The sequence below is a fragment of the Lissotriton vulgaris genome, chromosome 9, assembly GCF_964263255.1.
Source record: "Lissotriton vulgaris chromosome 9, aLisVul1.2, whole genome shotgun sequence".
Classification (NCBI taxonomy): Eukaryota; Metazoa; Chordata; class Amphibia; order Caudata; family Salamandridae; genus Lissotriton; species Lissotriton vulgaris.
In genome coordinates this window covers 43,072,593-43,144,681 of record NC_141697.1, presented here as the reverse complement: position 1 = coordinate 43,144,681, position 72,089 = coordinate 43,072,593, and positions in this window count along the sequence as shown.

Below are 72,089 nucleotides of genomic sequence, written 5' to 3'. Positions count from 1 at the left end.
GCTCTTCTGTGCAGCATGGCAGAAAGAAATTGACAAAGCCAATAGCTCGCCAGTAGGAGAGACCTATTGGCTTTGTCAATGCTTGTTGTTGACTTGAGAGTCCAACAAGAACCTGAGTTGAGCCAGATATTTGGCTCAAACCAAGCTTTGGCCTTCAGTGGTTCATCCACCATCATCTCAGAGGTGACAGTAAAAGAGGTCAGACGGAAAGAAAGGGCGAAACAAAGAAGCAAACAAAAAAGGAAAGACAACATAAGTTGAAAAGAATAAACAAACGGAAAAGGAAAAACGAAACTGAAAAAAAAATCAAAAAGAATAGAAGGGAAGAAAGCAATGATCAAAGAAGGAAAGAAAAACTAAAGAGAAAGAAACTGAAGGAAAGAGAGTAAAAGGATAAAACAAAGGAGAACAACTAAAAAATAAAATGAAATAGGAAAGTTAAAAAGAAAGAAGGAAAGTGAGCAGGTAATAAAGACATTTCCCATTTCAAGAATCTATTTGCAGAGTCACATGACATTCTCATGCTCTGCTCTATTTCTCATTAGTTGCGCCGGGACACCCCGTTGGGGTAGCTGTGCGCTATATAAAACACACTAAAAAAAAAAAAAAAAAATTTTTAAAAGATTCGATTTTGTCCCTTGCAATGATGTATTTTTCCTACAGGATCATCTGCACTTTTTTAAAAATAATTTTAAGGATGATTTCATTCCATTGTCCAATTTGCCTGCAACACCAGTCATCTGTCCTCTCTCCTGCCCCCCTGCTGAACATGCACAGAGGAAAGGCGGGCAGCTCCCTGTCGCTGTTGCTTGAGGATGGAGGAGGTGAGACAGATTATTTGTAGGGACCAGCTCGGCCTCTGCAGGCCTTTAACTCCAATCACAATATTCCTGTTCAGACTAGGGCCCAGATATACAACAATGATGTCACAGCGCAGCAACTAAATTTGCTGCACTGCGCTGTGCTGCGTTGCGTGAGAGGGAGAGCAGGAAAGCACTAGATCGACTCAAATATATCACTGTCCTGCTCTCTTCCTAGCGCTGGTGCACTGTTAGACACCTAGCTCCACTCACCTTTGCGCCATAGTGCTAGGTTGTGTGTGCAATGTTGGTATAGGTTTTGTACCGCAAGTGTATCCTTCCAGTACAAGATACTATGCTTACACTGACTTTTAAACTTTGCCCACTTTGGTTGTGTGTTGTACAGTGCAGCACAGATGGAAAGTGGACAAAAGTTAGGAGAAATAAAGGATGTCCCCTTTTTAATGACAGCTTCAAAGAGGTCTTATTATTTGTCGCAAAGCCCTCTCTACTATTGTTAGCAGATATGGCTTTGTGTCAAAAAGCATGGGTGATTACATGAGAGCGGATGGCCCCCTGTTAAAGCGCTGCTTAACATTACTTTCATTATATTCTTCAGAGAGGTTCCGTAGGGTAGAGAATAACTCCTTAGAATGACAGTAATTCTGAAATAGCAAACCGTTCTTTATCTCAAACACACAACACAGCTTTTTAGATTTACAGATATATTTTTCTTTTATATATTTATTTTTGTTGAAAACAGACTGTCATACAACAGATATAAACAAGGTGAGCGGATAATTAGTGACAGTGACTGATGTGACATGGGATGATAAAAGTGAAAAAACCTTTTTTTTAGGCAGGGGAGATGAAGTTATTTGCCCAGAATCACAGGATGTTCAGCGTCATTTACGAGACTCAAACCCAGTTCCCTAGATTCGAGGTCGCCCGCCCTAGCCTTTCGGCCAACTCCTCTCCCTATGGGACAGATATAGTCATCCGGAATGAGCCACGACCTGATTGAGAAAGTCTAAAGCCATTTATTGAACGAAGAACGTCAAAAACACAATGGATGAAGTGGAGCAAACCCAAAGCACTTAGGGGCATATTACCAACAACTAACGATATTTATCGCTAAGTAGGCTTAGCAGCAATTTTTTTTATCGCCGCGCATCGCCGGATTTTATTGCTGGCATAACGTGCTATTAGCAACGTTTATCTCAAAAGCGATAATATTTCCGGCGATAGCGGCGAAATCCGTGAATATCGCTGAGAATACAGCAATATTCACGCATTATCGCTAACAGGGTCTTAGCCATTATATCCACCTCCCATTGGATATAATGGCTAAGAACTGGTCTGAGCAGGCGTTAGCTTTTGGAGATATTCGCGCTTAGCACAAATATTTCCATCGCTACGCCTGCCTTGCTATAGGCGATAGCGACATTAGAGACTGCTTTCAGTCACTAACAGGTTGGGTACGCCCACTTTGCATGTCATTAGCAATAAATATCGCTGACATGCAAAGCGGGCCCCAAACCGCTCGCTATCGCCTACAAGCTGTCACTAACTGCTGTTAGCGACAGCTTGCTAATAGGGCGATAGAATTATCGACTGCCGCTAAAGCAGCGATAATCACATGTCGCCCACCTTGGTAATATGCCCCTAAGGGCCTTATTACGATGAGTGTCAGAAATCCTCCAACCTCAGGTCGTAGGCTTTCTTAGCCTCATCATTGGTTTCACTTCTGACTGCCTAATTACAAACTAGGTCACAGCTTTCCAAACTTTTCATGTTGGTGACACACCTTTTTGTGAGATAAATTTCAGGGACACGGTAACGCGAGGAAGCGCAGAGAGTGAGCCCGAACCACCTATGGTGGGTTCGGGCCCCACACACAACCCCACACACACCACCCCACAGACACACCACCCCACAGACACACCACCCCACAGACACACACCCCACAGACACACCACCCCACAGACACACCACCCCACAGACACACACCCACCCCATACGCACATACCCACCCCACACGCACACACAACCCCCCCACACAAACCCCCTCACACACCCCACACACACCACACCCTAGCACTCGGATTACTATATTCTCTATGGTCGTTATGCTCCAGGTGAAATATATTTCCCTTTTATGGCTGCCAGAGTCTACCAATATGTGGGAGGTTGAACCGTGTTGAAAATATCCTACTGGACTTGTTTGGAAGGAATTTCTCCGTTATTTTCATTACTGAAAAAGTCCACAGAATGTTAGCACAAACTCCCGTGCCAAGGTAAAGCAACAACCAATACTTGCGGACTGCCGCCTGAATTAAAGAGATAAAGATGTCACCCTGCATATGACTAGAGAAAATGGAGCACTGATGCCTCAAGATCTGGACACCTCCATGTAACCAGATTTTACATTGGTAATCCAGGAGGCTAAGAAAATATTTCCACCTGTCAAGAAGAAACTACAATAACAAGTAAAATATGCTAAGCCTAGCGTCGCTGCAGTGGAGAAAGCTTTTTGCTGCTCTTTTTTGGCACTGTTCTGATCTTGATTCAGCTGACCGCATGTTGATGAATGAGTAATTAGATTAGACAGACCCATCTCTGAAATGATGTAATTGTTACATTTTGGTCGATTTGACAAAAGGCTCGGGCGATGAAAAGGTACCGCACAACTTGAAGACATATGTCCTACCAGGGGATATGTTTAAAATGAGAGAGTTAAGCAAAAAAAATGCCTGCATATCACCTTCACTTGAACAAGAGAAAACAAATACAATTAACTTCGTTTAATGTTGCTGCATGCTCGAATTTCAAGGGAAAGAGCTATTCAGCGTCTGTGACTTTCGGTAAAGTACAATTGGATATTTTTTACAATAGTTGGGGCTAATTTACGACTGCTTGTGGTGCTAAAAATACACCTGGCACACGGATTACCCCCGTTAAAGGCACGCTTGTTGGAAACTCGCTGCAGTCACCACTGATTAACTAAATGGTCTGGTAATTCTCCTATATTGCTGTGCATTTAAAATACATTTGAAAGGCGAAAAGTAGTGTCCTTTCATATTCTACGCAGAAGTTTAAGGCTGGCTCTGGCCCAAAAAATGTGGCTGATTGAAGGTGGGAAGGCAAAACAGATCATTGTTCGAGTGGACAAGCGTTACATCACCTACAGCACTCTGCCAAAGAAACTCCAGAGAGCAGAGCAATCTTCGTTCTATTCAGCTTCAGAGCTGTCCACCTGTGGATATTCCTGCATCCGAAAGGGCTTCAAGTAGCCCCCCGTCGTCGTGTGTGGCATCCCGGGCCCGCTTACAGCCGAGCACTTCACAGGTCGTTAAAGACCTGTGCACGTTAATAGGGCTTTGTTATTGTTTCACCCCTTCTAAGAGCCCGCAGCCCGGCTCTGCTGATTGCCGGCAGATGTCAGATCGCATCTCGCGACACACCTACATATGGGGCGCGACACAGTAATGTGTCGCCCCACACAGTTTGGAAAGCTGTGATCTAGGTGGTCGAAAGTGAAACTGGCATGTTATTCTGCTGGATTTTCAATGGGCTCAAGGAGACCGTCGGCCAGTCGGAAACCAGCCTGCAAGCCCTATGGATTTCCACCATGGGGAGTACCATGCTGGGTTTCCGACGGGCTTTCTGACAGGCTTTGTAATGGGCTTTCCTTGCGACTTCCGGTTGGGGGCCGAGTGGGCACCTATAGTGCCCTCCTGTTAATCCCTGCACCATGTGGCAGGCACATCAAGGTTCCTGCGACACACTGCCACTGCAGGGTTTAACCCAATCTCCCATTTCTCTATGAGACCTTGTGCTACAGTCGGTTTACGGTCGCAGCACAAGTTCAGATAGAGAAATGGGAGAATGCGACCCCACCATGTGCGGGCACATTGTAATAGGGGTGTATCGATCGCCGACTGGAGGTCGGCCGATCCCAAGACCGCGACGGTGTCAGTCGGAGGCAACTCAAACCAACATCGTAATCGCGCCCTAAGTGTATTGTGCTCAAATGGTCTAAAAGCTGTATATGATTGTATGATTTGTCACAGAAAATCATCAAAAACTATCTTGAAACTTTGTGTCCTGCCTGCTATTTCTGGCCAGATGATAAACTAAGCTCACTCTGTTAGATGATATTGAATGTGGTCTTGACAAGTGCTGCAGGAGCCCAACTCAGAGGCATCGGCTGATGGACACAATAGTTCACCACGAGGAGTGCGCTGATGCCATCATCATTGACACAGCGCATATATCGGTGCATTTGTATGACACCAAACACGGTCTAGGACTGCGCAAAAGCTACATAGTGGTGCTGTGCTGACCTATGCACTTAAGACATGGCATTTGATACAATGGTTTTAATACAGACCACACCCAAGGGCAACATTGCGTATTAAGTGCACTATAAGCTATTCTTACAAGTAGTATGGGCCATAAGTACGAAAGCATTTTTGCGATTGGAAACTAATTGGGCTGTTTTGTCTCGTGGGCCACTGCCTGCTCTTAAAAAATTAAACTTAAATATTTCATTTTTTTTGTAAGCATATCCAGTTTTCCTTCAAGGAAAATGGGCTGTATTAAAAAAAAAAAAGAAAACAAATATTGCTTTATTAAAAAGCAATCACAGGCATGGTGGTCTGCTGACTTCAGCAGGCCACCATCCATGTGATGGCTGCAGTTCTTAATGCGTTGCATATTGAGAACTACAGCAATCATTTTCATGGGGTAGGTCTATTTACAAGTTGCAACCCTTAGGAATCACTATCTGAAGTTTGTTATATTAGGAATTGTGATTTCCCAATTGCAATTTGGTAAAAATTTGCAGCTAGTAAATCGCAATTCCTATTTTTTGTACATATGGCCCTAAATACTGGACAATCAAGCATTGTTGCCTGCACAACTTTTGCAACTTTTTCTCCTTGTTTGGCCTCTTTTCGGTTGGTGTTAGCAATCCATACAAGCCTGGGTATCGCTTCTTTGCTTAACATTAGTAGGTTTGTTTTATGTTGACTCCATGAGTGTTTATTCAGTTCCCACCTCATAAAGCCCACTTTACCTACATTATAAGGAGTTTCACACCATACGAAAATCCCATTTTGTGATGCACACAGAGATTTTGCTGTAAAAAGAATTTTTGTAGGCGAAGGCCAACCACCATTCTTTGCATTGTTTTGTGTCACGTGAGTACATGTGCAAAACTTAAATAAATCTGGGCACATAACATATGTATAATGCTTCCAAAATCAATGACACCCATTTTATCACCTCATAAGGATGAAAGGCTGAACAGACCTACTGAGAGTCAAACTTGTGAGTGAAGTGAAACACAGGTCCTGGTGTGGATGCTTCAGTTCTCTGGGCGAATAGACCAAGGGATTATATATGACACAGCTACTCTGATTGCTTGTCGTTCTGAGAATAGTTGGCAAGTAATGTAAACAAACTTAAGAGTGTGGCTCAGAGTGAGTCCTAATGTAAGCAAACTTAAGAGTTTGTGAGTCACTCTTGCTAGAAGTGTTCTTGAACCCTGCTAACCATGTGGAGATACTAAGTACTGTCGAATAACAAAGGGCCATATGCATGAACACATTTTCCCATAGACACAGAGTGGGCAAAACCCTTTGATGTATCTGGCCCAAAGTTTGCAAACTATTGGATGGCCCGTAGACTCCTCCATACAAATTAGTCCGCTCCTGCCCAGGTCAGTGACTACGTAGCCATCATTGCCAAGTGGGTGGGTGTCACATACATGGCATGCCAGGGCTCCAGAGAGTAGGAATAGTGAGATGAGGTTTGGAGGTATTGAGGGGAGTCACTGAAAAATTAACTATAAAAGGCAGAGGTAACACAGTTGTGGAAACATTGGGCAGGGGGACATCTAAATTTACTGTAAAGGCAGGACAGCAAGAAGAAAGGGAAAAAATACATTTATAGGATAGATAGAGATACAAAGATAAGGGGCAGGTATTCCAAATAGGAGAGGGAGGAAGTGTAAGTACAAATCATTTAAGGAGGGCGGAACCCTGGAGTTTGATGTCAGGACAAACAATATCCTCCCAAAACGAGATTGTAATTCACCTTTCAACTCTGTGACTGTACATAGACGTTCAGGACCTGAACCCAATAAAAGGTGCAGACTGGGCAGCAGCAGCAGGGAAGGTGACAGTGACCTTGGGGATAAGGAGCACCTCTTTGGGCATTCTCGCTGAACCTTGTTCCAGAGAAGGGGAGAGACTAGGGGCCTCATTTATGAAAAGTGCCGCATTGCTGTGTGAAAACAGCGATGCATCACTTTTCATTTCGCCCCCCTTGCAACACTAACGATGCGTCATATTTACAGTATGACGCATCATGTCGCAAGGAGTTATAAATACGTCAGTATTTCTGACGTATCTGTCGGTGCAAAAATGACGCATTGCTGGAGTGTGTCGCAAAAGTGACGCAACTTCAGCAATGGGTCATTACACGTGAGCAAGTCCTATTTCAAATGTGCCTGCGTCAGTCTCACGTCTGCTGTGAGGCAGGCGTAAGATGTTGACACATTTGCGTCATAGAAGTGACGCAGTGAAATCTATGAGATTTCACTGCGTCACTTCTACGAGGCTTACTTGTGTCAGAACGCCCCCCCTGCATACATTATACCTGGTGCAGGTTTAATGTGGCGCAGGGATTTACAAAGTGACGCATCTAACTAGATGCGTCACTTTGTAAATATGACACAACATGGTGCATTTTTCACCCTGCTGGTGCGTCACAAAAAGTGACACACCGGTGGCGCAAAAGTGACGCAGGGGCTCATAAATAAGCCCCTAGAAGTCATTAAAATTAGGGTTGGGCATAGTTCGCGGAATAGCGCTACGCGTAGCTACGCAAGGTGCACTTCGCACTACGCGACCTACGCGTAGCACGACACAACCTGCGTAGTAGCATGTTCGCACTGTGCAAGATGTCGTTTTCAGTGATTGCACAGTGCGGACAAGCATTCGGCATTGTGCAATCATTGAAAACGGCATCTTGCACAGTGTGAGCTGTTCTTTTCTGCCGTTCGAGTAGATTTTTACTCGAGGTGCAGCTTTCTCAACGCGGACTGGTAGTTTCTCATCGCAACCACTCGCAATGAGAAACCTGACCTCCCTGAGTTGAGAATCTCGCCGGGAGGTTTATTTTCCATGCTCGCGATCGGCAACTTGATGTTGCTGATCGCGAACAAGGAAAAAGTCTTGCGAGGATGTCATTTTGCTTGCTCGCGGTCGCCAACTTGACGTTGAGGACCGCGAGCAAGCAAAAAATGACCGCTCTCTGCGCTATGCTATGATACGCATGTTTGCCCTGTGCTATGTGCAGTTCGTGTAGTGCGAAGTTGCCCAAACTTCGCAGACTACGCAAGCGTAGCGTAGTGCTTTGCCCAGGGTTAATTTAAACTAGCCATTTAAACTGGTGCAACCAATGCAAGAACAAGAAAGATTTGGGAAAACAGTGGAGACATGTGTATTATTTCATTATTATGGCCACATGGACACCAAAGTGAGTAATGGACAAGGAATGGTCGCATTACCCTAAGCTGTATTGCCATTACACTGGTAATAGTTTGCGGTTAGAAACCCGATCCAAATGTGATTCTGTGCACTGGCGAACCACCTCCCCCCTATTTTCATCTATCTTCCATTTTATTAATGGGTAAAGCAATAAAGGAAAAAGTGAAAAAATAAAATGAGGTTCACAACTTCCGGCATCACCTCTCCGTGTGATCTTGGAACTCTCTGGTGACTTGCAGTATCCCCACAGTGAACAGTGGGGGGTCTTCGCGCCCGTATAATGAGCTTGTCTGTGACGCAAGGATAATCGATGCTTTCGCTACAACCAGCTGTGCCCAGCTGCCCATCAAGGGGAAGTCAACCCAACTTGGAGACCCACGTCCCGGAGACATTGATTATAGCCGGAGGCAGAGCGCCCAACTTCGGGTCTTGCTTTAATCAAGATGGACGCGGAAGAGAAGCCGGGAAGCAGCCGCGATCAAAGAGCAGAGCGCGCCAACAACAGGCTCATTAGACACTGGACCAGTGAAACGGCGGGGGCTGCGGGGGCACGCGCAGACATCAGGTGCACTCTTTGATTTCCATATATTTTCGTCTGGTATTTTTTTTTTGTCTTACATTTGCTCGTGCTGTTTGTTCGCAGTAGAAGGCTCAGATGCAGGACAGGCTTGTGAACATTTTTTCATTTATGTTTGTAAAGCGCTGCCCGTGTTATTGGAGCACTTCGGAGCGCTTCCAAACCTATTCAAGAAGGTTCTAAAGGTGACACAGAAGGTTTTGGTTTGGGCTTGGAGTTGTTGCACATATTTTTTCAACTAACAAGCTGCACCCTCTGGTCTGTCCACGCGCACCCCTTACTTTGGAATACTTTCCACCATGTGGGTGTTGGGAGGAGCGAAGAGGGGGCTTGCCCTTGGAGCAGGGAGGGGCTCTGTAAAGCCAGCACTCTCTGAATAGCCCCAACTACCCCAGCCCCCCCTACAGACACAGAGACACCATGGGGGCATATTATCAAGGGAAGTATCGCCGCTTTAGCAGCACTTCTTGCCGCGAAAGCGGCGATATTCTTATCGCCCTATTAGGAAGGCGAGGCTAACATCCATTAGCGCATGGAATCAGCCGAATTCCTAACGCCACGCATCTTAGCGATATACATCGCTAATGAGATGCAAAGTAGGCGTTCCCTCCCAGGACAACATGTGTAGTGCTCTCTAAACCAACATTGCGCTATTACCAACGCTGCCCCTGAACTGCGAAGCAAAGAGAAAAGGCGTGCTAAGCCCCCATTATCGCATGATCCTAACGCCTGTATAAACCTGACTTAGGGTTATTGCCTATGGAAGTGGATTGTATGGTTAAGTACACACTCCCCTATTACCAAACTTTTCATTAGTGCTGTGAAATCATCGCTGGATTTCACGTGCCTATGATGATTATCGCAGTCTATCGCTGGATTGTACTTAGTCATAGTCATAGGTTCTTATACAGCGCACAAATCACCAATAGGTCTCAGGGCGCTTGGCAGTAGAGAGGGAAAAACAGTAAACAGGTGTCGAGTGGGAGGCTGAAATTACTTAGGAAAAAAGCCAGGTCGCCTGTTAGCAAAGCGTTGCTAATACGCTGCTAACAAAGCAATGAAATCCAGCGATAGCCGGCAATAATAAAACAGGCGCTAAGCGCGCTTTGCGATAATTATCGCAATCTCAAGATAATATGCCCCTAGGGGGCATATTATCAAGGACCATATTGCTGCTTTTGCAGCACTTTTTGCCGAAAAAACAGCAATATTTTTATCGTTCTATTATCAAGCCTGCGCAAGCTTTCAGGCGTTAGCGATATTTATCGCTAATGACATGCAAGGTAGGCGTTCCTAACCAAAATAACACATTAAAAGTCCCTAAAAGCACTTGGCTGTATTACCAATGTTGTCCCGCGATAACAAAACTCGCGCTAAGCCACGGTGAACGCAGGTTTTTAACACCTGATTAAAACCTGACTAAACATGGTGATACACGGGAGACCCGCCCTGATCTCCCTCACAGACACCAAAGAGGTAGAGCCCATGCTGCATCTTTTAGCCCCTTAACATGTACAAAGGTGCCGCTGTGCAGTACAACGTAAGATCACAGCATCCGGCAGGTCACATTACCTTATTGGTAGCATTACATACATTTAAAGTGTTTTTAATGCTGCAGAGTGAGAGGCGGCTGCCAGGTTAATTGTGCCAGTGATCGTGTCATACAGGGTGTTTTAAGGGGATTTTAAGGCATATTCTCACGTTAGCTGAAATGTTATCGTTGCTAACGCCCCGATGCCACCATATCGCATAAATCACTACCGCATGTTAGCGGCAGATACTGCGTACTTTCACTGCCAGTATCACTTGCTCCCAAACTCTTAATAATGCCATGGTAACATAGCGTAATTACTCAGGGAAAGTATGTGATAAAAAAAGCACCACATTTGCAGCAGGCGATGATTATCGCCCGTACTTGATAATATGCCCCTATGTGTCACACAATTTCTGCGCTGCTAACATGGATGGTTTCCCAGTGAGGAGTCAATATCGCGTGGCGGAGATAACGTGACCTGGAAACCTCTGCACAAAGTAGGTTTACAGGTTGTGTTTGTAGACCAGGCTCAGCTGATGCCCAGTGGGGATATTACAACCTCCCCAGGACATCAGCGGCAGCCTCATAAGATTTTATTTTTGGTTTACCGTGGGAGAGTGAAGGGTCACCGCTCGGCACAAAGCCCTAATCCCTCTCCATGCGCCAACCCCCTCATGTCTTGTGACGCAATGGACACAAGGCCCGCCTCCTCCCAAGGCCCATCCCTAAAAAAAACACTCATCTCACAGGGTGAGATTTATTTCAAAGTTAGCTAGTCACAAACCCTCCCCCGAAACCAAACAAATTTAAATTATCCCTCATGTATCAATTCTTAGACTTAGAGGGAGGGAGAACAGAGCCCACCACTGGTGACGGTGGCTTACTTCAGTCTATGGGAGATATGACAGCGGACATCAAAACGAGCACACTACTGGTGATGGAGGCTGACCTCTGTCTCCAGGAGACATGACAGCAGAGACCACACTGAGTCCAACACTGGTGACTGAGGTCTTGGAGACACTTCAGCAGACATGAGGCTGAACTCAGCCCCTAAGAGACATGAATACCCAGAAACCGGTCCCAGTATGCTTGTTTCCAGTCCAGGGAGGACCTGGCTGGCTTGGCAGTTCGGTGTGGACTGTTCCCATGAGGCACAGGGTCAAGACTGATTTGCATATGGCTGGGTCTAAACTGGGGTGAGCAAAAGAACGATGGATTTAACCCAGAATTCTTGACTGGGGTTGAATGTATGATTTATTCAGTATTCCGTCCATCATTTGTTTGAGTAGCACTTCTCACCCTAAGTGGTATGGGTATGCCCAGACGTGGGTCCCTTGCTCACTGTGCCACTAGACTCAAGCTAGCCTGGCTGATTAAGGGTAATACCCAGAAACTGGTCCCAGGATGCTTGTTTCCGGTCCAGGGAGGACCTGGCTTGGTGGTTCAGTCTGGACTGTTCCCATTAAGAACAGGGTCAAGACTGATTTGCATATGTCTGGGTCTAAACTGGGGTGGCACGGTGAGCAAAAGAACAATGGATTTAACTCAGATCTCTTGACTGGGGGTGCATGTATGATTTATTCAGAAATTCAGTCCATCATTTCTTTGCGTAGCACTTTTCACCCTAAGTGGGATGGGTATGCCCAGATGTGGGTCCCTTGCTCACTGTGCCACTGGATTCCAGCTAGCCTGGCTGATGAAGGGTAATTCCCAGAAACCAGTCCCAGGATGCTTGTTTCCGGTCCAGGAAGGACCTGGTTAGCAGTCTGGACTGTTCCCATGAGGCAGAGGGTCCAGACTGATTTGGATATGGATAGGTCTAAACGGGGTTGGATGGTATGCAAAAGAATGATGGATTTAATCCAGATCTTTTGACTGGGGGTGAATGTAAGATTTATTCAGCATTCCGTCCATCATTTGTTTGCGTAGCACTTTTCACCCTCAGTGGGATGGGTTTGCCCAGACGTGGGTCCCTAGCTCACTGGGCCACTGGATGCCAGCTAGATTGCCTGATGAAGGGTAATACCCAGAAACTGGTCCCAAGATGCTTGTTTCCGGTCCAGGGAGGACCTGGCTTGGCAATTTGGTCTGGACTGTTCCCATGAGGCACAGGGTCAAGACTGATTTGTATATGGCTGGGTCTAAACTGGGGTGGCTCAGGATGCTTGTTCCCGGTCCTTGGAGGACCTGGCTTAACAGTTCGGTTTGGACTGTTCCCATGAGGCACAGGGTCAAGACTGATTTGCATATGGCTGGGTCTAAACTGGGATGGCAAGGTGAGCAAAAGAACGATGGATTTAACCTAGATCTCTTGACTGGGGATGAATGTATGATTTATTCAGTATTCCGTCCATCATTTGTTTGAGTAGCACTTTTTACCCTAAGTGGGATGGGTATGCCCAGACGTGGGTCCCTTGCTCACTGTGCCACTAGATTCAAGCTAGCCTGGCAGATGAAGGGTAATAACCAGAAACTGGTTCCAGGATGCTTGTTTCCGGTCCAGGGAGGACCTGGCTTGGTGGTTCGGTCTGGACTGTTCCCATGAGGCACGGGGTCAAGACAGATTTGCGCATATCTGGGTCTAAACTGGGGTGGCATGGTGAGCAAAAGAAAGATGGATTTAACCCAGATCTCTTGACTGGAAGTGAATGTATGATTTATTCAGCATTCAGTCCATCATTTGTTTCCGTAGCACTTTTCGCCCTAAGTGGGATGGGTATGCCCAGACGTGGGTCCCTTGCTCACTGTGCCACTGGATTCAAGCTAGCCTGGCTGATGAAGGGTAATTCCCAGAAACCAGTCCCAGGATGCTTGTTTCCGGTCCAGGGAGGACCTGGCTTGGCAGTTCGGTCTGGACTGTTCCACAGAGGCACAGGGTCAAGACTGATTTGCAAATGGCTGGGTCTAAACTGGGGTCGGATGGTGAGCAAAAGAATGATGGATTTAACCCAGATCTCTTGACTGGGGGTGAATTAACGATTTATTCAGCATTCCGTCCATCATTTATTTGCGTAACACTTTTCAACCTAAGTGGGATTGGAATGCCCAGACTTGGGTCCCTTGCTCACTGTGCCACTGGATTCAATCGAGCCTGGCTGATGAAGGGTAATACCCAGACACCGGTCCCAGGATGCTTGTTTCCGGTCCAGGGAGGACCTAGCTTGGCAGTTCGGTGTGGACTGTTCCCGTGAGGCACAGGTTCAAGACTGATTTCCATATGGCTGTTTCTAAACTGGGGTGGCATCGTGAGCAAAAGAACAATGGATTTAACCCAGATCTCTTGACTGGGGGTGAATGTATGATTTATTCAGCATTCGGTCCATCATTTGTTTGCGTAGCACTTTTCACCCTAAGTGGTATGGGTATGCCCAGACGTGGGTCCCTTGCTCACTGTGCCACTGGATTCCAGCTAGCCTGGATGATGAAGGGTAATACCCAGAAACCGGTCCCAGGATGCTTGTTTCTGGTCCAGGGAGGACCTGGTTAGCAGTTCGGTCTGGACTGTTCCCATGAGGCACAGGGTCAAGACTGATTTGCATATGGCTGGGTCTAAACTGGGGTTGGATGGTATGCAAGAGAATGATGGATTTAACCCAGATCTCTTGACTGGGGGTGAATGTAAGATTTATTCAGCATTCCGTACATCATTTGTTTGCGTAGCACTTTTCACCCTAAGTGGGATGGGTATGCCCAGACGTGGGTCCCTTGCTCACTATGCCACTAGATTCAAGCTAACCTGGCTGATGAAGGGTAATACCCAGAAACCGCTCCCAGGATGCTTGTTTCCAGTCCAGGGAAGACCTGGCTTGACAGTTTGGTCTGGACTGTTCCGGCACAGGGTCAAGACTGATTTGCATATGTCTTGGTCTAAACTGGGGTGGCATGGTGAGCAAAAGAACAATGGATTTAACCCAGATCTCTTGACTGAGGGTGAATGTAAGATTTAATCAGCATTCCGCCCATCATTTTTTTGCGTAGCCCTAAGAGACATGACAGCAGACATCACAACGAGAACACTACTGATGAAGAGGCTGACTTCAGCCTCTAAGAGACATGAAAGCAGACAACACAACAAGAACACTACTGATGTAGAGGCTGACTTCAGCCTCTAGGAGACATGACAGCAGACACCACACCGAGCCCACCACTGATGAGGCGGCCAACCTCAGTATATGGGAGCCATGACAGCAGACACCACACCGAGCCCACCACTGATGAGGAGGCTGACTTCAGTCTATGGGAGCCATGACAGCAGACACCACACTGACCCCACCACTGATTAAGCGGCTAACCTCAGTCTATGGGAGCCATAACAGCAGACACCACACCAAGCCCACCACTAATGAGGAGGCCAACCTCAGTCTATGGGAGCCAGGGCAGCAGACACCACACCGAGCCCACCACTGATGAGGAGGCCAACCTCAGTCTATGGGAGTCATGACAGCAGACACCACACCGAGCCCACCACTAATGAGGAGGCCAACCTCAGTCTATGGGAGCCATGGCAGCAGACACCACACCGAGCCAACCACTGATGAGGAGGCCAACCTCAGTCTATGGGAGTCATGACAGCAGACACCACACCGAGCCAACCACTGATGAAGAGGCCGACCTCAGTCTATAGGAGCCATGGCAGCAGACACCACACCGAGCCAACCACTGATGAGGAGGCCTCCTCAGTCTATGGGAGCCGTAACAGCAGACACCATACCGCGCCAACCACTGATGAGGAGGACTCCTCAGTCTATGGGAGCCATGACAGCAGACACCACACCGAGCCAACCACTGATTAGGAGGCCTCCTCAGTCTATGGGAGCCATAACAGCAGACACCACACTGACCCCACCACTGATGAGGAGGCCTCCTCAGTCTATGGGAGCCACGACAGCAGACACCACACCGAGCCAACCACTGATGAAGAGGCCGACCTCAGTCTATAGGAGCCATGGCAGCAGACACCACACCGAGCCCACCACTGATGATGAGGCCAACCTCAGTTTACGGGAGCCATGACAGCAGACACCACACCAGCCAACCACTGATGAGGAGGCCTCCTCAGTCTACGGGAGCCATGACAGCAGACACCACACCGAGCCAACCACTCATGAGTAGGCCTCCTAAGTCTATGGGAGCAATGACTGCAGACATTACACCGAGACAACCACTGATGAGGAGGCCAACCTCAGTCTACGGGAGCCGTGACAGCAGACACCACACCGAACCCACCACTGATGAGGAGGCCAACCTCAGTCTATGGGAGCCATGACAGCAGATACCACACCGAGCTCACCACTGATGAAGAGGCCAACCTCAGTCTACGGGAGCCGTGACAGCAGACACCACACCGAGCCAACCACTGACAAGGAGGCCTCCTCAGTCCATGGGAGCCATGACTACAGACACCACACCGAGACAACCACTGATGAGGAGGCTTCCTCAGTCTATGGGAGCCATGACAGCAGACACCACACCGAGCCCACCACTGATGAGGAGGCCTCCTCAGTCTATGGGAGCCATGACAGCAGACACCACACCGAGCCAACCACTGATGAGGAGGCCTCCTCAGTCTATGGGAGCCATGGCAGCAGACACCACACCGAGCCAACCACTGATGAGGAGGCCTCCTCAGTCTATGGGAGCTGTGACAGCAGACACCATACTGAGCCCACCACTGATGAAGAGGCCGACCTCAGTCTATGGGATCCATGACAGCAGACACCACACCGAGCCAACCACTGATGAGGAGGCCTCCTCAGTCTATGGGAGCCATGACAGCAGACACCGCACCGAGCCAACCACTGATGAGGAGGCCTCCTCAGTCTATGGGAGCCGTGACAGCAGACACCACACCGAGCCCACCACTGATGAGGAGGCCTCCTCAGTCTATGGGAGCCATGGCAGCAGACACCACACCGAGCCCACCACTGATGAGGAGGCATCCTCAGTCTATGGGAGCCATGACAGCAGACACCACACCGAGCCCACCACTGATGAGGAGGCCTCCTCAGTCTATGGGAGCTGTGACAGCAGACACCACACCGAGCCCACCACTGATGAAGAGGCCGACCTCAGTCTATGGGAGCCGTGACAGCAGACACCACACCGAGCCCACCACTGATGAGGAGGCCGACCCCAATCTCTAGGAGACATGATGGTGATGATGCATTTCTGGCATTGTCGTCTTCTGAGCTGAGAACATTGACAGACTAAGACAAAAACATTAAGTTGATTATTATTGATCATTGTATAAATCACAACAAACCATTGGCTGCTCTTTGATACATATAACCCTAAATGTTAAACTAATGCACTGTGTATTCTGTACCATCCAATAATACAATCCCCAATGTGCATGTCTCAGGACACTTTTTTCCAACTGTTCTGCTGTTCCTTTTTCAATCTGTAGGTCTAATCGCATGACAAAAAAAATGGTCACTTTCTTCCCATTAACCTTTAGGCCAAATGCCTACCCTCTTTAATGCCCTGGACTATGCGGCTCCCTCACTGGCCTACCAGACACTTTATTCCCTGACCTACCAGTCATACGTCAACCTGGACCTCTAACTGCAGTTATCTCTGGACCTATCGCTGGGGCTATTGCTGCAGCTCGAGTGAAAGCTGGAACTTTCGCTCGACTTAGCACTGGAGCCATCATTGGAGCTATCACTGGAACCTTCACTTGACCTATCACTGGAGATATCACTAGAGCTAATCCTAAAGCTATCACTGGACCCATCACCGGATATATCAGTAGAGCTATCACTAGAACTATCATTAGAGCTATTATAGGACATATCACTTAACCTATCGCTGGACCTATCACTGCAGCTACCACTGGAGTGATCTCTGGAACTTTCTCTCGACCTATAACTGGACCTATCACTTGAGCTATCCCAGAGCTATCCTTAGAGCTATCAGTCGACCTGTCACTGGAGCACGCACTATGGCTATTACTAGACCTATAAATGGAGCTTTTGTTAGAGCTGTCACAGGACATATCACTTGACCTATTTCTGGAGCTGTCACTGAAGCTATTACTGCAGTTACCGCTTGAGTGATCGCTGGAACTTTCTCTATACCTATCACTGGAGCTAACTCTAGGGCTATCACTGGACCTATCACTGGAGCTATAACTGGAGCTATCGCTGGATCTGTCACAAGGGCTATAACTTGGCCTATCCCTGGAGCTGTCACAGGATCTGTCACTAGGGCTATCCCTTGAGCTATCTCTGGAGCTATCATTGGACCTGACAGGAGCTATCGCTGGACCTATCATCTATCAGAATTCCACTCCCAAAAATCTCTTCCATGGTTAGTCTATTCCTGATATCGGAGTCCTCGAACATTGGTCACTTCTTGTGTTTATCTAAGGTTACACCTAGTTGAAAATACCTCTACGGCCGGAATATTAATGCGTGTCCAGCATTCACTTCTCTAGATCTTCCAATCGAATTACACTATTAAGCCTATTATATTTTCCACAGGTCGGAGTGATAGGAGTCAGACGTTTAGGAGGAGATGAAGCTTGAACAAAAGGTTAAATTGTCAAACTGACTCATTCACTAGGGTCATCCCAACAAGCATCACAGAAGAAACTAACAAAGTAAATAGAATCTGATCAGCATAACAAGCAGGCGGATTCCTATGTACTGGAAGACGCAATTGAATGTGTGTGATTTTACAACCTCTAGCAAATTGCAAATTGCTTTACACAAGGCTCCTGCAAAATGTCAATGACTTCGGTGTAATTTGTGTAATTTATGGCATTTTGAGTTGGGGTTTGTTTAATGAAAATCCACAAATTGCACCATAATGCAACATAACATAACCACTAGAACAACATGAACGGGTAGAACACATTTGTTTCACTTGCGTTCAGGAAATATTCCTGAAACTTTGCATAATTACTCAAAAGGAATTTTGCACACCCGTTCTTTACACATCAAGTCCCAACCCCTCCAACACACCCATGACTTAGACACATCTTTCAGGCTGAACTAGTTTTAAGCAGCACTGCAGAGTCTTTGCTAGACCATGCCTAAGTGATACCCCATACTCACAATGGCACATCTGGAGCAACTCTACCTCTGCCGCTGAGCGGAGTTTTACTGGCACGCTCACTGCTCAGCTCACTCAACCTATCCACTCAGCATTGCAACTTTCCTAGGAGGGGGTTTCCTCTACCATTAAAAAGTCTCTTTTTTGCATGCCTTTTCTCTCTGGGTCCTAAGCCCTGCTTACGCCAATGGAAAGACAGCGGGCAAGAGACACTCCAGTATAAAATAAGTTCAGTTGGCTGGGGATACTGGCCAACCCCAGGAGGAGAACAGTGGGAGGCAGGGGGCCACCACCAATGCCACAATCCTCATCCAGAAACAGAGGTGTGAGGGGACTCTGGGCACAACCACAAACCAGGGAGCTTGGCAGGATGTGCAGAAGGATTAAAGGCCTGTGTGCCAAGAGTCCAGCTGTACCCTGTGCTGAAGACAAGCAAGTCAGACAAAGAGGAGGGAGCGCAAGTCAGACAAGGAGGCGGGCAAGCAAGTCAGATGAAAGAGATGCGCAAGCAAGTCAGATGAAGAGGCGGGCACATACAGAGGGGAGTGCTGCAGGTCCAGGGTCCCAGTTCAAATGGGCAGAAAAACTGGGGTGTTTGCCCCAGTGCCATCAGCCAAATCCTGTCAGCAGAATGCAGCAGACTGTTGGCAGTAAAGCAAAATGAAGAGTGCACGCCACACCTCAAGAAGTGTTGCCATAGAGACCAAATACTTCTTGAGTTATGGGGACCCTGCAGTGAAGGTAAGAGGGGCTGTTGGGGTAAAAGAGCACAGAGCTGCTCTCAGATCAGCAGTGCTGGTTGTGGAAAGGATAGGAGAAGGGGTGGGGCCTGGGACTAAGAGCTCATTGAGGAGAGGATGAGAACAGCATGACAGAATGGCTCCTTGGGAATTGTTGAAGAAGGTTGTGGAGGGATGGAGGAAGAGTCTGACAGCCAAGGGTCGAAAGATGGTGAAGTGATTAGCCTAGAAGGGGCACAATGGAGGGGTGATGAAGAAACGGGTTTTAGAACCCAGCGGCGCCAGGGGAAACGCCCGGTGTCTTCGGGTTCACCTGTCTTAGAATACAGAGACACGGGATACTTCTCGGTGACGTCAAAGACCAAATTTATTGGCTCCAACCAGGAACAGAGGTCTACGAAGCACCACACGGGTGGTTCGATAGAGACTGCACAAATCCATAGAGCGGAGCATTGTCCTTTATGCTAAAAATCACATTCCTGGCTAGCATCAGTTACATACAAACTGACCAATCAGATGATGACATTTCAAACATATCGCATGACGACAAACCCACTTTCCGTTGTCCAGCCCACCAGAAATGACTAGGCAAAATCCAACATTCCTGCTCGGACAGGCCGGACGAAGACATAGTAAAGGACCTCAACCGAAATAAATAATTAAGTCATAAACGATGGAACAGAAACAGATGAGAAGCAAGATAGAAGGGTGTGTGCATGTACCGTAAACTTAGCAATGTCCTGCTCTTTGATCTCTATCTGACCAGCTGCCTAACAAGGAACTGACTCAACGAGGTCAGCCTCGGGCAAGGGAGTCAGCTCGTTCAGGTCACACAAAAGTCAGCTAAAGGTGTACGTGTCCCAAGGACTCGTTCAGCCGTAGTCACCGGCCTATGTGAGGGCAACCACAAAATGGCTGCCGTACACAAAATGGAACCCGAAGGTTCGAACGAAATCCCTGAATACATAGTGTTCCCATTGATCGATAATGACGAAAACACTCGTACATACCACACTCGTCATTTGCGGTCTGCTGATACCAAAATCGTCTAGATATGACGACCTTTATTGAACGGGTTCAGAATCACGGAACCTCAGACCCTCCTTTTGCCCTTACATAGGCAACAAACCCAAACCCATGTCAGTCGGAATCCAGGTCTACATTCATCAGATCATCAAGATGTTGCTGTAGCATCATCCTAATACTTAGCAACTCTCTCTGGACAGGTCTCCTCGCACACGAAGTAGCACAAAGGCCACAAATAGCAGGATCACACTGTACGCAAAGACAGAACAGGAAAAGGATAGCTAAGATCATCCCAATGACCATCAGAATCTTCCATCCCCACATGGATAACAATCCCCAAAACCATCCCATCAACGACCAATCTGCTTCGTCTATATGTACAGACTTTTAGATCTTATGTAGCCTGGAAATGGCTTGGAAAACTGTTGGAGCGTTGTCTGGAATGAAAACGCAGCAGCTCGATTGAATCAATTTACACACCCCACCTCTATCTGCAAGTATGACATCTAATGCAACTTTGTTCTGAAGAGTCATAAGGCGATCCGACTGGAGCTCAGCAGTCAAGTTACTAAGAGCACCGGCAGTTTCGACTATGGTGGACTCAACCACTCTCGTCAACTGTCGAATGTTCCTGCTATTAGCCATAGGTCCCCAGAACAGCAGAAAACCCTTAAAGAAATCTCCCAATTCTTGTCCCTATAGTATCTTCCTTACTGAAGACACCTCTTGCAACTCTGGTCTTGTGGTAATCTGCCGCAGCTGTAAATGTGGGAGGCAACAGGAATTAAACAAAACATGTGCCCGAAAAATCAGGGGGCACCTATGTATACGCTTTGTCGTAACAGATGAAATAGGTACCCTTAGCTGCTAGGAATGCTGGGGAAGTCTGAGACGCAAAAACATATGTCTCAGGGCAAACACTCTTCCCTAACTGAGCTCTCGGATTCTTGCCATTACCTTGCAGACAATAATGACCCTGATGGGGCACTATCCAAATCAAAGGAGATCTTTTCGCTCGCTGGTTAACACTCAGACTAACTCCGTATCTAGTAACGTTCCATCCAATGTACGCTTGTGTCTCATCTCTCGGGATAGTCTCATAGGAACTAATTCCTCTAATCATGTCGACTATACCCTTGACCAGAGCACTAGTCTTCGGACTATCTTTCACAAAACGTTGGGGATAGACTCCAAGAGCATAAATGAACATCGTTCTGTATGCCCAAACAGAACCATTATAGCTAAAAGGCAAAACCAAGTAAGGAATACCTTTATCGGTAGTATGGGGCATAAGGCCACAAACCCAACAATTTGCCGTGTTCATTACTAGCTGGTGTTGGTGCAGAAGCTGAACAAAGGAATTGTTAACAAATTCCAGTCTTCTAACAGTTTCATGTTCGGGCAGAGGGTGAAAAGAATGTGAAGAAACAGTAGGAGGAGGCTTAGGTTGCATTGTGGGCACGAACGTCACTTGAAAAGAGAATGTCACATATCCAATTAAAAACATCATTAAACTAAACAGCATAAACAAACACAATATTAAAAAACGTTTTCTGCTCATTAATTTACAAATTTTGCTCTTGAAGCTCATTCTTTCAACAGGTCTCTCCATCTCGAAAAACTCCATCCTCTTATCGTGCTGCTCGCGGCGGTAGGGTGTTCCGTGCTAAGGAATGCGTCTGTCTGTCTAGGGAAAAGTCCTCAGACCAACCAGAACCGTCGACCTAACGTCTTCAGCTTGCACTCCAAAGACTTGACACCGCGACCCTACAGCTGAACCTGGATGGTGGTTCGAAAAACAAAAATCAAAATAGTTCCTCGGAGGAGAGCTTAAAATTAAAAGTAAAAAAAAAGAAAGAATTCATTTTATTAGTCCAGCGACTCTCGGTCGCAAATTATAACGCTCTTTGCCAGCCAATGTCTGTTCACGGAACAAGAGCTCAGGTTCAGAAGTGTCCAAACGATTTGACAAAAGCACAGCTTCTTGCAGAAGATCGTCGCTTTCTTGCTCAGTGTTCGTTCCAATCAAACGGGCATCGCTAAAAGGCAGAAAACGAGGCACGGTCTCAGTCTCAGAATCAGGAAGTCCTTTCTGGACCCACCCGTCGTACGGCAGAGGCAAAGGGGCCCTCTTACAATGTACGCCGTGGATCCAGTTCTTTTTACCGTGCACTCGTACTGCGGAACGGGTAGCCAGAAGAATCAAGTAGGGGCTGTTCCAGCAGGGCTGCTCGTTCTTAATCTGCTGGAAGTTTTTGACTAGGACCCAGGTGCCAGGATCGATGGCGTGTCCTGGATCTTCAGAAGCTTGTGGCAGTGTATCATGAACCTGTTGGTGCAAAACACGCAATTTAGCCGTCAATTTGTACAGGTAATCAAGCAATACAGAATGTTCTATCTCGCTAAATTTTGTCGGCCTCGGCACTCCCCAAACATTCGCTGGGCGACCAAACACTACCTCATACGGACTAAGTCCCATTCATGAATGCACAGTCATTCTTGTAGACAAAAGGGCTAATGGCAAAGCATCCGGCCATTGAAGACCAGAGCTCGCCTGAATCTTGGCTAGCTTTAGCTTAAGGGTGCCATTATAGCATTCTACTAGGCCAGCTGATTGGGGATGATTTGCAGCGTGGAACTTTTGCCTTATTCCTAACCCATCACACACTCTCTTCATCACTTGACCCACAAATTCACTCCCATTGTCACTCCAGATCATTCTCGGTGAACCATACCTACGGAAAAATTCCTTAATAAGGGCTTTCGCTGTGGACAAGGCAGTGTTATCTTTCAAAGGGTAAGCTTCCACCTATCTCGAAAAAGAGCAAACAACCACTAACACATATTTCAGGTTGTTGCACCTCTCCATGTGGATGAAATCTAGCTGCAAAGCCTCAAACGGATACGTTGGAGGAGCAAAATGACCAGCTGGAGTCAGAGTTCCCTTACCAGGATTGTACATCAAACACACCATACAATTCTTAACCAGATTCTCTGCACACTTAGGAATACCAGCATTCTGCCATACTGGAGCTGACAACTTGCAAATCCCTTTCACACTGATATGAGCCATTCCATGAGCCATCGTAACCACTGGAAGTACATACGCATCAGGTAACAACCATTTCTGATGCTCTGACAACTCAATCCAACAACCATTCGAATCCAATTTACCCTTACTTTCTCTCCATTCATTCAACTCTTTTTCTGTAGCTTCAGCTTGAATAGACTTCACGCTCTCTATCGTATCTTCACACATACTTCTATCCGGAACCCATCTCGCCGGACCCGCAACATACATTCGACTCATCACATCTCTCGCAGTTTCTTTCGCAACTTCATCTGCAAATGCATTACCACGACCAACATCATCAGTAACTTTCTTATGCGCACTGCTTTTCACAATCGCAACTTGCAACGGCAAAGTAAGAGATTCAAGAAGTTAATTTACCAACTGACCATGCTGAATCTTAGTTCCATGCGAAGTCAGGAGCCCACGCTCTTTCCACAAACGTCCAAAACTATGAGCCACACCAAACGCGTACTGGCTATCGGTATACACAGTCACTCGTTTTCCTTTCGACAACACACATGCTCTTGTCAATGCAATCAACTCTGCTGCTTGCGCTGAATTATGTGGGATACAAAGCAGCTTCAACAACCGTATGCAAAGTCGTAACAGCATGTGCCGCAGTCGTATCACCATTTGGAAGCTTAAAGCACGAACCATCAACCCATAAGGTACCATCACACTCTGGAAGAGGAGTATCCCTAAGGTCTATCCTCCCTTTCGTTTCTTCCTCTGTCCTAAGGAAGCAATCATGCTGTTCAACAACATCTGTCTCAACTGAAATCGGCAACAACGTAGCTGGATTCAACATCTTGCATCTCTTTATATGCACATGACTCGCTAACAATGTCAATTCGTAACCCGACAACCGAGCACTAGTTAAGTGCTGTGTCTTGGTGCGATTCAACAAGGTATCCACTGCATGTGGAACCATCACAATCAATGTATTGTCCATCACCATGCTGGCAGACTGTCGAATCGAAACAGCTGTAGCTGCTGCTGCTGCTGCTGTTGTAGCTCTCAAACAACTCGGCAAAGCTCTAGCTACCGGATCCAAAGTCGACGAAAAATACGCACATGGACGTTGCTTATCGCCGAACTGTTCAGTCAAAACTGAAAATGCACATCCCTCTCTCTCGTGGACATACAATGTAAACGGCTTGCTGTAGTCGGGAGTACCCAACACAGGAGCCCAGTAAGAATCGCCTATAATCGCAGCACAGTACTTTCCTTACGCCCAACGGCCTGTGTCCAGCATCGCCTCAAGCCTTTAGACCTATACAGAGGGAATACATTGTGTCCGCATTGCGGCTCTTCACTCCACATTTTGGTCGCCCCCATTAAACCTCCTTTTCGGATGCCCTTTCGTGCCCCCAATATGTCTTTTTCAATTAAAATAGCCCTGATTAACTGCCGGTCGTTGGTTAAACATTCCTTAGACATTCAACAATCCCTATTGGATTACGATTGGGATTTGCTGTTCTTGACCGAGACATGGCTTAACGAAGACACTAATCCTGCCATCTCCCTGGCTGTTCCAGAAGGTTTTAGCATTATATGCGCAAACAGACAAGGCGGCAAAAATGGAGGAGGGCTGGCCATTATTTACAAAAATAAATGGTCCACCTCATCGACTTCATTTGACCCTATTGACAACATTGAAGGGCTTCCATTTTGTGTTAAATGCTCGGCAGCAGTATCCTTCACGGGTCTTTTATTATATCGACCCCCCAACTCTAGTCCCCCTCACCTCTCAGCCCTTTTGGACTATATTACTCTGTCCTGTGCTCGTTGCACTACTTTTTCAGTGCTAGGAGTTTGTAATTTACACACTGACGACCCTTCGTGTGCGATCAGTTCTAACTTTTTATCCACCCTAGCTGCCTATAATCTACGGCAGCTAGTTGTACACCCTACCCATAGGGCGGGCCATATACTGGATCTAATCTGCTCCAACCTTCCTGACATCACAATCGAAGCTCCTATTCCAGTCATTTGGTCGGACCATTTCCTTATTCCATTTTCTATCCTTCTAACCCGTCTAGATAGACCCATCTCTGTTCCACGGGTATTAGGAAGAAACTGGAGTAAAATTTCTCAGGCCTCTATTGAGGAGTATCTTAAAGACAGTAGCCCACTCCCCGCTGACAATTTAGATGTCCGTATTACTAATCTGAACACCTGGATTGTTAAGGCTATTGAGACATTGGCCTCTCTTAGGCCAATAAAGACTTTTAGAGCCTCGCCTGCAGCCCCTTAGTACTCTGACGAATTACGTAAACAAAAATCACTTTGTAAAATATTGGAAAGACTGTGGAGATCTGGATATACTGAAGAACACAAATTAGAGTATCGTAATGTACTTAAAGATTATCGCAAACAGATCATCAAGCATAAAAGAGATTTTCTAGCAGAGAAGATCAACAAAGTTAGTAATGCTCCGCGAGAAATCTTCTCTATTGTTAGATCTTTTACAGATCCTCGGGCCTTAATCCAGCAACAGCCCGCCTCCCAAGAACTGTGTTCTCAGCTGTCCGAATACTTTGAGGATAAGATTACCCAGATTCAGGACTCATTCACCACCAACGTGAATACTAATGCAATGGTGATTTCACCTGATAGTACTCCGACTGGTCCTATCCTCGCTAATTTCGCAGCGATATCCGAAGAGGCCTCCCTGCAGGAACTACTTAGATGCAGGTCAGGTTCCCCAGGAAATCCCTGGCCAGTAAAACAATTTAAAGCCTTGGCTCCTTTCCTCAACCCTTACCTCAACACTATATGGAACGCTTCCCTTAGTATGGGCTGTTATCCGGAGGTGTGGAAACAGGATTTTATAGTTCCCATCCTAAAAAAGACCAATGCTGACCCTGGAAATCCAGCTAACTATAGGCCAATATCCCTCCTTCCGGCCCCAGCCAAGATACTCGAACGACTACCCCATCAGCAAATTGTGAATTTCATTGAGACCTATGGTCTTTTTCATGACTCCCAACACGGCTTCTGTAAAGGATATAGTACTGAGTCTGCCCTCATAGAGATGGCACACTCCGTTTGATGGGCTCTGGACCGAGGATCTCGGGCGGTGTTGGTGCTGCTGGATTTATCAGCAGCATTCGACACCGTCTCCCACCCAATCTTACTGGTTTGATTGAAAGCCGTAGGAATCCAGGGCAATGTCCTTAAATGGATTAGCTCTTTCCTGTCAAACCGTTCACAACTGGTTCATACTCCCCCTTTCAATTCCACTCCCACGCCACTGAAATGGGGTGTTCCCCAGGGCTCTTCTCTAAGCCCCCTACTTTTTAATGTTTACTTTTCCCCGCTTGCGGACATGATCTCTAATTCCGGGATTAAAACCACCTCTTATGCCGATGATATTCAATTGCTTTTTACCTTTGACAATTCATCCACTCTTACCTTTGACCCCCTTAAAACTTGCATCAGAAATATTGCTCATTGAATGGATCTTAATTCTTTGAGATTAAACGCAACTAAAACAGAGGTGCTTTTCTTCAATCAGCCTTCCCCTCTTGATCCCAATATCTGGTGGCCGGTAGATCTGAGCCAAGCACCCTCCCCTAAAGAGTCAGTCAGGAATCTTGGAGTACTCTGGGACCAACAGCTGTCATTGAACTTACAAATTCAATCAGTCTCAGCTGCCTGTTTCTCCAAGATTAAAACCCTTAAAAAACTCATTAATTATCTCCCATGTGACCATCGAAAAACAATAGTCCACGCGCTGATTATCTCCCACTTGGACTATGCGAACGGCCTATACTTGGGTTTAGCTACTGGCCTTTGTCATAAACTCCAAACGGTTCAGAACGCTGCAGCCCACTTGATTGGGGGCTTCTCGCGTAGACAGCATATATCTCCCTACCTCCGTGAACTGCATTGGTTACCCATAAGCAAACGCATTGAGTTTAAGGCTATGACACTTGCCTATCGCTCTACCCAGGGTAACGGATCTGCTCATCTTAGATCAGTTCTCCGACCTTATTGTAATTCTCGCTCACTTCGCTCCAACTCTAAAAGTCACTTGGTCACCCCAAGATTTAAAAAATCTCGCTCTGGAGGAAGAACATTTGAACTTGGCGCCGCCTAGCGCTGGAACAAACTGCCTCTTAATTTACGCTTGAGCAAGACCGAACTAGAATTCCGTCGCTCTCTGAAAACTTTTCTTTTCTCCCGTTAATCCGCTTTTCCTTGGTTTTAACCTCAGGCCTCCAGTCAATCAGCGCCGGGACACCCCGTTGGGGTAGCTGAGCGCTTTACAAAAGACACAAAATAAATAATAATAACGCATCGCGCAATTCTAAAAAGCTCTTCTGACATTTGTCAGTCCAAGGAATAGGATTTGGAGTATCCTTAACAGTAAGAGCTATCAAAGGCTTCGCAAGCAATGAAAAATTAGGGATCCACTGTCTACAGTATGACGTAATACCCAGAAAAGCACGTACTTCTCTCTGTGTCGTAGGCACACTCATTTTCGCAATCGCTTGAATTCTTTCTGGGGTCAGTTTCCTTCCCTCCTTCGATAAGAGGTGACCTAAGTAGGTAACTTCTTGTCGACAATATTGCAACTTCGAAAGAGACACCTTATGATGGATATCAGACAAATGACGTAACAATGACAAAATAGCCTCTCTACAGATCTCTTCACTATCTGCAGCAACTAATAGATCGTCAACATACTGAATAAGAGCAACACCCTCAGGTAAAACAAGCAAATCAAGTTTTGTTTTCAAAGCCTGACTATAGATCGATGGACTCTCGCAATAACATTAAACCGGAAACTTCGTCCTCCTAAAGCGAAGCCAAAAATATCTCTACTTTCCACGGCAATCGGAATGCTGAAGAAAGCATTCTTCAAGTCAATCACCGAAAACCACGTGGCTGTAGCCGGAATCAAAGTCAGTAAAGCGGTGACATCAGGCACAACAGGAAATTGCGGAACTACAATCCTATTCACCTCGCGGAGATCGATGACAAACCTATATACAGGAGGCTGTGAAGAATCGGTTCTTTTCAGAACAGGCAAAACCAGACTATTGCACACATTACCTCTCGTTTCCTCAATCACACCTTAATCAGATCATAGATGTTTGACAGAAGTGCTCTTTCACCATCACTGGAAATTCGATATTGGGGAATACGCGGCAATCTAGCATTCGCTTTCAACATCACAACATATGGCGGAATCTCTAAGAGACCCACATCATTAGGACCAGTAGCCCAAAGAGAATCAGGGAGATAAGACAATTCAGTTGGAAGTCGATCCTTAGATATATATCGAAGAGATCACTCTCTTACCTAATGTAAGCTGTACTCCTGAAGGAGAACAATATAGCGTTGCATACAATCTCTTCAACAAGTCCAATCCCAACAAGTTCTCACCACAACCTGTCGTCAGAATAAGGGGGGCTTCAAATTCACAAGGTCCAACAGAAATAGACAACGGACTAGAAATCGGATTAGTAACCGGGGCGCCAGAAAAACCTACTGAAACATTCGTTAAGCCAGACAAAGGTGCGCCAGGGAGTTTAGAGTGCATGATAGAACTCTTTGCAGCACCAGGATCCAACAGAAAAGGCTCTGACACACCTGATGCAATCACTAGACATAAGGTCCACTCTGATCTACTGGAACTGAAACAACTCCCTCTCTTTGTCTATGGCTGTCCTAGCAATCATTACCATCCACATCCTCACCTTCAACATAGTAATCGACCGTATAGTACTGAGCCGTCCTACCAGACGCACCATTCTGCTGATCAAAGCTATTCATAGAGTTCTGTGGAGGCAAGGAACGTGCATTTTGACCACGACCTCTACCTCTAGGAGCTTGCTGAACACCTCGACCTCTCACACCAGAAGCACCATTCGTACGCTGTAACAGAACCGGACAACTGCTCTTGAAATGACCCTCTTCTTTGCAATACGCACACTGATTAGGGCCCACGGGAAAACGCTGTTGAGAAGACTCGGACCTTTGCGAGTTTCTCTGATATTGCTGAGGTTGCTGCTGATCACGCTGATTATTACGAGGCGGATACGGTTCCTGCAAAAGAACCTTAGTCTTAAGCTCTTTAGTCTTCTTGTCAGCTCTATCTTTCTCGTCCTTATCTCTATTTTCATAGTACTGGGCAGTAGCCAAAATCTGCGCTGACGAAGAAACAGCCCAAGCACTCTCAGAATCCTTCAACTTATTGCACAAATCTGGAAGCAAATTATGCACAAACTTGTCAACGAATAACCGTTGACCACCTTCCAAACTCATATCCTGACCACTACGATCGATAAACGTCTCTTCGAACCTAGTGAAAAAGTCAGACACACGTTCGTCTTTCTTCTGCTTACACGCAGACAACTTGTCCCAATTGACACGCATAGCAGGCATCAAAGTCTTCATATAATTAATAATCCTACCAGGGAGGTCTGCAACAAAATCCTCTGGTTTAGCACCACCTACTTGTCTAGCATCTGTGGCTCTAACATTATTCCATGTATCACCCAATTCCTGTGCATGATCCGTATGACGAATCAATCCCCATAAAGGTTGTGGAACTACATTCCCAAACAACATGTCTATATCAGCTAAATTCATAGTGCATGAATCTGCAGTTTGAGATAATTCCTTATAGTACCCTGCAGGATTTTTACGTGGATCAGGCAAAGTCTGCTTAAGGGCTAAAACTTCAGCACGCTTCCATGGAACATGTACCCACACACGCTGAAAATGCGGCTGTCAGGTGGATTAGCAGCTGCATCACCCGGTCTCCAAACTGGGGGAACCTCCCTCATCGGATATTGTCGCGCCTTTCTCCTAACTGAAGAATCAGGCTCAAACAGTCGCTGAGAAGGAGATTCACTCCTAAACGACAACAACATCGCAACTGCTTTCTCAACCTCAATACCCACTATAGTTCCCTTCGCAAACTCAGACCGTATACGGAACAACCCATGCGGAGCTTGTCCTAATTCACCATCTTCCCATTCTTTCCCATTCTTCACGAAGGAAAGAACACATCATCTAAAAAACATATCTCTGTGTCGGTGCTCCCCATTGACGGAAAACATCCATAACACACTCGAGACTATAGTGCAAAGGGTAAGTAATCCATTTACGCGCTAAGTGATCCAACACTGTCCGCTAATCGGGACCAGGCAATTGGCTACGCAATTGCTTACGCTCTGCAACAGGAGACATACCCAATGACCCAAAAAGAGGAGAAAAGAGACCAGCAACAGTATCGGTCATTCTCTGTCAAACAGAAGGAGAAGGTGACAAAAGAACAGGAGACAAAGCAGAATGAGAGGAAACCAAAGTCGGAACAGTAACAGCAGGCAATACAGGCGTAGGAGTAGCAGACGAAGGAGGCAGAAAAGGCGGCGGCCCTTGAGAAGGCTGCGCCAAAGGAACAGGAGCCAACGGAAGAGGAGCTGGCTGTTGAGGAACCACAGGGGCAAAGCAACTGGAGGTCGCGCAACTATAGGTTGCGGAGGTGCGGTAGCACTCTGCACATAAGGGGGTGGCGAACTCAATAGGTGCGACATTAAAGGATCTTTCACAAGATCTTTATTTTCTTCCTGCTGTTGAGGTGGCAAAGCTGGATAGCACTTATCTATCACCATTTTACGTTGCCTAAGCAACTGTTCGCTTTCTTGTTCTTCTTCATTATCCCTAAACTGTATAGCAGCTTGCACCATTGACATACCTTTTTCTCGTTTATTTCGCTTCGCTAACTGTTTGGCTTCCTTTCGCCATAAGCGGAAAGAGTCAAACATCGCGGTCGAGCTTTCTTCTAGAACAATTTAAATTCGAGATTGTCTAAAATCTCTGTTTCAAAACTACCATAACGGGGCCACTGTAGGACACCGTCTTTCCTGGTATACCTAATCCATACTTCATTATACGCGATAGGGCTCACACCATGTTTTACATAGAGCTCATAGGTCGGAGTTCCAATCGGAGGAACCGGACACAAGTCCTCCAATCGGGAATCCCTATTACAACCACAACAAAATATCTTTCCAAGTTTGCTAAGACCAGGCATCTTCGCTCACTAGTCTAGCTTCAAACTTCAAGGGAATATCAAAAACACTAGTCTCGCGAATACACGAGTCCCTCGGCTTTGGGGCCTGCAGGTACCAAATCAAAGAATCCCAAGGGGATACCAAAACAAAACTAAGGACTGGGAGACGTTCCACTCATACTTAACTGAAATGTCGATGGCGTCGCCAGAAGACCCGTCTATTGTCTCGCTTTACAAATCATCTAATGGCTCCAAGACAGGGCGACAGTCAGGGCAGCAGTCCTTCGTAGCCGTCGGAAAGCGGGGAACCTCGCCGCAAAGACTTTCGGACCACGACGACATACAGGGGTCGATGAAGTGGCAGGCATTCCTCCAGAATTTTCACACAAAGCTCCTCACGATTTTCAGGCTTAGACTGGTACCGCTAAAGTCGCCCAACGTTGGGCGCCAACTGAAGAACCGGGTTTTAGAACCCAGCGGTGCCAGGGGAAATGCCCGATGTCTTCGGGTTCACCTGTCTTAGAATACAGAGACACAGGATACTTCTCGGTGACCTCAAAGACCAAATTTATTGGCTGCAATTAGGAACAGAAGTCTACGAAGCACAACACGGGTGGTTCGCTAGAGACTGCACAAATTCATAGAGCGGAGCATCGTCTTTTATGCTAAAAATCACATTCCTGGCTAGCATCAGTTACAAACAAACTGACCAATCAGATGATGACATTTCAAACATATCGCATGACGACAAACCCACTTTCCGTTGGCCAGCCCACCAGAAATGCCTAGGCAAAATCTAACATTCCTGCTCGGACAGGCCGGACGAACACATAGTAAAGGACCTCAACTGAAATCAATAATTAAGCCATAAAGGAAGGAACAGAAACAGATGAGAAGCAAGATAGAAGGGTGTGTGCATGTACCATAAACTCAGCAATGTCCTGCTCTTTGATCTCTATCTGACCAGCTGCCTAACAAGGAACTGACTCAACGAGGTCAGCCTCGGGCAAGGGAGTCAGCTCGTTCAGGTCACACAAAAGTCAGCTAAAGGTGTACGTGTCCCAAGGACTCGTTCAGCCGTAGTCACCGGCCTATGTGAGGGCAACCACAAAATGGCTGCCGTACACAAAATGGAACCCGAAGGTTTGACTGAAATCCCTGAATACATAGTGTTCCCATTCATCGATTATGACGAAAACACTCGTACATACCACATTCGTCATTTGCGGTCCGCTGATACCAAAATCTTCTAGATACGACGACCTTTATTGAACGGGTTCAGAATCACAGAACCTCAGTGAGAAGCAGGGTATCTGCTGTTGAAGGGACATGAAGGGGATCTGAAGGGTCCAACATCTTGGAGAAGGTCAGAGAATGAGATGGGGCTACAGTGGCACTGAAGGGCTGCTAGAGTTATCCCAGAGAGGAGTTCAGTGGAGACTCCCGTAGATAAAAGGAGTCACCTTCAGATACTCCTCAGAGAGAGTGGAGGCCAGTTCTAAAAGATTGGAGCAATCTGAGAGCCAGAGTTTGGGCGGGACACAGCCAACTGTGAGTATGTAGAGAACTGGTGGAATGCTTGGGGTCCTGAGGACAGGGCCGCTGGTGTTAAAAGAACAACAACTGCATGGACTGGCTGGTGAGGGCCACAAATGGAGGAGTGGTTTTCTGTTTGAGAGATTTCAGAAGATTGTTTGGGGCTTATGGGACAAATACATGCAGGTTCCAGGTCAAGTCTCCATCACTCTGGCAACCCCAACTGGTTTGAGGAAGAAAACTGGGTTAGGAAAGAGGTTATATTTGTGATTGGGGTGAATGGGGGGTTGAGATTAGGGTATGCATGGCTTTAGAGAATGTTGCTGTGGCAAACAGCAAGAATGTGATGTCGGGGGAGAAGTAATATGTCAGACCCTGTTTGGAAGGCAACAGGGGAGGCAGTGGCTACTTGGTCCCAACCAAAGTTGTTGACCTCATTTGCTATTTTGGGGTCTGGAGGTCCATACTACTATAGCTCGGCAAAGTGGCCCAAATACAATAATTTCCATATTCATCTGCACAGAAAGTAGCATCCATGGATTTTCCATCATCCATCGGCACAGGAAGCTACATGACTCCTCTCCCTCTTATGGCTTACTTAATGGCTAACACAGTGTGGGCGCACAGTGGACATGCCAAAGGTAAGCCAGTCTCTGCCCATCTGCACCTGGACTGCACCCAGCACCAGGAACCCTAGTCATCCCCCCTTTTGCCACTAATACACTGCAGCCTTCAAAGCTCTCAACCCCTGTTGGCACACCACACTCTACTGCTTTGCCACACCACACAACAACGAAGAAACACTCACCTGCTCTTGCTGCAAATCTTCATGCATCTACCCACTTCCAGCTCTCTAAGACTCACACAGTCCTGCAACCACCCACGCAACATTCCAAATTCACATGCATGCTCCTCAACACCCACTCACACACCGAACACACCACAGAGATCTGGAACCTGCTGCACAATAATGCCCCTGACATACCTTTCTTCACAGAAACCTAGTTGACACCTGCATCGGCACATGACACCACCCAACTACTCCCCCTGGCTACAAGATTGCCAGGAAAATGCAGACTTGATGAGCCTGCAGGCAGAATCACCATCATATACAAGAACACTATCAGCTGGACCACATTCACGGACACACCATCTCCATGGAACACTCGTTCAAACTCCACATCATAGCCAACTTCACCCTACGGGGCACACTCACGTACAGACCACCAGGACCGCACACCACCTTCATCAACACCTTCACAAACTTTATTGCACCACTCCCCCTTGTTGACCTGGAAGACAGACCATGCTAACCCCAAATCAGGAGCACAGATTGAAGATCTTGGAAACCTGGGCCTTACCCAATGAGTTAAGGGAACTACCAATGTTGCTGGACTCTGCCTGGACCCTATTTATACCAACTTTGACAACATACATGATTACAAGCCCCACACCAGTCCCTCGGACAGATCACACCCTAATCAAGATCAGCATCCCCATCCTGTTACAATGCACACGCACCACTGCAAGAACTGCTCCCCGCAACTGGAACAGCATCACTGACAAGGACTGCAACACAGCAATTAGGCTCTTATCTGGAGACGAATAAGCTCCTGGACTCTACCCAATCCGGTTTTAGGGCGTTTCACAGTACTGAGACTGCTTTGCTCGAAATAACAGACAGCACTAGGATGATACTGGATGCAGGGCAGTCTGCTATACTGGTCCTGCTTGATTTGTCGGCGGCCTTCGACACCATCTCGCATCACATCCTGACAGAACGTCTTGCTGAGATCGGTGTCGTGGGCCCCGCACTTCGTTGGCTTACAAGCTATCTGACCAACAGGCGCTCTAGGGTCCAAGTGGGAAAATATTCCTCGGACTATCAAGTTAATGATAAAGGCGTACCGCAGGGATCAATACTGAGCCCCACGCTTTTTAATTTATATATGGCTCCTTTGGCTAAAGTAATCCAAGACCACGGCTTCGGAACTGTATCATACGCGAACGACACACAGCTATTGGTCACCATTGTTCCAGATCCTGCTGAGACTAAACTAAGATTCCAAAATTGCATGGTTGCAATAAACGATTGGATGTCTAGCAACTTTTTGATGTTAAACGCTGGTAAAACAGAGATTGTACTTTTTGGAAAGGCAGACAGGATCTGGTCAGAAGACTGGTGGCCAACTGCCCTTGGTGTGAGCCCCTCTCCCAAGGCATCAGTCAGGAACCTAGGGATCACAGTGGACAACAGGTTGACCATGGCTGAACATGTTAATAAAGTTGCTGGCACATGCTTTGGAGTCATGAGAAGCCTAAAGAAAATGTTCAAATGGATTCCCCTGTCCTCCAGTATGCCTTTAGTTCAAGGTCTCATCATAAGCCGCATTGATTACGGGAATGCTCTGTTAGCTTCTATCAATGAAAATCTCTTGGCAAAACTCCAGGTGCTACAAAATACCGCGGCCAGATTGGTCCTCAACCTTCCGCCCCGAACACCCTCTCTACCTTGCCTCAAAACCCTACATTGGCTCTCAGTCAAAAAGCGCATTAAATTCAAATTATGCTGTCTAGTTCATAAATCCACCCATGGACAAGGACCATTATATCTGGAAAACAAACTCAAACTCTATAGCAGTGCCCGAACTCTCATATCCTCCAACCAGATATTCCTGACGGTTCCCAAAGTCCGAACTGTCAGAAATGGAGACAGGGCCTTTAGTAAAACTGCTCCTGAGGCCTGGAATTCCCTCCCTTTCTGTCTTAGGACAGAATCAAACCACTTGAGATTTTGTAAAAAAAAGTGAAAACCTGGCTCTTCTAACAACCTTCCACCTTTTCTGTTTTCTGTTCCGTGGACCTGCTATCGCTCTGAGACCTTAGGGTGAATAATGCGCTATATAAACCATAATTTACATTTACATTTACATTTACACAGCTGTCAACATTCACCAACCCAAACAAAGAAGCAGCCTCCCCAAAGCCATCAAGAATTTCAACAATTGGGTCACGTAATGTGCCAATACCCTAACCCCTCCCCCCAAACACAGCTATACAACAAGATCCAGAACCCATACCAGTTGGTACACAGACACAGAGAAAGTCTTACTGATGAAATGCCACTACAAACAACTGGAGCGAAATGGAAAATGAGCCAATACAATGCAGACAGGGGCACGTTTAAATCTGCCCTAAGACGCTCCATACCTGGTTCAGATCTGGCCCACCAAATACGGCACTCGGGTAAACTGCATTGATGCCAGCACCAACAGAAGGACTGAAGGGCTGCTAGAGTTATCCCTCAGAGGAGTTCAGTGGAGACTCCCGTAGATAAAAGGAGTCACCTTCAGATACTCCTCAGAGAGAGTGGAGGCCAGTTCTAAAAGATTGGAGCACTCAGAGAGCCAGAGTTGGGGCGGGACACAGCCAAGAGTAAGTATGTGGAAAACTGGTGGAATGCTTGGGGTGCTGAGGACAGGGCCGCTGGTGGTAAAAGAACAACAACTGCATGGACTGCCTGGGGAGGGCCACAAATGGAGGAGTGGTTTTCTGTTTGAGAGATTTCAGAAGATTGTTTGGGACTTATGGGACAAATACATGCAGATTCCAGGGCAAGTCTCCACCACTCTGGCAACCGCAACTGGCTTGAGGAAGAAAACTGGGTTAGGAAAGAGGTTATATTTGTGATTGGGGTGAATGGGGGGTTGAGATTAGGGTATGGATGGCTTTGGAGAATGTTGCTGTGGCAAACAGCAAGAATGTGATGTGGGGGAGAAGTAATATGTCAGACCCTGTTTGGAAGGCAACAGGGGAGGCAGTGGCTACTTGGTCCCAACCAAAGTTGTTGACCTCATTTGCCATTTTGGGGTCTGGAGGTCCATACTACTATAGCTCTGAAAAGTGGCCCAAATACAATAATTTCCATATTCATCTGCACACAAAGTAACATCCATGGATTTTCTATCATCCATCGGCACAGGAAGCTACATCACTCCTCTCCCTCTTATGGCTTACTTAATGGCTAACACAGTGTGGGCGCACAGTGGACATGCCAAAGGTAAGCCAGTCTCTGCCCATCTGCACCTGGACTGGACCCAGCACCAGGAACCCTAGTCATTCCCCCTTTTGCCACTAACACGCTGCAGCCTTCACAGCTCTCAACCCCTGTTGGCACATCACACTCTACTACTTTGCCACACCACACAACAACGAAGAAACACTCACCTGCTCTTGCTGCAAATCTTCATGCATCTACCCACTTCCAGCTCTCTAAGACTCACACAGTCCTGCAACCACCCACACAACATTCCAAATGCACATGCATGCTCCTCAACACCCACTCACACACCGAACACACCACAGAGATCTGGAACCTGCTGCACAATAATGCCCCTGACATACCTTTCTTCACAGAAACCTGGTTGACGCCTGCATTGGCACATGACACCACCCAACCACTCCCCCTGGCTACAAGATTGCCAGGCAAACGCAGACTTGATGAGCCTGCAGGCGGAATCACCATCATATACAAGAACACTATCAGCTGGACCACATTCACGGACACACCATCCACCATGGAACACTTGTTCAAACTCCACATCATAGCCAACTTCACCCTAAGGGGCACACTCATGTACAGACCACCAGGACCGCACACCACCTTCATCAACACCTTCACAAACTTTATTGCACCACTCCCCCTTGTTGACCTGGAAGACAGACCATGCTAACCCCAAATCAGGAGCACAGATTGAAGATCTTGGAAGCCTGGGCCTTACCCAATGAGTTAAGGGAACTACCAATGTCGCCGGACTCTGCCTGGACCCTATTTATACCAACTTTGACAACATACATGATTACAAGCCCCACACCAGTCCCTCGGACAGATCAAACCCTAATCAAGATCAGCATCCCCATCCTGTTACAATGCACACGCACCACTGCAAGAACTGCTCCACGCAACTGGAACAGCATCACTGACAAGGACTGCAACACAGCAATTAGGCTCTTATCCGGAGACGAATAAGCTCCTGGATTCTACCCAATCCGGTTTTAGGGCGTTTCACAGTACTGAGACTGCTTTGCTCGAAATAACAGACAGCACTAGGATGATACTGGATGCAGGGCAGTCTGCTATACTGTGCCTGCTTGATTTGTCAGCGGCCTTCGACAACATCTCGCATCACATCCTGACAGAACGTCTTGCTGAGATCGGTGTCGTAGGCCCCGCACTGCGTTGGCTTACAAGCTATCTGACCAACAGGCGCTGTAGGGTCCAAGTGGGAAAATATTCCTCGGACTATCAAGTTAATGATAAAGGCGTACTGCAGGGATCAATACTGAACCCCATGCTTTTTAATTTATATGTGGCCCCTTTGGCTAAAGTAATCCGAGCCCACTGCTTCGGAACTGTATCATACGCGAACGACACACAGCTATTGGTCCCCATTGGTCCAGATCCTGCTGAGACTAAACTAACCGCCAGATTCATCATTCTCCCGTTTTGCGAGGCCCTAATAGCGATTCACAGCGAATCGCTATTAAGGACTCGCAAAACGGGATTCATGTAGGAATCGCAATATTTTTTGCGATTCCTACACATTCTTTATTTGCGATTAGCAAATTGCTAATCGCAAATAAGGAAAAACTCCCCATGCATTCCTATGGGCCAAAAGGCCCATAGGAATGAATGGTGAGTATTCCTTATTTGCGATTAGCAATTTGCTAATCGCAAATAAGATAGCGATTTGAAGGGTGCCAGGGGTGTCTAAAGGACACCCTGTAGCACCCCTCAAATGATCTGTGACACAGGTGTTGCACACACACATGTCCAAAGGACATGTGTGCGTGTAACATGCAACTCAGAAAAATGCATTTAAATGCATTTTTCGGAGTTTTCGCAATTTACCGCGAGGTCTGACCTCGCGGTAAATTGCGCCTGGAAATTGCGAATTCGCAAATTTAAATAGGATGTTGAATTGCATTTAAGGAATCTCAAATAGAGATTCCTTAAATGTCATTCCTCGCAAAATTGCGAGATCGCAATTAGCGATTTTTACATTTGGGATGCTGAATCCCAAATGCAAAAATCGCTCTCGCAAAGGGCCGGATTCTCAGAATCTGGCCCTTTGCGAGCGCAAAAAAGCTTGATGAATCAGGCTGTAAGATTCCAAAATTGCATGGTTGCAATAAACGATTGGATGTCTAGCAACTTTTTGATGTTAAACGCTTGTAAAACAGAGATTGTACTTTTTGGAAAGGCAAACAGGATCTGGTCAGAAGACTGGTGGCCAACTGCCCTTGGTGTGAGCCCCTCTCCCAAGGCATCAGTCAGGAACCTAGGGATCACAGTGGACAACAGGCTGAACATGGCTGAACATGTTAATAAAGTTGCTTGCACATGCTTTGGAGTCATGAGAAGCCTAAAGAAAATTTTCAAATGGATTTCCCTGTCCTCCCGTATCCCTTTAGTTCAAGGTCTCATCATAAGCCGCATCAATTACGGGATGCTCTGTTAGCTTCTATCAATGAAAATCTCTTGGCAAAACTTCAGGTGCTACAAAATACCACGGCCAGGTTGGTCCTCAACCTTCCGCCCCGAACACCCTCTCTACCTTGCCTCAAAACCCTACATTGGCTCTCGGTCAAAAAGCGCATTAAATTCAAATTATGCTGTCTAGTTCATAAATCCAACCATAGCCAAGGACCATTATATCTGGAAAACAAACTCAAACTCTAAAGCAGTGCCCGAACTCTCAAATCCTCCAACCAGCTATTCCTGACGGTTCCCAAAGACCGAACTGTCAGAAATGGAGACAGGGCCTTTAGTAAAACTGCTCCTGAGGCCTGGAATTCCCTCCCTTTCTGTCTTAGGACCGAATCAAACCACTTGAGAATTCGTAAAAAAAGTGAAAACCTGGCTCTTCTAACAACCTTCCACCTTTTCTGTTTTCTGTTCCGTGGACCTGCTATCGCTCTGAGACCTTAGGGTGAATAATGCGCTATATAAACCATAATTTACATTTACATTTACATTGACACAGCTGTCAACATTCACCAACCCAAACAAAGAAGCACCCTCCCCAAAGCCATCAAGAATTTCAACAATTGGATCACCTAATGTGCCAATACCCTAACCCCTCCCCCCAAACACAGCTATACAACAAGATCCAGAACCCATACCAGTTGGTACACAGACACAGAGAAAGTCTTACTGATGAAATGCCACTACAAACAACTGGAGCAAAATGGAAAATGAGCCAATACAATGCAGACAGGGGCACGTTTAAATCTGTCCTACGACGCTCCATACCTGGTTCAGATCTGGCCCACCAAATACGGCACTCGGGTAAACTGCATTGATGCCAGCACCAACAGAAGCAAAGTAATCTTTGCCATTGTCAAAGATTCTATCTCACCATTGGCTACATCCAACTCAATCACTTGCTCGCAGGACCTCTGCAAGAATCTATCTCAATTTTTCAGCAACAAACTCACCACCATTTGCAGCAACTTCCGCCCCCAACCGGACCCAACAGACCTTGCCAAATACCTTCTGAAATTATCCAAAGAAACAGTGTAAGCCCATGGCCTGCCATCAATCCAGAAATTACCACTGGTACCCACTAATGTAATGTAATGTAATGGTACTTGTATAGCGCACAAATCACCATGAGGCATCTGAGCGCTTGTACGAATACCGCTGAGGAACCCTTCCTGGCCTTTCCCTGTGAAGTGCCCACTCCTGGGCACCCCCAAGGTGAAGCCAGGCATCCTAGCGTTGTTGGGGCCGTTGTGGAGATTAAGCAAGCTATTGCCCAGAGTTGCAGAGTGGGACCCATGATTAGAATAGGCACCAAGGCGAGAATTATCGGGTCCGGGGAAATTGAGCCCAAAAGCCGCCGAGGCGGGAATTGAACCCTGGTCCCGGGCCAGACCTCTGCATCAGGGTCTGCTGTTCTAACCATTGAGCCCAATAAGATCCACAAGTCCACCACTCCTACGGCAAATGACTGCAACCCATCAGGGCCATGCCCACACACATTCTGAATAACTCCACCTCTTCTGCAGCCTTTCAAGATGCTTGGAAACATGCATCTGTCATTGCGGAAGAAACCTTCTGCAGATTCTTCAACGCTAGCCAACTACAGACCAACCTCCCTTCTACCATCCCTGGCCAAGCTTTATGGAGAAAATCATCATCAAATAGATCACTGAATACCTAACCCACCACCAACTCCTAAACAACACTAACTTTGGCTTGAAACCCACCCACAGCATGACTGCCCTAGTCACTGCCAGAAATGACATCCACATGACTCTGGACAGATGAGACATGGCGGGCCCTCATCCTCCTGGAAACTCTCTGCAGCGTTTGATACAGTCTATTTTGACTATATTTCAGTCTCCCACCCCATCCACAACCAAATCCTACACAACATCAGAATCCAGGGACACACACTCCAATGGATCTGCACCTTCCTGAATGGAAGGACTCAGTCAGTCAGCCTGACGGTGCCAGCACCTTGGACATTCGTCAGCTCATATGGGAGATACAGAAGGATGCTCTATGAACCTGACCCTCTTCAACGCATACATGATCCCTCTAGCCGACATCATTCACTCTCACATGCCGACAACACAAGACTCATTCTCTCCCTCAGGGACCAGATGCCCACTACCTGGATCAAGTTCAATACCTGCATGGCTGAAATCACCCGCTGGATAAAGGTCAACTGTCTGAAGCTGAGCACCAACAAGACCAACATTTTGATCTTTGGGAAGAGCACTTGACCTTGGCACTTGACCTGGTGACCAAGTGAGCTAGGACCAAAACCAATCCCTACCTCCCATGACAAGAACCTCAGGATCATTATCAACATGACCGCCCAAGTCAATGTGATCACCACTCATGGTTCCATACTGCGAAGCTGCTGAGGAGGATTTTCAAACAGCTCCCAATCAGCACTCGAATAACCGTCATGCCTGCCCTGGTCACAAGCAAGCTGAACTGTGAGAACACCCTCTATACCGTAATCAACAACAAACCCACCAGAAGGCTACAAATGATTCAGAGCTCCGCTGCCGGAATCACTCTTAACATCCCACATTGCATTCATATCACTCCACACTCGAAGGAGCTCCACTGGCTCCCTATTCACAAACGAGTACATTTCAAACCCCTCACTCACACTGTCAAAGAAATACATAACACCGGCCTAGCAACCCTCAACAATCTCATCTGCTTTCACACACTTTCAAGACAACTCTGCTCACTGGTCTCTGATTTTGCACAAATCCCACGCAAACAGAACTCCATATCTGGTGGTTGAGAGTACATTGCTCTAAACCGTGGAACGACCTGCCACTACACAAACGAGCCTCCTGATCACTTCTTGAATTCTGTAAGAAGCTGAAGAGCTGGCTTTTCGAGTACTACCGCCTGGCCCTAGGTGTGGCTAGACTCAGTGCCAACATTCCCTTCCTGAGTAATAGTGCACTCTGCAAATCTGCAGAACAGAACATGGTGTTTGCTCAGCTAAACTCTCAAGTCTACGTATCAGACTTGTCTGTGAGTGAGCCGGTACTGCTCCAACTTCTTTATCTGTGGATTCTGCCTGTACAAAGAAGGCCTGACCATAGTCAATAGCTTTCAACACACGAGCATCAAATCGTGATCCTCATTGACCTTCTGACATTCTGCAGTTCAAATCACTTTGTTAGGCTGCTTCTTGGGTGTCAGGGCTGTCAAAGATACTGCAATTGTCCCATAGTTGACACAAAGCTCCTGTAATACATTGTGAGTCCCAAGAAAAAAGCTGTCACCCAAGTCTTGGTGGTGGGAGCCTCCCAATCCAAAACAAACTTCACTTTGTCATTGAAAGGATAAAAAAGAGGATTTACCTCTGTCTTCTTGGGCAGGACTATTGCAAACTTTAAAAGAAAAAAAACATTATAAATAGACAGTAGACTAACAGGGAATGGAGAACAGGCAAAACAATAAACAAAGAAATAACTCTTCTTTCCATGAGGAGTGGAGCCAGAAAAGAGCAACAGGATTGGATTGGATGTGAGTGCGAAGAGGCGGAGAGAAAACCAAGGAGGATGAACCAAAAAAAAGGAGGGGGACTGACAGAGAAAAAAACAGGCAGAGAGGCAGATTGGATATACACCTGAATCAGTAAAGAGGAACCCAAGTAGACCAGAGAAACAAGATCCATCAGTGGAAGGCCACGCAATCAGCCGCAGAGCCTTCCAACGCCCGAAGGGACCAGAGAGGCACTCCACTTCCACCACAGTCACTGGGAAGCCTGGCTCAGGCAGGCTAGTAACCACATGCATGAATGGCGTCAGTGGCAGCCTGCTCATGGCGTAGCAAGCAGAGGAGCAACTTTGGAAGGAATGGAAAAGGTTTTTTTCTTGGGTTTAGAAAAACAAGTTAAGGAAGCGGTTTTCTTTTGCACATTTAATTATTTGTAAGGCGAGTATTGATGTGCATTTAATTTAAATGACAGAGAGTTTCCAAAAAGCTTGTAGATATCCAGGGATTGGAGAGCCTGAGTCTCAGTATTGTGGAAAAAGAAAATAAACAGAGAGAACTCAATACTCTACTAAGAAAAGCGCAAAATTGAGAAAAGTCAGAAGATAGGGCCAAATTGTAATCAGGGCTCCTGGTTTTATGTTTTTTTTAAACATTACTGTCTGTATTTATCCATATTTCATTTTTACTCATTTTATCTGTATTTATCCATATTTATTTTGAGTTTTGTGGAAAAATGAAGCTGAAATTAGTATATTTCCACATTTATTTAACCAGTAAATATGCACTCATGCTTGAATGCCTACTAGGTTTCAATGATGTAAACACCTGTAGAAGTTAAAATATGCACATTTCAGTATCAACATTGTGCACATCTACTGGTGTTAAAGCCTCTTTACTAAAATTCCTTTCCTTTTTAGCCCCTTCGCCTATCAATCCACACAGCTATTGGCCTGGCAGTCATGGCAGTCAGTATTTAGAATTACTCAAAAAGTAACCCAATTTCCGTTTTTATCCACATTTAAAAATAAATAAAGACAAGAAAATAAATGTTTTCTGTCTGTATTTATCTGTGAAAATCAGTAAAAATGGAAAACAGGGAGCCATAATTATAATTCAAAACGAGCATAAAACTTCCCTTGTATTCCTTTTCTTCTCTCTGACTGACTCCGGTGCGAAGACCATCACCTGAGGAAGAAAAGAAGAATTACTTGTTTATTTATTTATTTATTTATTTATTTATTATAGTGTTTTGTATAGCGCGAACACGACCCGTGGGTATCAGAGCGCTTAACATCGAGGTAGGTTACATATTGGCAATACAGAATCATTTATACAAACAAACAGATATGAGGTAGAGGAAACTGTGGCTATGAGAGGGTGCCTAAATCTAACTATTCCAAACGCATGTGCAATTAGCAATAGAGGTAGGTGAGGCTTAGCTTATATCCATGTCTATATCGACAACTAAGGTGAGGTAGAGGTTATATAGTTTTGGCTTTAGAAAACAATTATAAGTTCGCCTAGGACTGTGGTAACGTTCAGGACACAGTCAGGGCTTGTGTGAGGAGTTAGTTCCTTATCAATGATAACATTCTTGAATAATATTCTTGAGAGGGCCCTCATCCGCTGACATAAGTATTCGAACCCCCGATCCGCCTGCTTCCCTATGCAAGGTATTTACTCAACATAAGACTCTTCAGTTCCCGTTTGAATGTTACAATATTTTGAATCTTCCTCAGACTTGGAGGGAGTGAATTCCAGACTCTGGGGGCAGCTCCAGAGAAAGTTCGTTCATAAGACTTTTTCTTTCGGAAGATGGCTGGCCGCAACAGCAGCTCCTTGGCGCTTCTAGTTGGTCTGTTTCCTCCCGATAGCTTGATTTTCTTGGCTAGGTATCTTGGCGTGTTATAGTGCACCGCTTTGTGGGTAATACATGCTAACTTCATTTGAATTCTGGCCTCATAAGGAAGCCAGTTTAGTGCTTTCAAGTGAGGAGATATATGATCAAATTTCCTAGATCCTGTGATGAGTCTTGCCGCTGCGTTGAGACAGGCTTTTAGTGGTGCTGTGGATGTTTTAGGTAGGCCAGCTAATGTGGAGCAACCATATTCAATCCTTGATATAACTAGAGATTGTATAGCCAGTTTTAGATCTGCCTCTGAAATGAATGGTTTTAATTTTCTTAGGTAGCTCAAATGGTAGCGGGCGCTTTTCGCCATTGAATTAATGTGGGCTTTCATGTCAAGGTTCTCATCCAATGTGATTCCTAGTGATTTAGCAGAGTTGACTGGGTTGGGGTGCAGTTAAGCGCAGTCACCAATTTGGTCCATTCCTTTATTTCAGAGTGGCTCCTTGGAGGTGAAATTAGCAAGAATTCTGTTTTATGGGCATTTAGTTTCAGATGATTAGTAGTTAACCATTGTAACGCCATCTTTAATGTCTCATTCATTAGATCGATGTCATCAAGGGAGGTGATCTTCAAGTAAATTTGGGTGTCATCTGCGTACATGTGGTAGGATATCTGAGAGTTCCGAAGAATGTCTGTAAGAGGTTCGACATACAGGTTGAATAGATCCGGTGATAGCGTAGAACCTTGCGGGACCCCAATTGTATTAGGACAAGGGGGTGAGATTGCTTGGTTAACCAGAAATCGTTGTGTTCTGTTCCGTAAAAAAGAATTGAACCATTTCAGCACATTTCCGGATAGTCCCATCCTGTCCTGCAGCCTGGACAATAATGCTTCATGATTTACCGTGTCAAATGCGGATGATAGGTCGAGTAGAATCAATAGACAAGCTTGATTTTGGTCTAGGGCTTGTAGCGCGTCATCTACAATATGCAGGATCGCTGTTTCCGTGCTATGTCCTGCTCTGAATCCTGATTGGCATTCGTCTAGTAAGGAGAACTTGGTGATGTGTTGTTTCAGTTGGCTCTGCACGCATTTCTCAATTACTTTGGCCAGTAGGGGGATGTTGGTTACTGGTCGGTAGTTATTCGGATCTGTTGTTTCCGCTGTTGGTTTTTTGATTATTGGCACAACTTGTCCTGTTTTTAGACAGTCAGGGAGGATCCCTTGTGCAAGAGATGCGTTTATTATCTTGGTCCAGATCGGGACCACGATATGGCTGATTTCTTTAACACATTTTGCAGGTAGAGGGTCCTGATAGCGGTTGTTCGGTCTGATTTCAGACAGTGTTTTGGCGATCTTGTCCTGGTCGTATAATTCAAATGTGTCCCAATTTGCTTTATTTTTTGTCTTAGTATTCTCTGCTGTCATGGAAGCCTCGCTGGTCGGCAACGGTTGGGTTGGGAGGATAGCCACAGCGTTTGAGAGCTCCGCCTCTAGCGATTTGGTCTTTTCCGTGAAAAATGATGAGAATTCCTCGCAGCTTAAGGGCGTTTTTGAGTTCTCTTGGGCCGATTTGGCTAGTTTATCCGACTGTTGCTTTAAGATCTCGAAGAGTTTCCGTGGTCTGTTTTTGGCATTGTCAAGTTCTGCTCTTATAAATTCTTTTTTGGAGTTGATTATCTTTTTGTTATATTGGTTCCTGATTTTTCTGAGGTCTTTCAGCTCTGGGGAGGAAGGGTGTTGTCTCCATTTTCTTTCGGCCATTCTCAGTTTGCGCCTGTCCTCATTCAGTGACTCACTAAACCAAGGATTTTTTGGCTTTTCTGTGACTCTTTTTAGTTTTAGTGGCATGGTGTCATTGACGATATTTCCAATTGAGGTTATGTAGTGATCGGTCAGCTCGTTTACATTCTGCATGTCATTAGGTGGCTTTAAGCCTCTTTCGCAGTTAGCAACCAGTAGCTCAATATTCGCCTCTTTTGTATCTCGGATCGCTTTTTTGGACTTGGGGGGTTGCACAGTCCTACCCTTTTTCACTTTTGGAATCACGAATGTTATGGTATGATGGTCCGACCAATCACATGGATCTATAGCGCGGATTGATGTCTCTTTCTTTTTTGAGATAATCCAGTCTAAGGTCGCTCCTTGTGCATGTGTAGGTTGTGTGCATGCTTGTGTAAGGTTTAGTTCGGCCAGGAACTCTTTGAGCGAGTTAACCGTTTTATCATTATCGTCGTTCCAGTGTAAATTAAAGTCTCCCAGGAAAATGTTGTTGGTCTCGGAATTGGAGTTGGCCGTTATGATCTCTATTAGTTGCTCTGTGAACTTTGCGTTATCACCTGGTGGATGGTAAAACGCATGCAGGTTGCATTTTTGGTTACTTGATGATCTTATATTCAGACCAAGGTATTCACAGGATTCCAGGGGGTCGGCTTGAATTTGGTGGACCTCAATCTCTGAACGGTGGATGCAGGCTATACCTCCTCCTACTTGCCTTAGCCTATCCAGTCTCACGATGTTATATTGAGGTGGTACTAAGAGATCAATGACCGGCGATGATGATTCGTTGAGCCAAGTTTCCGTAAGGATTGCCAGGTCAATTTCTTTATTGATGATGAGGGCTGCTATGTCTGATGCATGTTTGTTTGCAGAACGACAATTGAGTAGAAGGCAATTCAAGGGTTTTTCTGAATTAATGGGGTTCCCTTTTTCGGATTCAGTTGCTGTTAACTGGATTTGTTGTAAGTTAAGGTGAATTGCTTTCCTGTCATTCTTTCTAGATACTCTGTTAGAATCAATTGGTACTATTTTGATTCTCTCCTCCCTTCCCCGGTCCGGTTGTTCATATGTTCGGAGTAGGGCTAGTGTTTCTTCCTTTGACAAGGGATTTGTCCTGCCAGGTCTATTGAGTCTGTTTTTTTGAGACAAGGCCATCTCATCATTCCTTCTTTGTGCGGAGAGTACTAGATTCTGAATGTGCGAGACCTTGGAGTGCGTGCTTACTGTCATCTCCCACATTTTTTCGATTGCCTGTGAAATTTCCAACGAGCCTTGTGCCATGTTGCCTACTAATTTCAAGAGCTCCCTGATTTCTTTCTGGTTTCGAGGTGATTTCTTAGGGAGGATTGATCTGTCAATCCGGGTTTTGCATTTTGCTCTTCTCCGTATTTGCTCTGTTCTCGGTCCCACTGTTCCTTCTTTTGTATCCTTGGTTAAGTTGTCGCTTCCGATATTATTTGGCATGTCACGGGTATTATCTATGCTGTGTGATGCTATCCGTGGGTTTGTGGGGGGGGGTCTATGAGACTCTAGTATCGCATTCGAGCGAGGTCGCGGGTCAAAGGGTGGCTCGCTTGGTCCTGAGGTACCCTCTTCGAGTAAATTCGCGACGACTGGTGGTGACCTCAGCTCTTCCCTTGGGGCCTGGTCCTGCTCTTCGTTTGAACGATTAGTAGATCTCTCTGTCCTTTCTGACTCGTTCTCTGGGAATACCGTCTCGCTTTCCGTTATATCTCCAGAGCTGGATATATGAGTGTTATGTCTCCCAGTTCGGTTGGCGTCCTCAGTGGTATTATCATTGTTGTCAGGAGTGGCGTCAGCTGTGGTCATGGGTAGTTGGTATCTTGGTCCCTCCATAGTTTCTTTTATAATTATGAAGGACTTTTCAAATTCCTCAAGGTCCCTATTGGCTGCTTGTATCCAGGCAATGAACAAAGGAAAAGGCAACAGAGAAATGGACTCATGAGCTGGACTTTTAACTAATATTCTTAATAAATTTGAGAAGAAAGGAAAGAATTAAAAGCCTCCTACTTTTTATTAAGTATTGAGAGGAAGGAAAATACCCTACAGGTAACAGGCCTCCAACGGGCAGATCATCCCATTTCCCATGGGATGCTCAAGGTAGAAAGCAGAGGACTGCCCCACCTAGCATTTGGTTGCCTTGATGGTCAGTTTGACTCTCTGCATCCTGACTAATATCATTTCTCGGTGCCTCAAGGACTTTTGATGAATTGCTAAGCATGGCAATGTCATCCAGGTAGGGCACACAAAATACTTCAAGATATAGGAGAACATAGTTCACTAGGTGCTGAAAAGTGCCAGGAGCATTTTTAAACCCAAAAGGCATTACCCTAAATTGGTACAATCCCTCTGGCAGAGATATTACACTATTCTCCTTGACACTGTGTGCAATGTGATCTACCAACAGCCACTGGTCAGATCGAAGGATCTCAAGAAGCGAGAAGCACCCCGCCAGCCCACTAGCTTATCAACTCTTGCAATCAGTGGTGCAACAGCCTTTGTCACTTCATAAAGATCTCAGTAGGACGCACAAACATACAAGCCTGTGGATCCTGACTTGGGCACCAACACTACTGCATTTACCTAAGGACTCCAGATACATTTAATCACTCTCCAGATCAACATCGATCTAAGAAAATGTCGCCTTGGTGCATTTCTGGACTAGATGACTTCCTGAAAAACTTGCTCTTCGCTGGCAAGTGGCTCCTGATCTATGTCATACACACAGGTGTATGTCAATCCAGGAATCAGCGAAAAGCGATGGGATAACCGTTCCGGGACCTCTCTGCATTCTCTCTGCTGCTCAGGCATCATTTCTGGGCAACCGGTACCCCTTCTGCAGATCCATCCTTCTCTTCACTGTGCAGTAGTTTAGGAAGTTGTTCATTGTCTTCCTCATCCTCTTGTGTCATTGACAGGATGTTTACTGTAAAGTATCTCTGGGGGCATGGCTTACATTAGTGTGCATGAGCACCTTCTCTGGCTCCCACATGGCACCCGTGTCTGCCAGGCTGCTCACCTCATACCCTTCAGTATCGCCTTGTATCCACCAGTTTGCTCTCACATGTCTCTCTTGTAAGAGGAGGTGAAGTTGGCGCTCTGGTCAGAAATCAATGGGACATATTATCTAGATGTGCGTTATATAACGCACATCGCACATTTCCATATCGCCGGCTATCGCCGGATTTTTTCTCCGTGTTAGCGCGTAATTTTCAAGGCGCAACAAGTAGGCAAAATTAAATCCGGCGATAGTCGGCGATATGGAACATTAGCGCATGAAAACAAATGTTGTTTTCACGTGCTAATGTGTGCCTTGATAATATGGGGGGGTGGGTTCAGCGTTATGATCCACACCCCCATGTTATCAATGCCTTAACACCTGGTCAGAGCAGGCATTGGGAGACCTGCGATAAACGAGTTTATCGCAGGTCTTCTCCCAACGCCTGCCTTGGTAATAGGGTGTTCCCACCTCCAACCACATTTTACACGTTTCTTGCTGACATGCAAAGTGAGCTTGAGGCAGGCGTTAGCATGCCCTTGTTAATAGGGCGCTGGAAGTATCGCCGCTTTCTCTGCACAATTCGCCGAAAAAGCGGCGATACTTCAGCTTGCTAATATGCCCCAATGTCTTGGGAAATGTAACCCTTGAAAAGATCCTTAGGTGTATCCTAGCTACCACACTTGCAGGTACACCATTTTTGGATGTGAGGGTGCATTTTGCGCTAAGAAAATAGCACCAAACGCCCCTTCCGCCCTGCCATGAAATTCTTCAGAAACCTACGTAATTTTAATGTATTTCTGCGGAGTTCCACAGAATCAAATACCACCTATTCTTCCCTACTATTAATTTTGATGCCTACCTGCTTAAATGGACTACCTACTACATGCAGTGGCTCGACAGTGACTTAATCTTACCTCCTAACTTACCTCTCAATTCACAAGCAGAACAGATTCCACAGAACCTCCCTGTGCTTCTGCACACCCCTGCCCAGCAGACCAACGATTTTGTTTTCTGTAAAGATACCTCATGTGCTAGTGACAACAGAAATCATTAGCCTCTTACTTTCTCCCGAGTTCTGGGTCAGTCAGGATTCAGGGGTTCATTATATAGCAGTTTATCCACCCAACCAAGATAATTCCTTCCAACCACTTCCTTGCTGACCTCTTCCTGCTCTTCCTTCTGAAGTCCGACAAGGGTGGGGGCACACAATTTGTGATTGGCAGAATTTCTCCCTGCAGCAGCTAGCAATCCCTGAGGCTCTGGCAGTGACCCATGGTCCAACACCAGGTCCACTTCAGGCGTCTCATTCTCCTGCCACTCGAGTAGGGGCAAGGGATGCCATGGCCTGTGCCTTTATAAAGTCTGCCTTGATCCACACACTCTGAGCTAGATGGACGAATGTTCTAATTTGCGATTACCACATTATGATTTTTTTGAAAATTGCAATTAGGAAATTGCAAATAAGAATGTGAATACAGTGTACCTTAACAAATAGCGACTTGTAGACTACTTGCTTCTTTATTTTGTAAATCATATTTCGCGATTTCCAAAATTGAGACCGAGGTCGCAAATATCAAACATCGCAAATACAGAAAAGTACTTCTTGGGTCTGGGTAATGAACTCGCCACCAGGAAGCGTTTCTCATTTCAAGCCTGGAAAGCAGCCAGAGTGGAGATACTGTCTTGCATGGAATTTCTTGTACATATTGTAAGGCGCCTCCACTCTTGTTTAGATAGCCCAAATGTCCTCTCACACACAACCCCGCTGTGATGATGTGCATTGTTGTATCTCTGCTTCTTTTGGGATGTGGGTGTAGGTATGATGTCAGAATTCAGGGACCTGGGGTATTTGCACCATCACCTGAAACAAATACATAACTGTGAGCTGTCAAACATTTTTAGAGGGATTACTACAAACATATCTATAGTTACATTTCACATCATTGCCTAATAAACAGCCTCATCAAACTTCCCTCGTTCCAGCCGTCTGTATATTCCCCTTTGCCTAAACATGAAGGATTCATGGGTGCTTCCTGGATATTGTGATACAATATTGGTTATTAAATTGTTGCTTCACACACCACTTGCATATTTTGGGAATGTGTATTTTTCCTGATCCTAAATAAATATTTATGATGGGGTGAAAGACAAATAATAACGTGTCCCATCTGTACGACAAATGACATGAGGAAATTTGGCAATCTTGTAAAGTTTACATTTTGTTCTTTGCATTTCCTGTGCATTTTTGGGTAGGTATATGTAGCTCTGGCTATAGAGAAGCATGACATCTAGGAAAGTACAGAAAAAGCATGAAAATGCACTCTATGACCCCCCCTCCTCCAACAGCAACCACACCATGGTAGCTGCCTGAGATTAAAGGTGTAAAAAGCATTACACCTGAACATGGGTGTGGGTAGAATTGCTGCACAGAGTACTGCTTTCTAGATGTGGCTTTAATAGTGCAATAATCTCCAATATTACATTGCTACTTATCTAGTAATTGTCACATATTTCTTTCTCAGTTTGTTGAAAAATGGTCAGCCTGACTCTGAATATCCTCTCCTGTCTCCACCTCCTCCTCTCCTGAGCAGCCAGTATTCTCATCCCCTTCGCAATCACATACAAAGCAGCCTCTGGTGCATTGTGGGCCAGCTTTTATACTTTGCAGACATTTACCACTTTATTTCAATTGGTGGTAAATTGCATATGCAGGGCGCGTGGCTTCAGCAACGAAGATGGAGGCTGCGTTCTAGAGCCGCTCCTAGGGCCTCACGCTAATCTGCTTGCATCTCCCATCTGAAAGCAAGTTTCCCTCCCCCGAGTTTTAGGGATGTGGGGGTCCAGGGGCTGCATGAATGGGTGAGTGAGCGGCCGTTGCACCACACAGGTCACGGCACAGCCACGAGGCCCGGTCAATATGTTGTCCTGCTGTTAAGTCGCGGGTGCTGTTGTGGCCTGCAGGCCTGCAGAAAGGCCACATTTGCGTTCTGGGAGCGACTGTGCTCTGGGGCCCACTCTGCAACCAACTGGAGCCCACAACGGTGATGGGGGCTCTGCACGTTCACCTATACAGGGTGGATGAGGCATGGCTGCGTTCATCGGTGTGGCAGATGATGGAGGGGAGAGCCTGGCAAGTACAAGATCAGGGAGGACACAGCGATGGTGCAGGGGTGTAAGACGCCCGTGAACGACCTTGTGACTCAGGGGCTGGCAGCTAATGTGAGCAGAGTAGGCAGAAGGAACACCTGATAGGGCTGAGTGGTGGGCCTCAACCTGGCACTGTATTCACCCCCCCCCCATTATGGTCTGCTAGCTGAAACTGTTGTCCACCCGAGGGCACGCCCCAGCTCCGAGGGGTCCCTTTAAGGCCTGCATGATGAGGGGCGGGAACTGGATGCTTGACAGCACCTGAATTAGAGCCTTGGTTGAGGTGCTCCCCCTTTAATGGAATTACTTCCTATCATATATTTTACATACTAAAAAGCATATAACCAATTCACAAAAGTGAACTTTTAGAGCAAAAATTTTAGGCAATGAGAGAGGTGATGATTTTGGGGTCCCCCCTAACCTACGGGGAGGACCAAACAGATGCCTTGAACACAAAGAGCATAAACAAAAAGCACATCTTGTTGAACTTTGGTGGTGGTCCCATTATCTTAGGACCACCCCAAGCACAGTTATTGGCAAAAAACAATCCCAACCAAAAGCCCCTTGAAAGCATTATGGGACGAGATTAGCAGTGGGCAGTGAATATTATAGTATCCAATATCAAAATAATTCTACAAAGAGCTGCAGTTCAACTAGTCGTTACTAGATGTCCCTCACAAGTCAAATGCAAAGTCATTGAAATTATTCTTACATCAAGCTGCAGTTCCACTAGTCGTTACTAGATGTCCCTCACAAGTCAAATGCAAAGTCATTGAAATTATTCTTACATCAAGCTGCAGTTCCACTAGTCGTTACTAGATGTCCCTCACAAGTCAAATGCAAAGTCATTGAAATTATTCTTACATCAAGCTGCAGTTCCACTAGTCGTTACTAGATGTCCCTCACAAGTCAAATGCAAAGTCATTGAAATTATTCTTACATCAAGCTGCAGTTCAACTAGTCGTTACTAGATGTCCCTCACAAGTCAAATGCAAAGTCATTGAAATTATTCTTACATCAAGCTGCAGTTCCACTAGTCGTTACTAGATGTCCCTCACAAGTCAAATACAAAGTCATTGAAATTATTCTTACATCAAGCTGCAGTTCCACTAGTCGTTACTAGACGTCCCTCACAAGTCAAATGCAAAGTCAATAAAAGACCCTTACATGAAGCTTTGCATTTGACTAGTGAGGGACATCTAGTAACGACCAGTGGAACTGCACCTTGATGTAAGAATAATTTCAATGCATTTGCATTTGACTTGTGAGGGACATTTAGTAACGACTAGTCGAACTGCAGCTCTTCGTAGAATTATTTTGATATTGGATACTATAATATTCACTGCCCACTGCTAATCTTGTCCCATAATGCTTTACAGGGCCTTTGGTTGGGATTGTTTTTTGCCAACAACTGTGCTTGGGGTGGTCCTAAGAGGATGGGACCACCACCGAATCGTTCAATAAGATTTGCTTTTTGTTTTCAAGGCATCTGCTTGGATCTCTCCCTAGGTTAGGGAGGATCCCAAAATCATCACCTCTCTCACTGCTTGCTAAATTTTCAGTTTCACTTTTGTGAAAGTGCTATATGCTCTTTAGTATATAATGATAGGATACTTAATTCATCATAAATGCCATTTGCAATTATTGTACTGTGCAGATAAGTACACAGTACCATCAGCTACTCACTATGCAGTTTGGGTACTATGGAAAGTTCAGTACTATACAAAGTTCAAAATATACTACTTGTAGTGCTACTATGCAAACTACGCCCTGGGTTACAGAAAATGACCACCCCTGGGGGTTTGGCTCCCCTCCCCTGCCTGCATAATTTCTATGCTGGACCACCATGCACTGATCACTGTTGGGTGCTCTGGACCGATGCCAACTCTGCAGCCAAAGAACTCCATCGATGGATCTCCAGATGTGCTGTCAAGATCACCCCCCTCCACCACCTTCCTAATCAATGCCCCCTGAAGGCCACCTGGTTCACCACCGAACTCCAAGTCATCAGGTGTACCCACAGACGCCTCGAGAAAATATGGCGAAGCCGGTAAACAACAGAAGACGAAAACAACCATAGGAGCGCCCTGAAGGACTACCACCAGCTCATAACGGAAACCAAACGGAGCTTCAAAAAGAACAAAATCGATACCAATGCAACGAACGCCAAAGAACTCTTCAGCGTTATACAGCAATTCACCAAACCCCCGAGCGAGGCCAAGGACGTCACACCATACCAGGAACTCTACAACAAGCTCAGCACCTAATTCCATCAAAAGATCAAGATCCTCTACGACCACTTCAGTGACCAGATGCCGTTTACCACCCCTCCCCCCTCCGCTGACCTCCAGCTGACCATCACCACCTGGACCCCCCCCACGGTGGAACTCATCACCATGACCATGATGAAACTCGGTCTGGAACCCCCCCCGGACCCCTGCCCACCACACATCTACCAGAAGGCGCCACCACCATCGCCCCCAAACTAGGATGGACCATCAATGTCTCCCTCCAATCCAGCACCTTCCCGGATGACAGGAAGCAGGCAGAAGTCAAGCCCCTCCTGAAAAAGCCCACAGCCGACCCTACTGACCTGAAGAACTACCAGCCCAACTCTCTGCTCTTGTTCACCGCCATAATCGCTGAAAGAGTGATAAACGCCCAGCTGACCACATTTATCACAGAGCACTTCATCCTAGATGCCTCCCAGTCCGGGTTCCGCAGCAACCACAGCACCAAGACCACCCAACTCGCCACCACTGATGACATCTGCATGCACTCGACCAGGGACGCACCACAGCCCCCATCCTACTAGACCTCCCCGCGGCCTTCAACACCATCTCACACCACATCCTCGCAGCCAGACTGCACGACGCCAGGATACAAGGAATCACACTCAACTGGATATGATCCTTTCTATACGGCAGGACACAGAGGATCAGACACCCTCCCTTCATCTCCGAACCCACAGAGATCAACTGCGGAGTACTACAGGGATCATCACTCAGCCCCACGCTCTTCAACATCTACATGGCTCCCCTGCCGCCATTGTCAGACAGCATGGGCTCAACATAGTATCTTACGCCGATGACACCCAACTCATCCTCTCCCTCAAGAAGGCTCAGCTTCCAGGAAGGAATGAGGGACGTCCATCCTGGATGAAGGACAGCTGCCTGAAGCTCAACACTGAGAAGACGGAGGTCCTCATCCTGGGACCCTTGGCCTCCACCTGGGACGACACATGGTGGCCCTCCGCCCTTGGGAGTCCCCCCACCCCAACAAACTATGCTCGGAACCTCGGCATCATCCCTGACTCCTCTCTCACCATGACCCGCCAGATCAACACCGTCACCTCAACCAGCTTAAATTGCAGCCGCATCTTCTGAAAGACCTTCAAATGGATCCCCCCTGAACACAGAAAAATCGTCACCCACGCACTCATAACCAGCAGAAATGCCCTATAACCCTGCATCAACAGGACCCTTCTACACAAGCTCCAAACCAACCAGAATGCCGCGGCCAGACTCGTCCTCGGGACCCCACGACACGAATGCATGACGAAACACCTTTGAAACCTACACTGGCTCCCCATCGAGAAGACAATAACCTACAAGCTTCTCACCCACACCAACAAATCCCTCCACAACATCGGACCCAAATAACTCAATGATAGAGTCTGTTTCCACGCACCCAAAAGAACTCTCTGATCCGCTGACCTCACCCTAGCGGAGTCCCCCCGCATCCGCAGAAGCAGAGCAGAAGCCCAGGGCCGGATTGGGAACTGAAAGCAGCCTTGGCAAATTTTGTCAGACCAGCCCCATATGGTGCGTAACGAGAGAGCGCACCGAGCACACCGTCCATTGCTAGGAGGGTTTGGAGGGGTTCTCCCCCCAAGAAAATTTTGGAAAGAGAAAGGCCAAAACAGTGCATTTTTCAATTGACAAAGCCAATAGCTTGTTGTAGGTATAATGTAACTTGCTGCACTATATATCGGGATACAATGACAGAACCAGCCAAATACCAGTTGGGCAGCACACTATGCTAAGCACAGATGTTTAACTTTCATGTTTTTAAACAAAACAATTAATTACATCAGCCACGTCCCTTTGAGAGACCTATTTTTCCATCCCACTTAAAGTCCTGCCTGACAAGCCTCATCAGATGACTCTTTGCTGGTCCCTGAACCTGAGAGGGAAAAGTGCACGGTCAGGTTCACTCATCACTTGCTGATTGGTAAGGTGATGTGCTGCCAAGTCAAGAGTTAGATAGATCTAATTCGAAAAGAAGAGGCCAGCAGGCCTGAAGTACATGGCGTCTGTTACCAAGGATTAGGTGGTTTATTGGTCCTCATGCAGTATCTCTTTTTTACCTGTGTGTCTTTTTAGGGATGTCATGTGGTATTCACAAAACTTATTTGAACGTGCTCCTAAAACCATTCCTTCGTATCCTTTGCACATTTCCCACCCCAAACCTCCCCCATTATTACCCCTAGCATCTCTCATCTAGTTTCATATTTCCTCTCTATTAATCTTTAAGTTAAATAGGATTCATATTTCACACTGCCCTCTCTCTGAATCATTTATAATCATTGAATGAGAGCCCATTGGCAACAACAATACGAGTTCCTTTCAGAATAATTGGGCCGATGCATGCTTCTATCGAGTCACCCACCGTTGTTACCCCACTTTTCTTGCTTCTGCACTCCCTCTGAATGTTCTTACTTTGACCTTCTCCCCGCCCCTTACTATTGAATCACACCAACCTCATCATTACCTGCTCTTTTGCCTATTGGTCTTTATGCCACTGCCAGCGCAGCGCATGCCTCTATACATTTAATACCTTTTTGCCCAATCATGAAAGTACAACATTACAACCTTTTTTATTACTTACTTTAGTTTATACTGTGGTATGGATTGTGAGGAAGGACTCGGAGGCTTTCTCAGGACTTTGCTGCTTCTCAAGGAGAACATGCGCACTACTACTTACTTTGCTGCGGTGTCGGAGGGGGCATAGATCATTAGTCCGTGATCTGCGCACCCTCCCCAAGTTCGCCTTATACTTGCGCCTTCATTGGTTGTGGGGGGGTATCAATGATATTCAATGGTGGTTCTGAAGTTTAATCAAACCTGTGCGCAATTTTACTCAAATAGAAGTCATTATTCAAAATGAACCATATTGGAATAGGAGCCTAACGCTTGCTAAGTGACTGGGATTCTACAAGGATCACTCCTCGCTTCTTCTCTGAAAGGCATTCATTCATAAGACATACTGTAATGTTTAATGTTTTCCGCATAGTTGTGGATTTGCCGCATCTGCCACATTATCTACCATTTACTGCATTATCTGCAGATTTTAACAAAAAGATTTTGTTTTTAACTCAAACAGATCAAAAGTTAATTAAAACGCAGCAATACATGTTGCTGTACCCACAATAATGTGCTGCAAAGGTAAATACATATAAGGTCCCAACGGCGAGACCGATTGCATTGTAAATGCTTGTTTCTTCTGGCTGCAATGAGGTACTGTTGAAGAGGCTTTGCACCAATGTATAACCCAGAATGTGTGAGGAGAAACATGAGAGAGTAATACTTTTATTTGATTTATAATAAAAATCATAAAAGGGTGGAGCTTACCACCATTTGATCAATGTTTACATCTTTAAAACAACACAAAATCAACTTCAGGTCAAGATAAAACAAGAAGAATAAAAAAAAAAAAAGCAAAGAGAATATAAAATTGCACAAGCTTTTCAGGAAGGTGGTCTAAGGTAAAAATTAAAATTTAGAAAGGTGTTATGATTAGGATCAAGGGACACTTTTGTAACATGAAATTACACTGACTTTTCAAAAAGTGGTGTAAGGGGGAAAGTAAAACTTGGGGAAGCAAAGTGGGTTGGATCAGGGTACACTTTTATGACATGTGAGGAGAAACATATAGTTTGGGTGCACAGAAAAAACCAAACAGGTACATGTGTTTAAATAACTTAAAGCCATTTCTTTTTAAAAAGCTCCATTTGCACAAACACCCTGACAGTTAAGAGAGTTAATACACTAATATGCTGCTATGATATCGAGTTTAAGAACTCTAAACATGCTGCAGTGCAAACTAGTCCTGTTCAGGTGGTTTTAGAGACATTTCTTCACTGTCTGATCCATTTAATAAATATGTAACTGCCAAGACCAACACAAATAGTCTCACAACTTCCTGATATTTTATTCTAAAGCAGTTGCCCGGAATCTTACTTTAGTGTCTTCTAAACCTGTGACTCCTCACCTTCTGCCATATCACTTGGCCCCAGAGGTATTCCTGTGACTGGTTGAACTGGTGCGTCAGAATAGGTGCAATCACCCTGGCTGCTCGTTCTGCCCGAACAAGGTAAATGGGCCATGGATATGTAAGTACATCCTCCTTCATTACAGCCACATCCAGATGGGCAGAAATGGGATGAGATAAGAACCCCTCTTGGCCCCAGCCCAGATGAAGATTGAACAATACACCCAGCCTACATTCAGTGCCCCCAAGGCTATTGGTGGCCACAAAATCCAGGGACCAAAGGAGGTGGTCAAATCCAAAGTGGGTGAGGTCTGAGTGGATATATCCTCGCTATCCCAGGGCCTCCATAATGCCGTTGGTCAGATGACAAAGGTTGAGACTAGAGTATCCTCAGTGGAAAATGAGTTGGCTACCCTCAAGTCCCGGGTCTCCAAACTACTCTCAACTACAGCGTCACTTGAAGAGCAAGCTGAGTATGTAGAAAACTGGTCAAGGAGGAACAACCTCCAGTTTGTTAGATTCCCAGAGGGTGCGGAGACCTCTGGTGTAGACCAATTGATGGAGGACTGGTTGAGGTCCGGAATCCTGGCTAATAGGCTATCACCGTAGTTTATGGTGGAGGGAGCACATTGGCCCCTAGCTCCCTGACCACTGACAGCATGCATTCTCAACCACCTGGACCCGGATGCTATCCTCTGAGAAGCCAGGATATACCAAAACCTATGCTTTCAAAACATGACATTGTGGTTCTCCCTGACTATATCCGAGCAGTCCAACAGTGCAGATGCTTCTTTGAGGACAAGAAGCAAAAGCTTTGGCCCTTAACCTGCTGTACATGATCCTCCTCCCAGCATGTTTGAAAGTGATATTCACATCTAATTTATACTTTTTTAATACCACAGAGCAGGCCTGGTACTGGGCAGTGGGGAGGTGACAGCTTCGCCAGCCTGGTAGACCCGAAGAGACCGCTTCCCTGACAGGGAGTGATGTGCCTCACCTTTCTCATAAGCCCTCAAGAAAGAGACAGGCTCACTCCGAGAGGACCTGCTCTCACCCACATGGACGGCAGGGCTAATCAGGCTCGGAGCGATGAGCGGCCAAGACCGACATTGCTTTTCCAGATACCATGCTGATGGGGACCCCAGGCCTTTTCCAGACCCCGGATGAAGGCCTTGAAAGCCCCCCATGAAGCCCTAACCATACAATTGGGTGACTTTGGTTCCGTTTTTTGGATGTGGCAGACAAGCATGGAGGCTGGAGCTTTTCCTCTCTTTGCATGTTTTTCTCTACAATGTCCCTTTTTTTGCTCTGGAGTTCTTTGTTGCGGTTTTACTGTAGCATATAAAAGTAATTGCTCTCAGGTGCTATGACCCTTGTATATTGGGGGCCCGTTGGAATATCATGGTATGGTTGCTCTATGCCCTGTTTGGTTGTATTTATGTGTGGGGTCAGGGAAACAGATACTACCAGGGTAGAAGTATGAGGAAGGAAATTGGGGGGGTGGGTGGATTGTTCTGTTTGTTTTTAAATGTTTGATCACGCACTTAGCTGACATATTTTATGCACACCAAATGCTCACATTCTAGAGTGAAGCCACGGGCGCCCCTCCTGTGGTTTTGGCCCACCTGATCCAACAGAGTCCTTATCTGTGGGCTGGGACCCTCTTGCCTTTCTCCCCTGTTGATGCCAGTTAAGGTCCTCTCCTGAAATGTCAATGGCCTACTAGATCGTATTAAGCGACCGGCCATTCTCCTCTGTGTGAAGTGTTTCCAGCCGGCAGTTCTTCTACTCCAAGAAGCTCACCTGCTGGACAGCCATTGCCTGTTTTTGAGTAGTTTCAACTATGATAAAATGTACCATGCAGGATTTTCCCAGGACTCTGGGGAGTGGCCATCTTGTTACAAATCGAGTTGTAAATGGTATCTGCCTCCCATGGGGACCGCCAGGGGCAATATGTGGGAGATGAGTGTTGATTAGAGGGCAGGCACTACAACTTTCTCTATGTATATTTTTCAGAGCAAAAGCTCCAACCCACACTACAAGCACTTAGAGACCGTTCTGCTGACCCTTCCCCAGGGTGTCACACTGGTGGGAGGTGGCTTCAATGCTATTCCAGAGCCTGGACAGGACACCTCCAGTCCTCCTCGGCCAGGGTGTCAGGCGCCCTCCCGTCTGCTTTCGACTTGGGCAGACTCAATAAGGCTTGGTGACATGTGGTGAATGTGGCAACTCTGTGCCTATACACACATGTTGGTGGCGCACAAGACTCTGTTGTGCGTTGACCAGATTTGGCTTCTGGTGAGGGAATGCTGGAGAGCATCCACACAACAGGTATATGAACATGGAGATAAATCAGGGAAGCTCTTTTAATGGCTGGCCACCAAGGACATCTCCTCGAGAGTGGTACCCTCAATGAGGGATGCTGAGGGATGCCTGCATTAGCAGGTCCCAGCAGTGGAGCAAGTTTTTGCAGACTACTATAGTGCATTATATGTGAGGACAGCCCGCCCCCCTTGGAAGATGCACACCCGGTGCTGCTTGAAATTCCGCTGCCCTTGATCCCCGTCATTGGCTAAGGATCTGGATCAGCTGATTACATTTGAGGAGATCGAGAAGGCGCTCTCCATCATGGCTCCAGGAAAAACCCAGGTCCTGACAGATTCCTGGTTGAATATCTTCTGCGATTCTGGCCTCTACTACTTGTTAGCATTGTACACAGAGGCGGCAGAGTGAGGGACATTTCCCTCTGGGTTGGATACAGCAAAAATTGCCATGATCCCTCAGCTGGGCCATCCGTTGAACAGATCACATCATACAGGCCTTTCTCTCTTATCAATGCAGATGTTAAGGTATTCGCCAAAGCCTTGGATAAAAGGCTATGCCATACCTTGCCCTACTAGGTCCATCCTGACAACGCGGATTTATGCCAAACAGAGGAACTCAGCCTTGTATCTGAAGGGTCCTGGTAGCCCCTCCCAGGTCCATCGACTCCAATGTCCCTCAGCACTACTCCTAGTAGATTCATAAAATGCCCTTGACATCAATGGTGGTCTTTCCCAGACACAGTGTTGAAGAGGGCCAGGCTGGGGCCTCACTTCTGTATACTTATCTGTGTGCTCTATGCTAACCCAACTGCCTATGTTTGGGTTAACGGGCCCCTTTCACCGCCCTTCCGGATTCACAGAAAAACCTGTAAGGGTTTTCTCTTCCCGTATTTGCCCTGACGATAGAGCTTTGGCACGCCTCGCCCGGTGCAATGCTCGTATTTGGGGGTGGTCTTAGGACAAGGGGCCGGAGGAGCACATAGCACTATACGCCAATGACATATTTGTGTACTTGGTGAACCCAAAGCCTTCTGGCCCACGCTGTATGAAGATCCTATGTTTATATGGAGAGGAATCTGGTCTCTGGGTGAAGGAATCCAAATACCTGTTGGTAACCATTGATGGAGACTGGGACAGCTGTTCCTGGCAAACTGCGATCCCGATATGCTACTTGTCATTTAAATACTTAGGCATTTACATCTCACGCCACACAGACTTGGACTGGAACCTTAGTATGACTCCCTTGGTTAGCAGGGTGAAAAGAGACCTGCGAAAGTGGGTGCCATCTTCCATTGAATATCCTGGGGATAGTGGCCCTTTTTAAAATGCTGGTTCTGCCACATTTTTTTTTCTCAAATGTTCCTCATCCTATTCCTAGAGGGTTGTTACAGACCCTGGCTTCAAAGATGAACACTTTTCTTTGGGCAGGGGGCCCCCTCATGTGGCTTTTGTCAATGGTTGACACTCCCCGTATGACAGGGGGATGGGAATGGCAGACCTTTGTGGGTATTACCTTGCCTCGCAGCTGGTCACACTTAACAATTGGTTCAATGGAGGAGTAGGACAACCCGCCCCACAGGGTTCAACTGCCCCTGCTTTACGGGGCAGGTTCCCCAAACCCTCCAGGCTGTACATGCCTATCGCTGCTGTCCTGGATTGCGGTGCTCCACCTTATAGGTTGAGATCAAAAACTTACCAGGCTCACCCCCTATTGCAAGGGACATTGTTGCACCACACCGCTGGTCTGGAGGGATTTGCAAAATGGGATAGAATAGGCATCACTCACCATGAGGATGTTTGGACCGGAGGTGGGCTGTGGTCCTTCAAAAGCTGCAGGAGCAATACCATTGGTAACTGCAGCTGCGTGACGCCCTGTCGACCAATAGCCCCCCCCCGACAGACAATTTCCATTATTTAGCCCCCTCCAGGCTAAACTGTTGTTGGGGAGGCTGCGTAAGGGAGTATTCTCCCAGATTTACATCAATTCTCCAGACCGCTTCCCTGGGTTGCGTGGGAGGCCTGGGTGGGTGAGCTTGAAGACAAAGAGTGGCGCAAGGCTAGATTGCCCCCAGGTAATTGGCTATTTCTGTGTGCCTCCAGCTGTTCCAGCTAAACTACCTACATCTTATGAAAATGTCTTGCCAACAGCTTAATCAAGTCCTCAGGGTCTCCCAGGCCCAATGTGCACATTGTTCAGTACCGAAGGCGTACTTCTTCCATGCTGTATGGTTGTGCCCGAGGCTGGTCCCCTTCAGGGAGGCATTCAGGATGGAAACCTCTGCAATTCTGGGCCACTGGCTTGATCTCACCCCAAATGGTTGCTCTGTTGGAGATGTTGGAAGACGTGGGTGGGCAGAGGATGGCATGCACTTTCATTGGGGTGGCAACACTGGTGACCAAACGTGATTTTGCTTGTAAATGGAGGTCCCCGACTCCCCATCAGTGGCAGAATGGGGGCGGAGAGTGGATTGGTGTGCACAGCAGGAATGGCCCATATATGAGGCTTGGGGCTTCCCCTGCAAACATGAGAAGATTCGGGGCAAGTGGTGGGCTTATTACAGAATGGTTGTGGAGGGCAGCTGTTTGTCATCATAAATGTGTTATTACTCTGTTGGCTTGTTGGTCAGTGTTATTGTTTGTACCATAGTTGTTGCTGCAAAATCAACAAAATTGGTTAACAAAAAAACTGCAATTGCAAATGGCCCTTTTTGTGACTGGTCGCTAATTGCGACAGCCTTGAACATACTGTTTGCTATTGATTTTGGCAATCGGGTTATCTGTGTAATCCCAATTGGCTACTAATCCTATTCTACCAAATTGGCACTTGGATGACTCTCCTTTGGTTTGAGATATGTCTTCTCAGTCCTAAAAAGCATCTGTATCCCTCAAGACAGGAACGTTCCTCCCAATGATGCCATCTTCCAACACAAACCCCATGGTATTCGGATTGATGTGTATAAGAGCTTCTGGGACCCTATGTTGTATCTGAGACTTCTCAGTTGCTTGGGCATCCGAGAACTGTGGTACTTTATGGGCTCCCACGGTCCGTGGGTCTCGAAAGACTCTGTACGAAGTCCACAGGTGCGGACTGGGAGAGTCTATTACCTGGGCCTGTGTCCTCTCATGGTCCTTGGCTCCTGACTGCTGCTCCTCCTCTTCTTTTCAAGTCCAAATGGCATTCACCTGCCTGGGGATGGGAAACATCCTTTACAACGAATTTTTTTCCACGCAGTAACTTTACAACGCAGGATTTACAATGCAAGTCATTACAACCACTTGCGCTGGAGGGCGCTGTAGGATAAGGAATAGTTTAATTTACTATCCAAAACCTTCCCTACTATCCACGGGGACTGGAGTTGGATAAGGATTTTGATTTTAGCTCAATTCGATAACGCCGACCGCAAATCATCAGCCTGGCTCCGTTTTCACGTTATGAATGGCTCCGTTACGCCTCGATTGAAAGCCAAAATCAGCTAAAATCAAAATTGTTATCCACCGTAGGGAATTGTTACAAGGGACGTCCCGTGGTGCTAATTTCAGCACAGTGGAAACCCCCCTTTTGGTGCAGATTAACGTCACACAAGTGGCACACCAGTGAAGGGTGCCCAACGATATTGGGGTCACTTTATCATCGTGCACATTGAGCACCTATCCCTTCATACCCCCTTCCTGATGAAGACCCGCCCCTGAGGAATCCAGTCACCCAGTCTGTTTGTTTTGGGTCGAAACGTCGACAATTCCCTTTTCCCTGGAGCCTGCACCTACGTTTCCCCCCCCCCCCTTTCCCATTGTCTCTTGTGCCAATCAAGGAATACAGGGGAATATCCAATCATGTGCCAGCAAGAAAGAGTTACATTTTTTGCGATTTAAGGATTTAGGGCAGGCTCATCTATGTTCTCATATTAATAATCTCATTTTCTTTCACAGACCTTCTTGGTCATTTCATTCACATGAGCACTTACTCTCACTCTTTTCTGTGCACTCTAATTGACAGTGAATCCCACTTGTAAATATTTGTATTTTATATCTGTTCTTTTCAAAATATATATTAAAAAAGTAAGTCTCTCTGACTTTGGTGAGACATATTCGCTTTGTTTTAAGTGTTTTTCTTGTATCAATTGATATCTCGGGCTAATGTATCTGTTATGTTATGTTCTATATCAACCATAGTGGATTTAATCGGATGGTGATCAAAGAAAATAATTGAAATATCTTTGCGTTGTGCATATTGAATTAATGTCTAGGACCAACTGTTGACTATAATACTTGATACCCAGGTCCTTTGACTCCAATTGGGTTACCCCTTGTTATATAGGAATAAGAGGCAGGCAGGGTGGGGCGGGGGATTGATGGGGGACAACAGAGAAAAAGAAAAAAAGAAGAAAGAACTTACCTGGTACCCTCCAGCATCGCACTCTTCTGCTCCTCTCTACTGCAGGCACAGGCTCCCACATCTCCCTGCAGCCTATCCTGTAGCTGCTTTCATGCATTAGAGCAGCTTCAGGATTAGCCTAAGCGCTGTGAATTTGTGCTCCCAGACAGACTGGGAGCCTGTGCCTGCTCTCTCAAACCCAGGCAACGCAGCTCAGAGAGCTTTACTGCGCATGACGGTTTGACCGTCCTGAAACAGCCAGCCAAACCGTCATGTGCACTGATAACGGTGTCCAACGCTCCCACTCAAATACTGTCACTGCCCTGGCCCACCCCCAAAACTCAGCACACAGTGACTTAGAAGAAAAACCCATTTTATTATTGTTGTATTTTTCAGGTTTTTAGGACTCTGCCGGTGGGCGGGGTGACTCTCTTATGCCATAGCGAAAGAGCCATCACCGATAGGACCTACAGAGTAAATCATAGCCTGCCAGCCAATTGCAAAGATATTTTGTGTGCCTATCTCCAGCACCTTGTCAGCCATCACATTACTGTTTGCTGTACCCCAGAAAGGATCACTGACATAATATCGTCGACCACAATATCGAGTTGCAAAAATATCGGCGACATAATATCGACTACCATTATATCGACATCTAATACTTATTTAAGAAACTACAAAAATATCGAGTAATAAATATCGAATATAATTATTATCATCAACCCTAATATCGATACACAAAATATAGACTAAACAAATATCGTGTATTAAATAATTAAACAGCACACAACAAAAATATCGAAACAAAATATATAGATAACACTAATATCGAAATTAAAGGAATATCGACACAATAAAAAATACCAAACATGTTTTAAATACAATACAACTATATATTTTAAATACATTATACACTCCACAATGGATATAACACTAAGAGTAAACATTTTTAAAAACACATACAATAAAATAAAAAATGTTAAACATATATCATCCAAACATTGCAGTGAATGTATAAATAAATAGGATACTTTTAAAATATATGTGCAAAATATTATTACATACATTTTAAATATAACAAAAACAAACCTGAATTACTGCAAAACTATTAAACAAATAGCATTTCCACTACCCCAAACCTAGCAATTAAATTTAAACAAATTCAAACAAACCAATGAAAAGCTCCCAATCTTAAATCAGCCAATCAAATGTAGTAACTAATCTAATACACACTATAAAAGGATGATTTTCCTACTGCTATTTCCTGCTTCTAACTCCAAAGAAGGAAGAAGGTGACACTCTGACGAACTGTTTCCTGAGAAAACTACTTTTCAAGAAAAGACTCCTACAGAAATCATTAAAGTAAGTTTAACTAATTTTTAAATAAAACTAAACTAGTAGGCTAAAACTGTAACTATCTCTTTAAACAGTTTAAATAACATTTATTTTTTATCTTTTACAATTCTTCTACAGACATCTCCAAAACACAGCAATAAAAGTTGAACTGATTATTTACTGAAAAATCCCTACTGTAAGTATTTTAAATGTTCTCTAACACACCAACTGTATATATAGAACCTAAATTTCTAATACACATTTTTATCTTTATTCTACCTTCTTAACAGAAATTTCGAAGACATCCAAAAAATTACTCCATTCAAGCTAAAGACTAAACAAATTAAAAATGTAAGTATATTTTGTGATTTATTTAAAAACCCTAAAATGCTAACTACAAAACGACTTCCCCCTAGAAACAGCTCTAAATGTAATTAAATAATAGATTATTAATTTATTTTAATTTTCTACCAACAGAAACATAACAAGGAAATACAAGAAAAAGCTTGAAAACACTTTCGCAACATTTACAATTACAACAAAGAAAAAACTTTAAGTATACTCATAGAAATATGAATGCATTTAAAACATGTATAGCAGTATTTAAACTTATATTATATCTCTTTCTAACCTTTCCTAGCACTACAAATAGAAAATGACTGAAGGTGCAGAGTTTGTTATGTCACAGAAAAACAAGCTTTTACTATGTTACATGGGGTATGTTTATACCCAAGAAAAACAGTCTGAACGCAAAGTATTTTGGAAATGTAGTAAATACTACTCTAATAAATGTTATGGTAGGGCTACAACAGAAGAAGCTAATGTAATATCTACCAGGGAACACAATCACCCCCCTAATATAACTGAAATTGAGGTCAGGGATGCCAGCATAAAAGAAGCAAGTACAGGAACTGACACACCAACAACCCAAATATTAAAAGAGGAACTCTTAAAAATTCCTCAACATGCTTCTGGCCAACTCCCATCAATTGACTCCCTAAAACGCACAATTGCAAGACAAAAAAGACTCACAACAACAACTCAACCTAACCCAAAAACGTTAGAAGAAGTTGTTATTTCCCCTGAACTGAGTATAACACATAATAAGGAACCATTCTTACTATTTGACAACAAATGCCCTACCAACTGAATTATAATGTTTGGTACTGCTAACAGTCTAAAAAAATTACAAGACTGCCAACATTGGATGATGGATGGGACTTTTAAAACATGTCCTAAACCATTTTACCAACTCTACAGCATACATAGATTATAACATATTTCTAACAACCCATTTATTTACTGCTTGTTGCCCAACAAACAACAAAATACTTACACAGAAGTCCTAAACACAATAAAACAGGAAACAAATAATTATTTTCCAAAGAAAATAATTATTGATTTCGAACTAGCTATGATCAATAGTGTATGAAAAACTTTTCCTCACACAGCAATACAAGGTTGCTATTATCATTTTAATCAAAGCATTTGGAGACATCTCCAAAAATCTACATTAAGCATACTATATGCTACAGATAGCACCTTTGCATACCAAATCAAAAAATTAATTGCCCTATCATATGTCCCTGTTCCAGACATAGCAGAACATTATAACATCCTAATAGATAGCCCATATTAAAAAAAATATGAGGAAAAACTAGCACCATCCCTTGACTACTTTGAAGATACATGGGTGGGAAGGCTACATAGATCAGGACACAGACGCCAACCTAAATTTCACATAGCTTGGTGGAATGTATATTTATGTACACTTAATCAAGAAGCTAAAACTAACAACAGTGTAGAAGGATGGCACAATGCATTTGCTGCTACTACTAGCAGAGGAAAACCCACTGTCCAAAAACTAATAGAAGCTTTACAAAAAGAACAGTGCTACCTAGAGCTACGTATACAACAATCAGTAACCCAAATAGGACCAAAACTAACTAAGCAAACAAAACAAATGTTTCGATTACTCCAAAGCCAAGTCACCCTATATCCTTCTACAAGAGGCCTAGACTATCTATCCTTAATAGCCAAAAGCCTACTGTGAATTATGTACACACAAATAACAACACTTTCATTTATTTTAAAAATTTGTGATAAGTAGCTTAACATTTTTTATATCATAAAAAATATTTCATAATTGTCTAACATATTTATATACCAAAAAAAGATTTGTAGACAATTAAGCAATATTTGATATGATATAAAACATAACAATAATAATAACAATAACATTTCCCACCCAAATAAAATAGAATTAAATAACTTACAATTCATGTTGCAGAAGAATACGTAATCCAACCACTTGCAATCTATGTACTCCACTGTTAATCCATGAAATAATGCAATTAGTGAACACTCAAAAACCCGAAAACAAGTAAAAATAGGAAAAAACGCCCCAGGAAATCGCAAGAAAAAAACAGTATGTTCACTTTATTAATTAAAGTAACATACACACACTTTTGTTGAAAAAAAAACGCATGATCTTCTCCCAATCCAAATGGATACCCTTAAAACCCCAAAAAATTGTCAAAAATAGTAAAAATCGCTCCATGAAACCACGAAAAAAGAAGAGAGAGACTATAAAAATAATACTTTAATAAAGTAATACAATCTCTTCTTCCAAAAAAAAAAAGCATCCTTCTCCAGAACGAAATGGCGAAATCCCGGAACCTGTAAAATATATTGAAAACAAAACCACCCACACAAGTCAAGTCAAGTCAAGTCAGAGAATTTATATAGCGCACTACATACCCGGAGGGTCTCAAGGCGCTTAGGGAGGGGAGGCCGCTTACTTGTCAAATATCCACGTTTTAAGTTGCTTTCTAAAAGCTAGGTGGTTCTGGGTAAGGCGAAGGTAGGTGGGGAGTGAGTTCCATGTTTTAGCTGCCAGGTATGAGTAGGATCTGCCTCCCATGGTGGTCTTGTTGATGCGGGGAACAGTGGCGAGGGAGTTTTACATGAAACTCAGAAAATACACTAGTCCTTAAACACTCACGACAACTCTGTAAAAGCCAAGTAACACCTAAAACATACCAAAGCCACAACTAAATACACACAATAACACCACACACCTCCAAAATACACTCAAACACTACTAATCTATAACATATAATAGATAAAATTCACCTTACCTTTCGCAACGCGACGCACTATCCAACTGCGAGCTTCTCCAGTCCTGAATGAAGCAAAATAACCTTACGCGGTTAAAAAATAGTCCCATTTAAACAGTAATACAAACTTAAACATATTAAATACAATGTTCTAAATAAAAATAAAATATACTACTATACTTATAATTTTATACATTTTTTTCTACCACTTATAAAAATATACTTACAATAAATCTCCATAGTAAATTATTAATAAATAATAATAACATATTATTATTCATTATTAATACTTAATTTAATATATTTACATAGTAAAAATTGCATATAACAATTAAAACTACAGTTTATATATTATTTAAATTTGTTTTATTTTTAAACTTACTATACAAATATGTAACATTTGTAAATTAATAATAATAATAAATAAGAAATATTATTTATTATTATTATTAATCCTATTTATGTATATATATTGTAAATAAATACAAATCCAAATGTACACTTCAGTGATTATGTTAAAAATATGTTTATGTTATTTGTTAAAATATTTCATAATTAGATGACATTTGTAAATTAATAATAATAATTATTGTAATATATTAAATATTATTATTATTAATAATTGTATATATGTATGTAAATAATTTAAAAATACATTTCAAACCTTATATGCAAATGTATAAATGATTTACCAATTTATATAGTATTATAATTTTTTTTATTTAAAAGCTTAGTATATACTTAATAATAATTAATTACAAATATTAATTATTATTAACAACATTGTATTTAATAAGTATAAATATTGTACAAAATATATTTAGCCTGTAAATGTAGCAAATATATACTTACCTTTTTATTATTGTCTGTTCATGTAAATAATCGAAATATTTATTTAATAAAATTAATAAATTATAATATTATATATTAACATTATTAATTAAATATTTTATGAAAATGTTTGAAAAATGTTTATTAAAAAATAATAAAAAGTTTAAAACTGTTGATAAACTTTATCACAAATCTGAAACAACACTGTATATTATTTTTCAATAAAACTGTTAAAAATATTTTTATATTGAAATGTAAAACATTTATGAATATAAATAAATGTAATGTCATACATTCTATTTACCTAATTGTTTATAAAGAAGAGTACTTCATTTTTATACTGTACTGTACATATTATAAATACAATCTGTCAATAAAAAATGTCTACAACTGCATATCTACTTATTTTACTGATAAGAATAAAATGTTATGTTTAAATTGTGATGATTATAATAATATTTATATATTTACAACTAACTTTTTCCATTAGTAATATTTATTCTACAATTATAATACTACATCATTTTTTTAAAACATTACTTTTGTGATTTAAATTTCTAACATATATAACTTACAATTCCCACTCAAATTTCTGTACAATGACCCAATATAATTTACTATTCCAACTCCAGTCATGTGAAAAACAGGGAAGGTGCTGGACACTAACCATATAAAATTTACTATTCAAGCTCCAGTCAGATGGAACTAAGGGAAGGTGCTGGACAGTGACCCAATATAATTTACTATTCCAACTCCAGTCAGGTGAAAAACAGGGAATGTGCTGGACAATGACCATATACAATTTACTATTCCAACTCCAGTCAGATGAAACTAAGGGAAGGTGCTGGACAGTGACCCAATATAATGTACTATCCCAACTCCAGTCATTTGAAAAACAGGAAAGGTGCTGGACACTGACCATATACTATTTACTATTCCAACTCCAGTCAGATGAAACTCAGGGAAGGTGCTGGACAGTGACCCAATATAATTTACTATTCCAACTCCAGTCAGATGAAACTCTGGAAAGGTGCTGGACAGTAACCCAATATAAT